Below are 72,089 nucleotides of genomic sequence, written 5' to 3' on the forward strand. Positions count from 1 at the left end.
TATTCTTTGGAGTTGAGAAGATTAAGGGGAGACTTAATAGAAACTTACAAGATAATACATGGCTTGGAAAGGGTGGACGCTAGGAAATTGTTTCCGTTAGGCGAGGAGACTAGGACCCGTGGACATAGCCTTAGAATTAGAGGGGGTCAATTCAGAACAGAAATGTGGAGACATTTCTTCAGCCAGAGGGTGGTGGGCCTGTGGAATTCATTGCCGCAGAGTGCAGTGGAGGCCGAAATGCTGAATGCCTTCAAGGCAGAGATTGATAGATTCTTGATGTCACGAGGAATTAAGGGCTACGGGGAGAATGTGGGTAAGTGGAGTTGAAATGCCCATCAGCCATGATTGAATGGCAGAGTGGACTCAATGGGCCAAATGGCCTTACTTCTACTCCTATGTCTTTTGGGCTTATGGTCTTATGGGATATGGGCCAAATGCTGGCATATGGGACTAGATTAATTTATGATGTCTGGTTGGCATGGACAGGTTGGACCATAGGGTCTGTTTCCGTGCTGTACATCTCGATGACTCTAATTTCCGTGGTTTGGAGTGTCCAAACCCAAAATATGGGAACGTTTTCTGAAGTAATCCGCAAGGGAATTGAAAATCAAACTGAAGAGCTTCCCTTTTAAAGATCTGGAAACAGAAAGTGCTGGAGAAACTCAACAAGTCTGACAGAATCTGTGGAGAGAGAAGCAGGGTTAACGGGAATGCCTCTCTAGTTCTGAACAATTAAAAGTAGCTCCCTTTTAAAGCTCCCTTAGAATTAAGGACAATTAGCAAAGAGCTTAATACTTTTGAGAAAAGACCACGTTTTGTCAAAGCTTTTCATCTTGCCCTCATCAGGACAATTCGCAAGAAATACAAAATTAAAGGGTAAAGAAACATGTATAATTTGATGCGAGTGCTGATGAGTGCATTCTCCATGGCAACACCTTGACCAATCAGCACTCTCCTCTCATAAAGTATCCATGTTATTCTTCTTCACATTGGTAAGTCTTGTGGAAGATGAAAAGCTTTAACAAAATGTGTCATTTTTCAACAGTACTCAATTTCTGCACAACCAAACGACTAGAAATAACTTAATCTCAAAACCAAAGGAAATTTATAAATTGAAATAGCAGGATTATTTCGATTATCTGCTTTTGAAGGTTTCTTCTGAGAGCTCTATGCTGTCGATGTTGCACTGGCATTGCATACACAGGAACACCTTCAGCAACGAAAGGACAGATTCTTTCACACCGGCAAAGAGTTTAGTTTGACCATCAACATCAAGGTGACAAATATCGTGGCCTAGGTTGTTGCTATGGGCTCCTGAGCCAAATCAGGTGCTGCTTAACACAGACAAGGAGCAAATTACAGTGGATGCTGCAATCAACAAATGCTGGAGATCACAGTGGGTCAGACAGCATCCATGGAGAGACAGCATTTACGCTGTTCCCCCTCCACACTTCACTTCAGTCCTGATGAAGAGTCATCTAGACTCAAATCGGTAGCTTGCTCTCTCTCCATGGATGCTGTCTGACCCATTGTGATCTCCAGCATTTGTTGTTTTCAGCTGCTTAACACAGAGTTCACCACTATGGTGGAAGTCAGTATCTTACAAAAAGAAAGGCTGCTTTTGTGTATCCCTCCAATCATTCCTGGATCATGGAAACATCTTCAGTGTTCATTTATTTTCTTTATTCGTTCATGGAATGACAGCATCACTGTCCGGGCAACTTTTATTGCCCATCCATAATTGCCCAGAAGGCAGTTAAGAGTCAACCACATTGGCTGTGGGTCTGGAGTCACATGTAGGCCAGACCAGGTAAAAATGTTTCCTCCCCTAAAGGATATTAGTGAACTTGATGGGTTTTCCCGACAATTGATTCACAGCCATTATTGCATTCTTACTCCCAGATAATAGATATAATAGTCCAGCAATAATACCATTGGGCCATCATCTCCCCATTGGGCCATCAACTCCCCATTGGGCCATTGGGCCATCATCTCCCCAATATATGGGAGCTTGCTGTGCACAAAATAGTTGGTAAAGTTACATGACAGTGGATAGACTGTTCAAGCTACCATCTTTGAATAATCTGGAGTACTATGTACACCTATTATACTCTTTGCTACCTTCCCCCACCCTCCTCTCTGACCTATCACCTCCATCCCCACCCCCATTCACCTATTGTACTCTTTGCTACCTTCTCCCCAGCTCCCCCCCCCCATTTATCTCTCTACCCTGGAGGCTTCCTGCCTCTATTCCTGATGAAGGACTCGTGCCTGAAACGTCGATTTTCCTGCTCCTCGGATGCTGCCTGACCTGCTGTGCTTTTCCAGCACCACTCTGATCTAAACTCTACGATGTACAATTTTAACCTCCTTATTGAAAAAAAGGACTCAAATTCATTTGAGGCAGTTCAGACAAGGTTCAACCGACTGCCACTTGGGATGAAGGATTATCATTTAAGGGACGGTTTCTGTTTGAGTTTACAGGAATGAGAGGTGTTGTTTATAAAATATTAAAGATGCCAAGAGGATGTGACAGTGTGGATGCTACTTGGTTGTTTCAGATGTAATTGTGGCATCTATTGGCAGAACAAGGTTATCAATTCACCAGTACTGGAGCACATTAATCTCATCAGCAGCCACACATACGTTATTAAGCGGATGGTATCTGTTTTGGCTTGATCATATTCATCACATCAATGAAGGCTGGACACCTGAAGATGTTCCGGACAGTGAATTTGCATCCTTCAAATTCGAAATTAAGATGTTCTATGTTATCACTGACAATTGGAAGATAATGGCTGATAGCCATGACTCTGAAGACTGACTGTTTGGAGAAACATTAGGAAAGCTCACTTGGATGAAAAGAGGTTTGTGGTACCTTTGTGGATCACATCCAAGCATTCCAGTCCCAACTGGATCATGGAAAATCTCATTCCTGATGAAGGGCTTATGCCTGAAAAATCGATTCTCCTGCTCCTCAGATGCTGCCTGACCTGCTCTGCGTTTCCAGCACCACACTCTCGACTCTGGATGGAAACAGGGCCCAGAGTAAACAGAAGCCACTGAATCGAGCACCTTCTCAACTCATTGTCTCCTCTGTAGCAATTGTAGAAGAGGGTGCTATGCCAGAATGGGTCTCAGGAGCAAAATCAGGTGCTGCTTAACACAGAGTTAACCAACATCAAAGAAGTCAGTGTCTTACCAAAAGCAAAAGCAAGGTTACCTTTGTGGATCGCCCCAAGCATTCCAGTCCCAACTGGATCATGGAAAACACCTTTACTGTTTATGGGAGCTTGTTGTACACAAAATGATTGATAAACTTGCATGACCACAGACAGACATCATTGAATTTCAAGCAGGCTATTCGTAAGCTGGAGAGGGTTCAGAAAAGATTGAACAGGATGTTGCCATGAATGGAGGGTTTGAGTTATAAGGAGATGCTGGACAGGCTGGGATGTTTTTCACTGGAGTGTAGGAGGTTGAGGGGTAACCTTATTGATGTTTATAAAATCATGAGGGGCATAGATAAGGTCTATGGCTCTCATGATGAGGGGCTTTGACCCAAGATGGGAGAGTTTAAAACTAAGGGATACATTTTTAAGGTGAGAGGAGAAAGATTTAAAAAGGACATGAGGGGCAACTTTTTACATAGAGAATAGTGCGTGCGTGGAAATGAACTACCGGAGGAAGTAGGATGCAGGTACAGTTACTAAACATAAAAGACATTTGGATAGGATCATGAATGAGAAATGTTTGGAGGGATGTGGGCCAAGCACAAGCAGGTGGGACAAGTTTAGTTTGAGAATATTTTTGGTGTGGACTATTTGGATTGAAGGGTCTGTTTCCATACTGTATGATTCTAATACCCTATGACACCATATAGTGGCTGAGAATGAAAAAGATGCTTTACAATTAATGTTGTATTGGGATGTCCTCAGGACGTAAAAGCTGCTAATTCATGGTACCTCAACTGGTTAATCCAGAGAATATGAAATGTGATATAAAAATGCAAGTCACTGTGGGACCTCCTAAGAATACAGAAATTGACATATCAAGACAAGTCAGAGTTAGGTATCAGGAAGATATGAAAGATAGGGATTAGGAGTAACAATAGATCATTCAGCCCTTCTGGTCTGCTCCACCATTCAATAAGGTGATATGAAAATGCAAGTCACTTCCTGAGAATATTAAAAAAAGGTATGTAGATGCATGTTGTTTTGTAGAATCCTGAGGACATAAAAGTTACTATAACATAAGGCACTATTGACAGCATGAGGATACAATAGATAATATATAGGTGCAATTCAATTTAGGGAGCCCTTCAGATGTAAATATTATTACATAAATTTATGTATTTATTACATAAATTTACATCTGTCCAGGACATCTGGGAATGTTAATGATAATATATTTAAGTTAGTTTGGGGCATCTTGAGGATACGAAAGATAATATATAGATGCAAATCAGTTTAGGGAGGCATGATGATGTGAAAGTTGCTGCATAAAGTTAAAAATCACACAATACCAGGTTATAGCCCAACAGGTTTAATTGGAAGCACACTAGCTTTCGGAGCAATGCTCCTTCATCAGGTGATAGTGGAGGGCTCGATTGTAACACAGTGATTGCTGTGTTATGATCGAGCCCTCCACTATCACCTGATGAAGGAGAGTCGCTCTGAAAGCTAGTGTGCTTCCAATTAAAACTGTTGGACTATAACCTGATGTTGTGTGATTTTTAACTTTGTACACCCCAGTCCAACACCGGCACCTCCAAATCATACATAAAGTTAGGTTAGTTTGGGATATCCTGAAAATATGAAAGAAGCAACTAATGATTAGATTCCCAACAGTGTGGAAACAGGCCATTTGACCCAACCAGTCCTCTGAAGGATCACCCACCCAGACCCATTCCCCTCTGACTAATGCACCTGACACTTTAGCTTGGCCAATCCACGTGACCTGCACCTCTTTGCACTGTGTGAGGAAACCCAGGCTGACATGGGGATATGTGCAAACTCCACACAGACAGTTGCCTAAGGCTGGAATTGAACTCAGGTCTCTGGTGCTGTGAGATAGCAGTGCTAACCACCATGCCACCCAAATGATGTAGATATTGATCATTTAAATTCAGCTCACTTTGCTGTTTCTTCAGGATCTGGGAAACACTGAAACTTTTCAAGTAAGTAAAGGATGGGAAAGGCAATATATTAATACAGAAGCATCCTTTACCCTCCCTCTCCTTGACGGGCAGTGACGTCAGCGACGCGTTTGCCCATTGGCTAACGCCTGACCAATCAGAGCCGAGTTGCTAGCACGCCGCGTTTATTTTTAGGCCCGGGGAGGGGGCGGGGTCACGTCGCGGCGCTGCACCCCCCCTCTCCGCGCCGTCGTACGTGACATCCTTCCGCCCCACTTTTTTTTCGAGGGAAAGTAGATCCCGGACAGGGACGGAAGGCTTGAAGTAGTTCCGGAGGGTTGTCGAAGGGGCTGTTAACGGTAGGTGAGCTGATATAAGTACGCCAGGGAGCAAGGGGCGAAAGTTTGGGCAGAGGCTGCTCGGGGCTGACAGGCGGCGGCGGCACCGGCACCAGCAGGACCCGGGTTCGAATCCCACAGCGGCAAGTAAGCCTTCTCCATCTTTAAAATAAAATAAAATATCTTAATTAACAATAAAAACCTTGATTCAATCAAATTGCGCCCCTTTCTTCCCCCCCCCGCCCCCGAAAAATATTTAAATGGCCCCTTTATATGTTTGGGGGGGGGTGAAGCTGGGAATTTATCTCTTTTACATTGGGGGGGGGGCTTCCACTATTGTTAATTTTATGGCAGAGTAGTTTAATTATTTCAATTTCTGTCGATGGGTCTCAAAGAAAGCAGGCCCTTTAAACTGGAGATAATAATGGTACGTGAAGGAGACGGGGAGGGTAAGAAAATGCTGAGGTTAAAATGTAAAGTTGTGTTTTTTTTCCCCCCCCACTCCCTTTATTATTTTCCTTCGAAGCCTCTCTTGATGAGAGCACCCTTTTAAAAACGGTCTCAGCTGCTCTTGGTGAGGTTTATTTGATGACCTTAAGTTTTTTTTTGGACGTGTTATTTTCTGTCTTTTTAAAAAAAAACGTCCCTGTTGTGAGGGTTTTCTAAATCCGATTGTTGTTTTTTGTCAGCGGGTTAGGGATTTAAAAATACATACGTGGTGAAGCTCCCTACTTTTTTAAAGAAAGAATGCCAGAATATGCACACAGTATTTGGGACGATTGTTGACGTGTTCAGTCAGTAATTTCGGTGCCAAGTCGGGGGGTTTTTTTTTGGTTGGGAGGAAAAAAAATGGATTAAATTCTCCAAAAGTCGCGGGGGAATCGTTGTTGTTTACCCCCTTCATCGCATTTAGAGGTGACTTTAGAGGTTACCCCAGCACTGAACGACTAATTTAATCCAACGATGTTGGATTTGGGTTAGGTTTAAGGGGATTTCGAAAAGGTTAAAGTCCTCGGGTTGGACCCTTTTTCATTTAAAGTTGGAAAGATTTTGCTCAACACAATGTTGTTTTCTCTCATTTAACTGATTGGGGGGGAAGTGCCTGAAAGGTCCTGAAGGTTTTTTTTTGTTTTGCCCCTCTCTTTTCCCCTCCCAGTCCGGTTTGGATTTAAATGGAATTTGAGAGAGAGAGAGAGAGGGGGGAGGGGAGGGAGGGAAGGGGGATGGGGCTCAGGGACATTTAATGTTGAGCAATAGGGAGGAGGATGCGCGACTGCGCCTGCGCTGCGGGCCGCCGCCTCCACCGGGCTCAGTGCGCATGCTTGCTGCTGGCCGGCCCTGCTCTGCATTCTGGGACCTGTAGTTCATGCCACACCCCCATCCCCACAGCGCTGATGGTGGGGTGGACTACAATTCCCATGCTGCATCGCCAGCGAGGCGCCACCACAGCCCCACACCCCACCCCCAAACCTTGCAGTATTGCCTCCAGCCTGTAGGGCTCCTTATTTGGCTGCTTTCAGCTTGGGTTATATGTCAAGAAAACAGACGCCCAGCACAGCTGGGTTGAGTACAGTTATATTTTTTCAGATGCAGTCACTTTTCCTTAACACTATTACCCTTAATCTACAATAGAGATTGTCTAGGGTTTTTGCATTGCTGTACTCATGCCCTTTACTGCTCCTTTTTTATAACTTTCCTTGAAAGGAATTGGCAATTACCACTCTAGGTCACCATGTTTTAGAGTCCATCTGCAGGATGGATTGGTTACCCACCTACAGATGGTAGTATCATTGGGGATTTGAAACCTTGTGTTTCAGGGAGCTGAATGCAGCGCATCTTGCCACCAAGAAAATTTTTTTCAGCTTCTTCCTCAACTCTGCATGTTCCTTTTTTTGCCAGCAAGTGACAACTGATTACCTTGCAGAAACAATCATCGATAAGGAAGGTTGCCTGGCGCATTTGATCTTCCTTTCATTCCAAAGGACCCCATTGAGTAGACATAGAAATGGGTAGACCTATGATGATTAAATTTAGTGTGGTGAAATGAGACGTGGAATGAAAATGGGAGGCTTTGTAAATTAACAGTTTACAAGGTGTACTGGAATGAAGGGGAGAAATGGTGTAGTGATAATGCCACTGAACAAATAATCCAGGTTAATGTGTTAGGAGCAGTGATTCAAATTCTGTTGTGGCTGCTAGTGGAATGTGAGCCCTATTTGTAAATTCAGAAATTGAAAGCTATCAATATTGACCATGTAATTGTCATTCTTTTAAATACCTCTGGTTCACTGCTGTTCTTCCTCAGTTATGGATAGATGATTCCTTTCACTTGTTTGGTCTGTGATTTCAGACCTGCGGCAACGTGATTGACACTTAACTGCCATCTGAAATGGCCCAGCAAGTCACTCAGTTCAAGGGCAATTAGGGATGGGTGGATAAATGATGTTTCCATACTTTTTTTAAGATGGGGACAAGATTTGAGCATTCATATACTAAGTCTTAAGGTAAGTTAACAATGCTGTTCATTTCTTCGCAGAAAAATGTTGCAGCATTGGCTTTTTAAATAAATGCAAGAAAGCAATGCTAATCTTTATGAACCCTATACTCGTGTTGATCAATTCTGGGCACCATACTTCCAAGACTGAAAGTGCTGATGAGGACAACACTTTGTGTGAACCAGTGATGAAGTAAACAACCAGTAGATCTAAGATGCTTGGTAAAATAAAGGAGAGATTTGAAAACAAATGGTTACAGTGCTGTGGTGAAAGAATAGAAAATCCAATCTAATTACTTTTCCAAAGGGTTAGTACAGAAATATTTGACAGTCTGCAAATGATTTTAGAAAGCTGTAACCAATTGTTAATACATTATTTCAGAATTTGCTGCAGCTGGCAATCTGATCTCTCTGTTGATCAGTCGGGGAAGAAATATTTCGAGTGACAGTGGACTTGGACATTGTCCTTCATGCTGATGATAATGTGATGCCCCCTTAGAGGTTGGAATTAGGTGTGTTGTTTAATGCCACAACGCTAATGGGAATCTATCAAAAATTGGGACAGATGGAATTGTCGTCTGCTCTCCCTGGAGTTAAAGGCCAGGTACTGTATATGCTGTGGGAAGATAGAATGAAGCATTTAAAGCAACAAAGTAGCCATGATATTACTGAATGAAGGAGCATGTTTGAGGAGCTGAAAGGTCCTCTACTCCTAATTTGTATGATTGTATCTTCCAATCTCCTTGACCTTTTTCCCCCCATTTGGCCAATTTCTGTAATGGCCATGCTTTCAGTCTCTAGTTAGTGATTTGTGTAGTAATAAACCTGAGGGGTGGACAGAGACAGTTACAAATGCTCTATTACTTTTGACCTTCAGGTGATTAACATCTTGACATCCCAATCAATCTAGACTGGCTTCATAACCTAAGCAATGTACAAAACCACTGCACAGCTATAATCTTTTTATATTAACCCTGATCAGTTAGCTTTGGAGCTCATCCATCTCTCTTGATTTTGCAACTGTTCAATGTATTTGAAACAGGAATTTATGTTAGTTTGTTCCAGTCTCCCTCTCCTGTGTTGAGTCTGGGCTGGATAACTTCCAATGGCAAGGCAGTATGTGTGTGGTGGCAACTCGTGACAGTGAAAAGCCTTTCAACTGGAAATGATCCTGCACTTGTCTGTCCACGTGCCCACTTTCCAGCTGTGAATGCTGGTCAAGTGCACGAACTTTCTCTCCCTTCCAGCCTGGCTATTGTGTGGCATGTTTCCCACCCCACAGCTGATAACTCTACGCAGATCAGGGAAAGAATGGTCTGAATGACTGAGATCCAGTCAGGGCAGTGTCTTTACCCATTGGAACGTGGGCAGAATTCTTGTTGACAGTTCTTGGTTGTACAGCCTCCCAATTCTGAGGTACTCTGTTCTGCAGCCTTGGCTTTGGAGGTTGGCCTTAATCTGAGGATGTGGCAACCTGCAGCCATTGATCCATGTTGTTGTGACTCCCAGCAACGATGCTGTGAACTTCTGAAAATTTTATTAATGCAATTCCCTCTGCCTTCATTTATTATGCTGGAGGGACAATGTCCTGAAATGTAGGTTCATAAACCCCTTTACTCTCACCTCACAGTTGTGTACTTAAACTTGCATGGATCATTCAGCCCAGCTGCTCAATATTGGTGCTATACTCCAAATGAACCACTTTCCATTCCAACCCACCATCTCTCTTCCCCATTAGTGTATTGTTTATTCCTTTCTTCCAGCATGCATTTAGTTTTCTCTTTTACGGCTCTTGTGCGATTTATCTCAATTCCTGAACAGGTTAGTAAGTCCCACATTTATATTATTTTGTGATTTTAAAGAGGTATCTCCTGATTCCCTATTGACATAGCTGATTATTTTGTATTTATTGTTCCTAGCTTTGCTCTTGGTCACAAGTGGGAGCATCTCTACATCCATTGATATTTATTTAAAGTCTGGTTGAAGATTTGTAGCTCGGGTGTCCGTTGTTGTGGTTCTGTTCGCTGAGCTGGAAGTTTTTGCTGCAAACGTTTCATTCCCTGGCTAGGGAACATCATCAGTGCTATTGGAGCCTCCTGTGAAGCGCTGCTTTGATGTTTCTTCCGGTATTTATAGTGGTTTGCAGCAAAAACTTCCAGCTCGGCAAACAGAACCACAACATCCATTGGTATATTTGCCCATGCCCAAAATGGGCAAGAGGACAAACCACCTGGGATTACATCAAGAAACTCTGTACAATTACTTTAAATCTGTGAGGCCTGTGATAAGAAGTGGTCGAGATGTCTCACTGATTTTCCTCTAATCTTTTCCCTTTTCTGGAACATTTTCATGGGCTTCTGTGCTTTTCCTCATCAGCTTGAGAGCTGCTGTGATCGGATTCTGTTGAATCATTACGTTGAGCCCACTTCAATACCACTGACATCAGCACTTGTCTGGTGTATGGGGAGGTTGAATTCTCTAACCTCAGCACACTTCAAGTTTCTTGTAGTAGTGATGATTTAACTTGATGTGGGATTGAAAACTGGGCCTTTCTTGGTCTCTGATCTAGCTACTGATGGGATAGCTAGATAATTGGGTGAATATTAAAATAAGATAGGCAGGTGTTATAAAATGTCTTGGCTATATTAGATTTCAAAATTGATGTAACTTTGGGTGGAATTGTCATGCAGGCAGAACATAAAACAATCTAGGAGGGAGATGATCATATTTGGAATCTTGCAGTGTGTTTTTCACAGCAGTGTAATTAAAACAATATTGTATCAAGCCAGTGAAATAACATAGGAGCTCACACCAAGCATTGTCTGCCTATTTCTGTGCAGTCACTATTGTACTGAAAACTTAGACTCGCTTCCCTCGTGTTCCTACATATTATAGCTTTTTATATTTTTCATTTGTACATGAAAACATCTGGTGTCAAAAGGAACAAATATGGTGAAATTTGTGCTGAGACCATTAGAGGAATCGCAATCAACTTAAAGGGAATATCAACGATCACTATGGGTGTATTTTTCTTATAGACAGGCTGGAAGAATGCAGCAAGCCAGGCAGCATTAGGAGGTGGAGAACATAATGTTTGGGGTGTGACCCTTCAGGATAGAAGAAAGGTTACATCTGAAACATTGACATCTCCACCTCATGATGCTGCCTGGCTTGCTGTGTTCTTCCAGCCTCCTGTTTGTCTACCTTGGATTCCAGCATCTGTGGTTTTTTTCTAAGTATTTTTGATTTGACAAGGTTGAGATATACAAAATGCATTTAAGGTTGAACTGGGGAAAATGAGGCTAACTTTTATTAAGCTGGGTTTGTGAGGACTTAGTAGAGGCCATTTATGGTCATTGTAAAAGTCATAGTCATACAGCATGGAAATCGACCCTTGGGTCCATCTAAACCATGCCAACCATCTTTCCAAACCAAACAAGTCCCACCTACCTGTGTTGAGCCCATTATCCTTCCCAAGTTTTCCTATCATGTACTTATCCAAGTGTCTCTTAAGTGTAGTAACTGTACCTGCATCCACTTCCTCTGGCAGTTCATTCCACATTTTGTGTGCACTCTTGGGGGAAAGAAAAGTTGCTCCTCATATCCTTTTTAAATCTTTCTCCTTAAAATCTGGCCCCTAAATTTGGACTCCACACCCTAGGAAAAAGGCCTTTGCTATTCACCTTATCCACACCCCTCATAAATTTATAAACCTCTGTCGATCCTCAATCTCCTATTCTCCTGTGAACAGGTTCCCAGTCTATCCAGCATATTTTAATAATTCAACTTCTATTCCTGGCAATATCCTGGTAAATCTTTCTGAATCATCTCCAATTTAATAAAATTCTACAGTTTTCCAAAAGATATCTCCCTAGTGTCCTGTACAACATGAACATGATGTCCCAACTCCGTCTCAGGAGCCTAAGTGATGTAGGCAAACTTGCTAAATGCATTTTTAACAACTTTGTCTATCTGTAATGCAAATTTCCAAGAACTATGCACCTGAACCCCTACAGGTCTCTGTTATACAAAGCTGCCCAGGGCCTTACTGTTAATTGTACAAGTTCTGTCTTGTTTGTCTTGCCACTAAGCAATACTTCACATTTATCCAAAATATACTCTGCCTACCATTCCTCAGCCCATTGACCCACTCGGTCAAGATCCCCTTGTAATCTTAGACAACCTCACTGTTCGTTATACCATTAATTTTAATGTCATCTGTAAATTTACTAACCTGAATACCTCCTGTATACTCGCAATCATTATATAAATGACAGACAAAAGTGGAGCTAGTACTGATCTTTGTGGAATGCCATTGGTTACATGTTTCCAGCTCAAAAAACAACCCTCCACCACTAACCACACTGTCCTACTTCAAGGGCAATTTTGTATCCAATTGGTGAACTCTCTGTAAATCCCATGTGATCTAACTTTACTAATTAGTTTACCATGCAGAACCTTTGACGCTTTACTAATTCAACTAAGCACCGTCTACTATTCTGCCCTCCATCTTATTGGTTACTTCCTTAAAACACGCCAAGTTCGAGACACTAGTTCTCTCTCAATCATGCTGATTATCCCTCGTTATTCCTTGCTTCTCCAAATTGCATGTAAATATTTAAATTTCAGAATTGCTAACAATTTACCATCACCAGTGTCTGACTCTTGGGAATAAATTCCTAGGTTTCTCCTTGGTGTTTTTTAAATATAGACACAACCGTAGCCAGCTGAGGCACCTTGCCAGCGGTTATGGATGATAGAAATATTTCTGCTCTGAGTGCTGGGCATTTCCTTCCCAACTTCCCACAATGTCCTGGGATGCACTTGATCAGGTCCTGGAGGTTTATCCACTTTTTTCATTTCTAAGACCTCTAGCACCTGCTGTTCAGTAATGAATTGTTTTCATAACATAAATAATTATGTGAGTTCTGTGGTCTCCATTTCTTTCTCCACAGTTAAAACTGACACACAATATTCATTTAACTGTCTTGGTTCTCCTGAGGTTCAACAAAGATTGATCTTTCAGGTTCCCGACTCTCTCTGCTATTTTGCTGTTAATGTACTTGTGGAATCTATTTGGATTATCCTTAATCTCATCCGCCAAGACCATCTCATATCCTGTCTTTGCCTTCTCTCTTAAGAATGCCCCTGCAGTCTTTATGCTCAAGAGATTCATTCGATCCCAGTTATCTATCTCTAATGATGATTCTTTATTAGTCAAATGTACAGACCCTTCCATCCAACTCATCTTTGCTGACCAGATTTCTTAAATTAATCTAGTGCCATTTGCCAGCACTTGGCCCATATCCCTCAACCCTTCCTATTCATATACCCATCCAGATGCATTTTAAATGCTGTAATTGTACCAGACTCCTCCACTTCATCTGGCAGCTCATTCCATACATACATAACCCTCTGCGGGAAAGAGTTGCCCCTGAGGTCTCTTATCTTCCCCTCTGATCCCAAACTTATGTTCTCTAGTTCTGGAGTCTCCCACCCCAGGGAAAATACCTTGTCTATTTACCCTATCCATGTCCCTCATGATTTTATAAAGTTCTATAAGGTTACCCCTCAGCCTCCACTCAGGGAAAACAACCCCAGAGTATTCTGCACCACCCCAAAGCTCAAATCCTCCAACCCTGACAACATCCTTGTAAATCTTTTCTGAACGCTTTCAAATGTCACAACACCCTTCTGATAGGAAGGAGACCAGGATTGCACGCAATATTCCAACAGTGGCCTAACCAATGCCCTATACAGCTGCAACGTGACCTCCCAACTCCTGTACTCAATGCTTTGACCGTTAAAGAAAATGCCGCAGTCGCTGTCCAATCTACCTGCCGCTCCACTTTCAAGAAGCTATGAACCTGCACTTCAAGGTCTCTTTGTTCAGCAACACTCCCTAGGACCTTACCATTAACTGTACAAGTCCTGCTAAGATTTTCATATTCTTGACTAAAGCTCTATTCTTATTTATCCATTGCTCCCTAGCCTTGCCAGTCTTACCTTTCACTCTAGCAGGAACTTAATGCCTCTGAATGCTCGTTACCACACATCTTGACCCATTTGTCAGTCATCCCTTCACCTGTGAACAGTCCACTTCAATCAATTTTTGAAAGAGCTTGTCTCATGCCAATAACATTTCCTTGACCTGCTAGTCTTGTCCTTCCCTCAGTCAAGTTTCTGTGATATCTATGACGTCCCAGTCCCATGTTCTGATATATGCACTGAGTATATCCGTTCCTAGTAAGACCCCTTGCATTGAAATAAATGCAATTTAATTGTTCAGTTACTTTGTTCTCTGGTTCTTGTCTGTCTTTTCTAAGTAAGTTTCTCTTTGCTGCTTCAGAACCCCCAGCCCCCCTGCAATAGTTTAAAGGCTCCCACAATACAACTAGTAAATCTCCCAGCCTGGATATTAGTCACTTGGCACTGGGAGTGAACCACAGATTACTACTTTAGAGGTTGATTTTGTAGCCTTCTACCTAATGATGCACATGCACACACTGTCATTTGTCAATGTACACAATAGTGACTTCTGTCTCATTTGATGATGTACGTCAAATGCTTTGAGATCTCCTTAACACTCGCACCAGGAAAGCAACATACTGCCTAGATTCACACTCACTCCTGTTGAATCTCCTGTCTCTTCCCCTGAAAGAAGAGTCCCCTATAACAATTCTTTTAAATCTTGACAAACCCCATTTAATACGAGACTTTTCTTAGTGCCCAAGATCTGACTGCCTCTTCTATTTTCATCTGAGACGAGCCCTTCAAAAGTACCCAAAATGGAATATCTGCTTGAGAGAGGAATAGTCGCAGGTGACTTTTTTGACTTTCCTGACAGTCGCCCATCTAACTATCCTGCTGTGTAATCCCTTCTCTAAATTTACTACTCATCGGTGTCTCTTGAATGCCCTCAGTGACAATAAGCTGAAAAAGAAGCTCATAGCACCTTTTTAAAATAAACTACCCTTCCTTGTCTACAGATTTTAATGTTAATCATGCAAAAGATTTTAAAAATTCAACATATGAATCTTAAAATAGAGCACTTAGCTGAAACAATCAAAGTTGCCACCTCCTCAAGTCTTCCAACTGACAACTTTCAATCTCTGGATTAAAATAAATCTTTCTCCAGAGCTGCCCACTAGTCGGGCTTGCCACAAGCTTTTATGTAAAATAATGAGATGTAGGAGAAGGTTTGCAGCTCAGGTTGTGGATCAGCTTGTCAGTTTGTTCTCTGATGCTTCGTTACCTCACTACGTAATGTCGTTGAGGCTCCATTGAAATGTTGGTGTTCTGTTTCGTGTGCTGTTTGTCTTGGCTTATGGTGGGTGGTATCAGTTCTGGTTCTGTTCCTGAGGTTGGTAAATGGAGTCCAAATCTTTGTTGTGATTTAAATGCCAGACCTTTAGGAATTCCTGTGTATGCCTTTGTTTGGCCTGTCCCAGGATGGATGCTGTGTCCCAGTCAAACTGGTGTTCCTTTTTCTGTGTATGGATACGAGTGATGGTGATCATGTCTTTCGGTGACTACATTCCTGCTAGTTTACCCAATGTAATGTTTGTTGCAGTTCTTAGAGTATTTTGTATATTGCGTTCATTCTACTGGGTGTGGGCAAACAAGGGGCACCCCACAGACCCATTGCGTCTCTTCCTGGCACACACTAGCAAAGGAACTGCAACAAGCACTAAAACATCTCGTTAAAGTCTCAATCCATTCCATTCAGTCTACCCAGGTATTCCTTAACATCAAAGGCATCAAGATAGAGGACAGCAAGGTCATGGTTCCCTTTATGACAGCCCTATTCATAATATCAATCAACACCACCCTAGCCAAAGACACACTGGACTCACTGCTGGACAAACACCTGACAACACCACTCCGTCAGCAAGGACAGCATCTTCAAACTACTGAACCTGTGCCTCTCGACCTATTCCCTCCTTCAACAACAAGGTGTACATACAAATCAAACGGATGCCTTTGGGATCACCAATGCCAGGGCTTATAGCAGAAGCAGTTATGCAGGGCTTAGTCCTTCCCATGATCTTGCCTAAACGTTGAGTCCAATATGTGGATGACACTTTTTGTCGTCATAAAATGTGACAAACCAGAAGAAACCCTCAAACACAAACAACATCCTCACCAAATTTACTGAAGTAGAGAATAACCAACTCCTCTTGGGTGTCACGATAGAATGAAAAGCCAGTGGCCAACTGTAGACCAGCATTTCCAAGAAAGTCACATACACTGACCAGATACTCGACCATAGAAGCAACCATTCCAGCACCCACAAATGGAGCTGCATCAGGACGCTATTTAAACCCGCCACAACATGCTGCAGTACCCGGGAGCTACGAAGAGAAACACCTATACAATGTATTCTGGAATAAGTTACCCAATAAGCACAGCCTGCCGATTCCAGCGCAACAGACCTAAACTGGAAGACATAATATGGCTAGAGACTGTAGTCACCCTATCGTACATTAGACATTTCCGAGATAATCACCAGCCTCCCCTGGTCCCTTCGGCATCATGATAACCCACAAAACAACTACTGTACTAACTCTACTAATGAATTTGAAGGACTATGTACCCAGAGCCAGCAGAACAAGTGTCATATACAAAACATCCAGCAAGAAGTGCAACAACATTATGTATTGGGCAAGCAGGCAGGAAGCTAGCCACCAGGATACATGGTTGGGGGGGGGGAGCTGGTGGTGGAGGTGAGGCGGTATACATCTCCTTTTGATGTCTTTGGACTAAAGTTCTTTTTAAAAAAAAATTGAGTAAAAATCTTGCATTTTTTTAAATCTACAATACCCAGAAGTGATCCAAACGGAAGCCTGCAACTCTGAAGCAGCTGCAAGATCTATGCTGCTCTCAGTCCACCATTTTGTTTAGTCACCAAGCGGTTTAACTGGTGGCCATTTCACCCAGCATTCCCACATAGTTTTAGGGACTCCAAACTACATAGTAGTAAGATGCAATAGAATGAAATTCCTCCACCTGAATACCATAAAATCCTGTAGTACAGAGGGAAGCCACTTAGCCCTTTGTGTTTTGCCCAGTGTTTGAAGCAGCTATATAATTACACACTCCTGGCTCTTTCTCGGTTTCCATGCAATTTTCTCTCTAAATATTAACTCAAGTCTTCCAAGGTTATTGCTGAATCGATTTCCAACAGCCTTCCAAATACTGCATTCTAGATCAAACTGGGCTGCATAACTTTTTTAAAATTAAAAAAATCCCTGCCCGGCTCTTTGCCAGTAATTTTCCTCAATGTATGTATTTATGGAATTTGTAAAGGGACTTCCTGTAATAGTCAAATACAACATTGTATTAAATGCATCTTTATTCAATCTCCACTGGTTATTGATGTGTCTACCAATAGAACAAATTCTTCTTGTTTACTCATTTCAGAACCCTCTGTACTCCCCACTCTGGGTACTGAAGAAAATTGCAATGTTTGCCCTGGATTTGCAGATTCTGTTCAAATATGGGCTTTCGGTTCAACCTACTGATCATGAATTTTTGCACCTTCATGAATGAGGTTGATTCACATGTGACTGTCATGTCACAGCTAGAGCATTGAGCTCTCTAGCAGTTGGTGGGTATGTGTGCATTATTAAAATGCTGACTGACATGGGCTCTTAATGCCAAATAAATGTGCCCATAACATTTGAAATTGCATGTTGCAAGCTGATAGCTTAGGATAATTGTGATTTTTCAAACTATCTGTATTTACTGACTTAGCACTGTTCTTGTGGTACAGTCATCGAAGCTGTTTGATCAGCTTACAGCCTGTAATTCTCACAGGTAGCCATTCTATATATAGAGTATCTGAATTGCCAGACTAGGTTCTAATAGCTCAGTGGCATCCATTATACACTCTGGGTAATTGGTTGTTTTATTTCAGAAAATAAATTTGCTTCTCAGTCACTGCTTTGTGTCTGGTTTTTAAAAAATCCAGCATTTTACATTCATAATCCCTTTAACTTACTACAAAGTAGTTACCACTCAGCTTTTCAATAGCAATCATAATAATTAATCTTCCAGTCTGTGGTGTAGTTGGAGAAGCATTTCCTCACTACAAAATTTGCAATTTAATGGTAGGTTTCAGTGCCTCCCTGATGGTAGCAGCTGTTCCTAGCAAACCTCTGATCATGCAAACAGATTTTCCCAACTATGGCTCCTGATCGAAGTTAACTGGTGCCTAGTAAGTAATGTTAGTTCACCTGGGAGGCAATAATCAGCAAAATCTCCTGATCATCAACATGGAGGAAATGAGGACTGCAGATGTTGGAGATCAGAGTAGTGTGTGTGTTGCTGGGGAAGCACAGCAGATCAGGCAGCATCTGAGGAGCAGGGGAATCGATGTTTCGGGCATAAGCCCTTCATCAGGTTTGAGAATTGTGGATGGGCTGAGAGATAAATGGGAGGGGGGTGGGATTGGGGGAAGGTAGCCAAGAAAGTGGTAGGTGGGGAATGACGGACAGGTCTGGAGGGCAGTGCTGAGTTGGAGGCTTGGGCCTGGGATAATGTGGGAGGGAAATGAGGAAGCTGTTGAAATCCACACTTACCTGTGTGGTTGCAGAGTCCTGAGGCAGATTGATGCATTCTTCTTCCAGTTGTTAGGTGGTAATGGTTTAGTGGTGGAGGAAGCCCAGGGCCTGCATGCCTTGAGAGGGGGAGGGGGTATTGAAGTATTCAGCCACTGGGCAGTAGGCTTGGTGGATACGGGTGTCCGAGATGTTCTCTGTATGGTCATCCCTGATGAAGGGTTTAAACCTGAAATTTCAATTCCTCTGCTTCGGACATTGCCTGACCTGCTGTGCTTTCCCAGCAACACACTCTCTAGGGCGCACAGTGGCTTAGCAGTTAGCACTGCTGTTTCACAGCACCAGGGTCCCAGGTTCGATTCCAGCCTCTGGTGACTGTGCAAACTCCACTCAGACACGTTCTCAGTATCTGCGTGGATGTTTCCTCCGGGTGCTCCGGTTTCTTCTCTGTCCAAAGATGTGCCGGTTGGGTGAATTGGCTATGCTAAATTGCCCATAGTGATATGTGCATTAGTGGGTCTGTATGGGTTACTGTTCGGAGGCTGTGTGGACTGGTTGGGCTAAAGGGCCTGTTTCCACACTGTAGGGAATCTAATCTAATCTACTCTGCCAGTATTGAGCAAGGAGCTGATAGTGCCGGACATCACAACCAAAAGAGCAAATGTTCTATTGTCAAGGCTTCTACCAACATCTTGGGCCAGGTAATTGTGCCAACCTGTAAAATAATACTCTGGAACACAGTTGCTGCTTTTAGGAATCGAAGAGGAAATGACTTTTAATTTTGTTTTTTAATCCCTTTTGCACACGTTCAGCTATGTTACAAATATAACATCCTTCACCCTCTGAAGAATATGAGCAATGATGTGTGGCTACCCATTTAGAATAATTGGGACAAATTCCAGGCCATTTTTGTACTGCGTGTTTTGTTTGGATGAACTTTGGGAGACTAGGGAGCCAGTTAGCATATGTGGTGGCTTGACGAGAAAGGTAGAGACCTTGTTTAAAATGGTGCCACTTTACCTCCAACATTGCCTGCACTTTTTTTAAGCATTTAATCACAAAGCATGTTAGAAACCTAACACAAGCATAACACTGGAGAAACTCTCCACCTGTGGTGAGAGGCACAGAGTTAACATATCTGACTCGTCAGTACCTCTGTTTGCTCTGTTCCTGTCACCACAGATGCTGTCAGACCTGAGTTTATCCTGTTTTCTTTGTTTCAGGTTTCCAACATCCACAGTATTTTTTTGTCTCTGTATCTAGCATTCTCCTCCACCCTACCACCGACAAGTAAAATCTGTGGATGCTGGAACATTGTCCCTAGAAGGACATGAGCAGCAGAACCTGGAAGTTGCCTTCCACGCTCTCTGGACTATCTTGACTTGAGCTATTTTGTGTTTGAGAGAGTCAAGATCCTGGGATAGTTTCTCTAAAAGCACTAGTGTACCGACAGCCGAAAGACTGCAGCATTTCAAGAAGACAGCTCCCCACCATCTTCAAGGGCACTGTAGTGAACAATAAATGCTGACGTAGCAAATTAGGTCCATATTCTTATGAAAGAAGAATAAGCGTAACTCAAGACTGGCCGATAGACATCTGTTAATTGTTTCAGGTATGACTATTGAGAATGGAACAAAGATGCTGGGTGGGTTTTAGGTACATTTCAATCAGGTCATGGTCCCAGTGACACAGAATTGAGGGGCTGAATGATCTACTGTTCAACAGATGCACAGGTCTGTATAAAATAAATGATCAATTAGCCATTCTCAGCTAGTGTAGCAGTAGTGCTCCAGTTTAGTTCAATGTCCACAAACCAGTGAAGAGAGTCTCATCCAGGATTCCTGCTCCCAGTCAGCTTTGAACTGACTGTTGAATAAGCTGTGGGCAGGGTGATGGCATTCTATCCACATGACAACATTTGTTCAAGTACCAATAAGCTGTTACTTGTGGAATTTGACTCCGACCCTCTGGACAAAGATGGCAAGCATTACAGTGGGTGTATCCATTTTTTGGGTGTGATCTCTTTAACAGAATGCACACTTATGGGAATAGAAGGAAATAATCGGCAACTATGGTCATGAAAATGTTCTGAAATTTAATTGTCCAGGTTGTAATGTAAAATGGCTCATCTTGCAAATGTGCTATCCGACATCCAAAGCCTTTTGAAAAGCCATCACTCTTATTGATGTGCAGTTATTCTCCCTTCACCAGAAAGGGCATGCTAATGGAAATCACTGTTTTGAACAGCTAGAATATCTACTGAAATATTTAAATAAAAAGGTAAGCTTTAACTTGTGCATTTTCTACTTTTTGACTTTTAGCATAGTAAAGTACCAAATAATCTAATAGTTTGTATCTCAGGAAGGAACTATTTAAGAGAGCAGTAGTGAAAAAATTTGAAATTATCTTTATAAATACTTTCTTAATCTGATGCAGTAACTTGATATGGTTGCTGAGATGCACGCATAGTATCTTGTAAGTCGCTGGTTTCCTGTGGGATTACTATTGCATGAAATTGGAGGGAGCAGTTTGAGCTATTTCAACAGGTGGCATGATTTTCTTGTTTTAAGTTTCTTCCATTTCTGAAGGCACTGTTCCAGAGCACCCATTTCCTCTGACACCGAACCTAGGTGACATTTCTGGTTGGCAAGCTGTTTAACTGTGTATTGCAATAATTTGATGATCATGCACTTTGACTGGGAATTACTGGCTGATTTGTGACTGGGAGCTTTAGCACATTCTACTCTACCAACCCTCCCTGAAATCAGGGCATTAAGGTCATTTGTAACTCCATACGCCACCACCACCTTCCCCCAGCTGACATCAGCCAAAATGCTGCAGATGAACTATGGATTGAAATTGGAGCTTTAGCTGCTGTTAGCCCCCAAGAAGATCTTTGAACTTTCCAAAACTTTCCTCGATGTTCAACCACACAGTATGAATATTCTTTTTTTTCCCTTTGTCTTCTCTCTATTGGTCTGTTCCAAATATGTTTTCACTTGGGATTAGACCTCTTTTTTCCTAATCATGTTCAGAAGACCTTGTTTGTTCACTGTCCATAGCACTTCTCCATTTGTTATAAATTTGGCCGATCCCATTGCCATCCTTTGTTCTTATTTCTTTGTTACCAAATTGCAGACTCTATAAATACAAGTTGTTGCATGGATTGAAGCCCTTGGAAGTAATGGAGGGTAGAGTTGGCGAAGTAGATCTGTAGCTGACATGGATGAGTTATAGTAGTGGTGAGGTAGAACGGCTATGGGAAATATTTTTGGAAATGGGTCACGGTGACGTGCAAGCTGTGGGTGAGCAAGGGGCAAGGAACTCTCCACAGTTTTAGGCGCAGTCTGACTTAAGAGCTAAAATTAAAAGTCTCACTGTAGTCCACCAGGTTCATTTGAAATCACCAAGCTTTCGGAACGCTACTCCTTTACCAGCTAACACCTGACAAATGAGCAGCACTCCGAAAGCTTGAGATTGCAAATAAACCTGTTGGACTATAAGCTGGTGTCATGTCACTTCTAACTTTGTCCACCCCAGTCCAACACTGGCATCTCCACATTGTAGAATAAGGTAGTGAAGGCTAATGTGAACTGTATGGTAAAAGATCTTGGTTTTACATTATTTTAAACTAAGAATCTATTATGAAGCAATTTCTTTTTGAAAATCTGTTATCGATTGGCACAGCCTGTTAAAGTTGATCATTTGAAAATGTCTCCTCTCTGGGGTGACTGTGTGACAACAGAGTCGAAAGAGATTGCCAGCCCTCAAATCCTCAACCAAATTTGTTATAGCTTGCAGTTCTATCTGTGTCTAGATTAGAGTAGTACTGGAAAAGCACAGCAGGTCAGGCAGCATCCAAGGAGCAGGAAAATCGACGTTTTGGGCAAAAGCCCTTTATCAGGAATGGCTTTGCCTAGTTCTATCTCCACTATCACAAGGAATGTTGTCAAAATTTGTTACTAAGCCATGTAATGTGATGTATTAAGTTAATGCCCCAAAGCTTCAGTTGAGATGGCTTTTTTAGGATGCTTTTAAAGTAGAGGGGTGGAGAGGCTTGGGGTGAAAATTTGGCAGTCACTATTTAAGACAGCTGTAGGCATAGCTGCCTACGACAGTGAGAGGAAACTTGAGAATATGCAAGGAGTCAGAATTGGGGAAGTGCAAAAATGGGAGTGCTGCAATACTGGGGATGATAGTAAGTTCCTGAGAAGAGGGGCAAGGGAGTGATTTGAAAATTAGGTTGAGAATTTTAAAATGGAGTTATTTTCAGACCAGGAGCCAGTGTAGATCAATACCTACAATGGACTAGTTTGCCTGCGTTGTAACCGAATTCTTGTAGTTGAAATCAGGAATTCATTGCAAAAGTCTATTATGAGCAACATGAAAAGATTTTTGTTTTAAATTAGCATTTTTTTCTTAGTAATATTGAACAGGAAGTGTGACTTTTTCATCCTGCCCATTCACCAAACCCATTCTCCACCTGAAACCCTTGTCAGCATCACCATGGTTACACAGCCCTAGGAACAGACACATTTTGGAATTTTGTGCACTTTCTTGAGGTGCTTATCTGGAGAGCCGCTTTATAAGTTGGAATCAGGAAAATGTTGCATGTGATGTTCCTGTGCTAGCCATTAATATTGAATGGTCTGGGGGGGCTCTTTAATGCCATGATTTTATGGTCTGGTGACTGGACAGTAACTCTGCACTTCTGTCTCTGAAATCCTTGTTGCTGCTGGGGAATTTTATATTTGTACCTTTTTTTTTAAATGCTCATCTATTTGTAACTTCCAGAATGGAGAGGCTTGACTGTTTTGAAGACTTGCTTCATTCTTTTTATAGCAATATAATGGTTTAATTGTAAATCAGCTGAAAGTTTCATCTGTCTAGAAATGGCAAGTTAGTCTGATACTACGCCTCATTGTCTTGTTGATGGGTTGAGAGTTTGCACCTGCAAGGTTTCACAGCAGATGAGCTTCCTATCTTGTTTGTGAGGGAGGTGAAGCTGCTACATGAAGGGAAAATAATGGATGATGTAATCTTGGTCGCACCCATGTAGCTCTAACAGATGCTTGCAGCCTGGAATTGGCAGTCTCATGGCAGCAGCTTACTTGTCCGTCCTTCTGACAGATTGGTGAGTGGCATGTGATACAAGCAGGAGAGGGGGAGAAAAGGCAGCAAAGCACACGTTGAAGACATTAAAGCCTTCGAGCAACGGGAGTATTCATCCTCAGAGGACAGGATTACAGTCATGCTACCTTTCATTTGAGCCTCTTATGATTTTAATGACAAATTAAAACTGAAAGATGATCTTAAAGTTCAAGGTCACACTGTTGGGACAAGAGGATTTTTTCAAGGGTTGTTCAACTTTGGAGACCTGCACCAAAAGGCACTGAAGGTGGGTTGATTCCATTGCACCTCAAATGTAGTGTTATTGGGAGTAGATGAGAACGTGAAATTGGAAATATAGTTCGATCAACCCTGATCTTATTGAATGGCACAGCATGTTTGAGGAGCCAAATGACCTACTTCTCATTTTAGATCTGTATGTTAAATATTTAGCACTGTAAGCCCTTTTGATTCCCTGAAGGTGCAGTGTGCATTTGTGCTGGGGTGCACTTGCGAGAGACTTCAATGTACTGGCACTTCACACAGTGGCCGGTGTTCATCTGTGAACTGAAATGTGCTGGTTGATAATATCACAGCTGAGCTCTATTGTGCCCTTATCTGATATTAACAAAAATGCACTGAGTAGTGCATTTACAAAAGTTATAGTGAAACCCCTTTGACAATATAAACCAGTTTGTACGAGTGTGATTTTTTTTCCTGTTCTTTCAAGGGATGAAAACATTTGTTTCCCATCCCTAACTCCTTTGAAAGTGGGTAGTGAGCCTCTTGAGTTACGGTAGTTGGTGTGGCACTGGGAAAAGTGCCTGAGGAGCAGGAGAGTTAATGTTTTGGGCAGGATTCTTCATGACTGAAGGGTCCTGCCCCAAGCATCAACTCCCCTGCTCAGCTGCTGCCTGATTTGTGCTTTTTCCAGTTCCATGCGAATTCATCTGACTATTCACCTGCAGTCCACATGATCTCCCAGCTACTGCAGTGTGTGGCATATAGGTGTATTCTGAGCTGTCGGGAAGGGAGATCTAGGATCTACCAACAAGTGCAGGAATGGTGACCATTTCAAGTCAGAATGGTTTGTGCCTTGAAAGCAAACATGTAAGTGGTGGTGTTCTGAGTAGACTGCTTGCCCTGCTCGGTGGTAGGTGCAGTTGAAGAAATCATGGCGTTACTGAAGTGCATCCTGTAAGTGGTATTCAGTTTTGTCACAGTACATTTGTGAAGGGAGTGAATATTGAAGGTTATGGGTCTATTGTCAATTAGGTGGGCTGCTTTTGTCCTAGACAGTGTTAATCTGCTTGTGGTGTTAGAGCTATGCTCATTCAGGCAAGTGATGTATATTTCAAACTGAATCATGCAGTGTGTAGAATGCCTAACTCTGCCCCCTCTCATAGCCAGTGTAATTTATATAGCTGGTCCTTTTCAGTTTCTGGTCAGTTATAACATCAAGATGTTGATAGTTTTGGTTCTTCATTGCTTTCTCTCCCTGTCTCAACCTAGCTCATTGTAACATTGCAACTTGGCTGGTTGACAGTTAAACAGGCAGTAAATGTGAAATACTGCACTTCCCTTCTGGTGCAGAATGCTGGTAGCACAGTTAACTGGCAGGTTGAGGGGAACCAACCTTCCTCAACCTTCACCTTTTTTCTGTAAAACTGTGTAATGGAAATTAACTTCACTTGCTTCCTTCAGATAGAATTTAAAAGCAAGTCTCTTTTTTAAATAGCTACAGTGCAAATAAACTTGCTCAAAGCTTGCAATGCCCGATCCCTCTGTGACGTTGCAAAGATCTTAAGATGCCAAATTGATCAGAGACATTGGTTTTATTCCTGGTTTACAGTGTTAGCTGATCTCATGGGATTTATCAGCATTAGGTACTCTGAGCTATGTAGTGCAATTAGATGGGAAAATTGGCTTTGGTTCATCTCCCCTGCTCCAGATTGAATCCAGTAATTTCACCATGAAAGTGATAGCTGTAAATGTCTGCTACAAACTGGATTAAACTTAGAATGGGCTAAGGGAGGCATATCTATCTTAAATAACCTGCTGTCCTTCCTAAGGAGGCATGCTGAGAGGTCAGTGGGCTATTGGCAAAGTGCCCCAGGATGAATTGGCACTTTTTGCGGTGAAAATTATGCTGCTTCAAAATTTCTCTTAAATTAAAAGTTGTGGTTCAGCCCATGAAATGTGTGGAGAGGGTGTGAGCTGAACTACACACAGTCCCTATTTGCTGCTTTTGTGATGAAGTCATCGGTGCTATAAATGTGCTCTGTTTCACCATCCAATTCTCCACAGAATGTTGCAAGCTATTCTCAGATTTTCACAATTAGGAAAGGAGTTTTCAGAGTCACAAGATGCTAATAGCATTACAAAAAGGCACAACTCATCTTGAGATGCAGACAGAGTTTAGGTCAAGCACCCTCCTATCAGAAGGAGGGGAGCATCATCGAATGTTTTAATGTGGTGAAATATTTTGGCATAATGTACTAAATCCCCAGCTTTGAAAATGGATAATGTGTATAATTGAGGAATCTTAAACTATAGATTCTGTCCTATTTCCAACTGCACGCAGGCTGATTGAAAATTAATTCTGAATGGGTGGTATGTTAGCATGGGGCCTCTTTTTAGGATACCCTACAGCCACATAGTGCTTTAAGGAGGCAGACTATTCTAATGTGTTAATATTTAAGCAAAATACATTGAATATCATTTGTCATCAACAGACAAGGGTGATTAGCTGACAATATTTTGTAATTTTCCTCCTAGTTAAACTGGTAACTTGCCGATCCCCTTTTTCCTCTCCGCATTCCCAATTATTCTGTAAGAGATGCAGAAGTCAAGTTTAATTTAAATATTGTGGGGTTGTTTTGTCTTGCATTATAATTCCAGGAGCTCCCACTGTGTTTAGGAAACAGTTGTCATGCCAGCTACCAGAAGGGCCTTTCAGATTGGGTAGGGGTGGGTAATTATGCTGTGGAAGGCAAGTATTTGTAGTAACCTCGGCCAAATGTGTATTTTTCAGCATGATCCACAGAATTGTTGATTACAAACCTGACTTCTTCCAATACCAACCACCCCACTCCCAGTCCCCAAAATCTCCAACTCAAGATGTACCTTCAAGTCCACCTCTGGGGTGTTGATGCTCACTGGTTATCCTCCTGTTGGAAGTAGCTCATTTGGTTGAGTGGGATAGTAGCTACAGTAAGTTTTAAATAGATGGTGAGTGGTTGTAGATGCAAAGGGTTGATGCCATCTTGTGCCTTGGCAACAACAAAATACATGCTACCAGCATTGGGTTTTTTCTGTCTGTTACCAGAGTGTACTCTTCACTCTATGCTGGAGCTTTCAGTAATTGGCTTTGATGTCTGCTCAAATCAGATTTGTTATTCTAGTAAATTATTGCTGCATGTTTTCAATCTACTCTCAACTATGGACCTTAAGCTTGAGAGTAGTGCGACTTGGCATAAATGCCACCCAAGATATTGGTGATATAAATGCATTACATCATCGCTTTGATACTTCAATTGAGTCAGAATAATGGACTGTCTCCAGTGTATAAGAAAATTGGTTGAATTGTGCAGTAGGTCTTTACATGTATGCTTGTAGTTTGGATAACTTGATAGTAGGTGTTAAATTTGCTTTGGGTTTGAATTCTTGATCTGTTTTAAAGACCACCTGTTTCAAACAAGTTAAGTTTGTGCTCTGTTCCTGAAAAAAGGAGGCTGATGGGCCAAGATGTAAGACTGTTGCATTGGTTTTCTCCCTTTTGTTTACCTTTGTTTGAAAAAGCCACATCTTTTGGAACAGTAAGGTGTAACATGGCTATGATCAGAAATTCAATAGAAGGCCATTCTCCATCATAGACTAGCCTCTGATTAAAAACTGTGGATGTTGCAGGTATGTGTTTAAAATCTCCCATTTATAGTGAAATTCAGGGCAGGGGAAGTGTCACATTGGACTGTTAACTATTTCTCTGTCCAAAAGATACTGCCAGACTAAGTACTGCTCTGATAAGCGATGTACTGATTTGCATCTGCACAAGTGCTGCCTTCAGATTTTGGAAGTATGTGAACTTGGGCGAAGTAGTGTGTGGATGAGGACGTCATTGTGCCCTGAGATGCCTTTGTAGTCAGAACCTGTGGCTGCTGTCATTAAGCTCCAGGTGCTGATGAGCAGTTGAATGTGACGGCAGCAAAATCTGATATAAGCAATGGTCACTGGGTGGTGATCAAGGGAGAACTTGTAGCTGGTCTCTCCATCCTAGTCACCCACCCCCATCCCTCTTGCTTCTGAGGCCAGTTGTAACTGCAATGGCTGAGATGAACCAGCTTAGCACTGAATTTGATTACTGTTTAATCAACATAATGCTGGAAATATCACGGATGTTGCTGTTGGAATTTTAAGCAGCATTTAAGTATTTATGCACTGCCTGCAATGACTATTCTCAATTTAAATGTTTGAAAACAGAGCAGTGTTTGAAAGGTTCTTAATTAAAGGATGTTTTTAAAAAGTAACTTGCAATGTGGGTTGTGAATAACACCAGTTCAGCCAAGGTGGAGATCTGTGTTTGCCACTCTGCAGGGTAGTATGTCAGAATATTTATATTGACCCATCCCCATGTTTAGATTCTCTTTTGCTGTTAAATGCATGCCACATAGGTGCACCTGAGCTTGTATATGAGTTTGGCTTTCGAGGCAAGCATGCAACCACCCAGTTGAATATAATTTATTTGTTCATTACTGTAGTGCCAGTGGCTGTAATATATTCTTGTGCCCAAGTGTTCTCTGGCTTGGCGAATAGCTCAATATTCATATGCCTCATTGTTCTTCAATGCCTAATTAGACTAAGTGTAAAGTAGGAGTGTGACTGACTGACGAGCAGTTTTCTTTTTGTAGTCCCTGATGTGCAATTGTAACACTAAGCTTGCATCCAGTCTATTAATACCAAGCCATTACATCGGTAAATTATGCTGATCTAACAGATCTTCCATTGTCAATGTTAAACAATTGCCCCACAATGTTCATTCTGGTGTTGAGCATTGCATTCCACGTGGTAGTGCAAAACCCTTCCACATCTACATGCTGTGAAAATGAGTGAATAAATGAAGGGTTTTTAAAATTAATTGCAAAGCAAATCTTGGATTTAATTCCGTATAATATTGAGGATGCTCTGTTTCCTGGATATCATAGGAAAAAGAATGCACCTGAGAAAATAGGGCCTAATGGTCTAAGTTTGCTACTTCAATCCTGCTCTACCATTCAGTATGGTGGCTGATCATCCAATTCAGTCTCCTGTTCCTGCTTTCTCCCCATACCCTTTTGATCCCTTTAGTCCAAAAACTATATCTAACTCCTTAAACGTTGTCCTAGAGGGCTGCATTGGGAAGCAGTGACACATTTTCAGGATTTTGGGTAAAGACCTAAAATGTGAGAACCAAGCTCAGAAGTGCCTGCATTTAGTTGAATGAAATGCCATCAAGTTGCAAGGCCGTACAGTTCTTGTGTTTCTACAATCCTTTCCTCATGGTATGCTGAGTGTCCTGGTTCCTATCTCTGGTGCTATACCAGGATAGAGCTTTTATAAATGTGGTGTGTGCTACCAGATTTTCTTGCCAAGGCTGCTTGAGTTAGAAGCCTATGGAGATCAGGAAAAAGAACCAAACCAGCACATTGCCTCCAAGATGGACTTGGAAGATGCAAATAGACTGAGTACATTTTTCTCTCGGGAGAAGCATTTTGGAATATACCCATCATCACTGTTGGGTAATATGTACCAATGAGATTGTGGATGCTGCACTGCACCTCCTAAATATCTATTCACATTCCAGTATTTGAATCTTCCTATTGAAGCATTACTTGCTGCAAGGTGTGCCGTTGGAGTCCACTGCATCTGAGACTCTTGTTGCATTAGGAAAATGAGCATTTCTTATTGAGTACTGGGTTCCTAAATTACTGTGTGCAGCTGCAAAGGTTAGACAGCAGCAGAATAACTGATTTTGCAAGATCTTGCAAGTTCTCGGATTCTGCAACGGCCTACTCGTGTCTATTGCAAGTTGATTCTAATTTTTAATTTACTTTCTCAAGTAAGCATTTGCTGATGGTAACTTGATCACTTAGACTAAGAATAGTTTCTGCAAATGACGTCTGAAATTTGATTATATGGGAGCTCATTCACTGTGATGGAATTTGGATGAAGTTGCCAACTCCAACTGGGGAAGGAAGGCCTGAATCTGTTCCCTGAAATTTTGCAACTCCAAGATGCACTGACAGCTTTTTGATCACTTACCCCAGACGAATTTGTTTTTCCTTCCGCATCAAAGCATTCAGCCTCTGCTGAGAATGTCGTGTTGCCTAAGGGTATGCTACCCCCTGATTGGGCAGAGCTGTTGCTTGGAGCGGTCAGGTGTATTGATACAACTGTATTTCTGTTTTGTACAAAACTTCACAAGCGCCTGAAAATGACCAGCAGTGCAATTTGTTCAAAGCAGAACAGGATCCAGAAAGAACACTTTGAGCTACCCAGCAGGAAGGTGAAGTACCAGTGATTACAAGTCTGTCACTCTGGAGAAGCCAATTTGTGATTTAAGTGCCTTGCATAACTTCAGTGATTAGGATTAGACGAGAACACAGCATAGAAGGAGGTCATTCTTCTCCCCCAATACAGTGCAGACTTTTTTTGACAGCCATCCAATTAGTCCCACACTCCTACCCTTTCTTCCCCTTCCTCCAAGCCTGCAAATATTTTCTATATTCAGGGATTTTGGGGTATATTAGGGTGTATCTTAGATCATGATTTAGCTGTATGAAATACAATCCCATTTCATCCCTAGTTCATTTTCCAGTGCTTTAAATCGATGTCCTTGAGTAACCAATCCTACTACCGCTGGAAACAAATTTACTGTCTTCAATCTACCAAGCCATTTTGCAGTTTGAATATCTTCATTAAAACTTCCCCAGGCTGCTACTTGCACAAGTTTGTTTTTGTGTATTGTGTACCTGTCAGCCTAAGTGGAGACTGGTAAAGATGGTCAACTGTTTTGTTTTTCTGTTGTCGATCTTTGCTCTGTGAATGTCCTGCTTTATCCTCTCTCAATCTTCAGAATCTTGTGCATAACGAGTGGATTTAGCAGAGATGGTGACGGTGATCTGCTTCCGATACCTTTTATTATCTGGTGATTAATTTAGTCAGGCAACCTAATCTTCTGTCTCCCACAAATAGATTTAACTGTTCATCATTTCTAACTCTCCCTGGTATTCTGGTTGGGAGTAGAGGTTGTTTGCAAGTCTGTGACCTAATCAAACTAAGTTCAGGTGGTGCCATGAGAAGCATGAGTTGTTTGTTAAAGTTTTAATGATTGCAGACAGAATTCCCTACAGTACAAGTATATGTGAACTAACTGCTTTTTTTCTTTTTCCTTAAGGGGTTGTGTGAAGATTTGAAGCTAATTCTGCACTGCCTTGCCCAGTCGCCGTATACCAAGAATGCATTTGGAGATCAAGGTGGCTTTAAATTTCATTATCTCCTACCTGTATAACAAATTACCCCGGCGACGTGCAGACCTGTTTGGGGAGGAGCTGGAGCGGTTGCTAAAACAGAAATATGAGGGCCATTGGTACCCAGAAAAGCCGCTGAAAGGATCTGGTTATAGGTGTGTCCATATTGGAGAAACTGTGGACCCCATCGTTGAGCAGGCCACCAGGAGGAGTGGGTTGGATATTGAAGATATTCGGGCTAATGTTCCTCAAGAGTTGAGCCTCTGGATTGATCCTTTTGAGGTGTCCTATCAGATTGGTGAGAAAGGAGCTGTGAAGGTCCTCTACATGGATGACAATGAGAATAGTGCAGAATTGGACAAGGAGATAAAGAGCAGCTTTAATCCAGAGGCCCAGGTTTTCACTCCCATCACTGACCAGGGCAACTCCTTGTCCAATTCCCCTTCTCCATCTTTTGGGAATTCTGTCAGCCCCACCTTCATCCCAAGGTCAACTCAGCCAATCACATTCACGACTGCAGCCTTTGCTGCCACCAAATTTGGGTCCACCAAGATGAAAACTGGAGGCCGGAGAATGGCTCGTTCTCCCACCAATGGTTTGATGAAGCAGAAGGGGTTGTCCACATCGATGCACTCACTGGTCCTTGGAAGCAACCAGATGCCACCATCCTCCCTTTCTCCAAATGCCAAGGAATTTGTCTACCCTGGTTCACTGAGTTTGTACTTCGGGAATGAAAACCAGTCATCCTCTGGCCCAGCTCCATTCCCTAATGCCTTTGAGGTGCCACCAATCTACAATAATAACAACTTGGGAGAGAAGGCCCCATTTGTCGAAGGACTTGACTTCAACTTGAACACCATGCAGTATCCTAACCAGCCATTTCAGCCAGTTGTCTTGGCTAACTAAAATATGTAGTGAAGAATCCTTTCTATACATAGAACTCAAAGAAGGCCAACACTAAGATTAATTAAAGTTGAAGAGCACTTCGGGAACAGTTTAACATTTAACCTCTAAACCCCACTTGCAGTCTCAAACAGTGTTCACCATCTCCCAAGTTGTCAAATTTTTTTGAAATGTCCATCACATTCATGCAATCCATAGGGAAGTTGTAGGTTTGAGTTATAGTAAGTTTTCCTGTCAAATTCTATATTCCACTCCCCCAAAGGTGGGAGGGGGGAACAGGGCACCAAAGTCCATCTTAAAAGAAAAGTGGATGACTGAAATATTGGAATACTCCAAAATTGAGTAAAATAAAGATCACTATTTGTAACTGGCAGTCTTATCCGTTTCTCACAGCAGTTAGATTTGGGGCATTACCTCACATCTGTGCCAGTATTTGTTTGATTTTGCACTGTAGTAGCAGCTGTATCACAGTTGCTAGAAGAACACATTATTTCCCTTTTTTCAAATTATTGCTATAGTGCTACAGGATGGGAAGCCATGTCCGACAACTTAAGTTTGGCAGGTTCACAGTGAAGCAGAATTCTGCCAATATAGCATTTTAATGCGATTAATGTATGTCTTAACTGGTTGTCCACGGAGTCTTGACATTCTTCCTGTTTGCCCTCACTCCCCCTCCTTCCTTTTAAAACTCCAAGTGTTGTCAAAAAGAACACCTCGCTCTGAACTGCAGCAGAACCTGTCATCTTGGTGTTAAAGGGCTTTGAAGTTCTTCGTTCATGCTAATCTCATTTTGGATTACTACTGTACTATGGCAACTAGCAAAAAAAAAATCTTGTGAAGCTGTGGCATGTACTGTGGATCCTGCTATTTGGACAAAATACTACACTGCATTGTGCTAGCTGGTTTAAAGTTTTACATTGAAGATCTACAGTACCTTGCATCTTACCGAGAACCTTCTACTCTTCAGATTATGCTGCAGGTTTGGTGAAGTGAGCACTCAACAATTGTGCCAGAAGTAGCTGTTTTCAGAGATTTTTTTTAAAGGGGTGTTTGTTTGCATCCTAGATATTGGTGAGCCTTTTGGAGTACTCTAGTTTTAAAACTCATTTCTTTCATTTTCCAGTTGGGCTATTTGAGCTCTGCTGTCTGTTCCTCTTCTTACTGTGTGAAGAGAATGATGCTCCACTTGGTCTAAGGATCAGTCAACACCCCCCTCCAAAAAAAAAGTCAAATGTTTGGCTGGTGGGAGGGAAAGTACCAAACCTCAGGAAGAATTTCTGTTGTGGATGCCACAAGACATTCACCTCAACTGTGAGATACGACAAAGGAGAAGAGATCAAAGACTGCACTGGATTTGAGTAACTGGAGTCAGGGAGTGTGTTTTGTGATACTTGTCTGTAGCTGGTCAGGAATTGGGTGCATAAGTCATGTTATCTGTTGAAAAGCTCTGCTTCGCAACTGGTTCCTGCTGTGTTCAGCTGTCTGTATGTACCAGGTTCACACCATATGTCCATGTCCAATGTATGAGTGGGATCTAATCCCAGAAAGGAATGAGTGTGACCAAATTAGAGTTGAGTTGTATTGTATCTTCAACAATCCTCCCTCTCCAGTTGACAGCACCTTTTTTTTTAATAAATGTTATGTCCTGTACATTGGGTATTGAGGAGCTGCACCATTCCTGTTTTCCCACCTTCAGTTCTTTTCAAATCCAGCATTGACTTAAGTTGTAATGTTCCCATTCTTTGTAGTTTAAATGACAATCCAAGAACCCCTCTTTCCTTAGCTTATAAGGAATAGTGGCATATGTCTGTGGTCAGTGTTTTGCATATGGTCTGAATCTAATGCTCCAATTGAAAAGGGAGATGTGGAAATGAGCTTGCAGTCCTTGTTGCAAACCTTTACAGTTGAATGTCCTTCAATCATCTGTGCAACTCCCAAGAACCTGACCCTCTTTGGTAAATTCAGAACGAATTTTCCAATAACCGCATTTTGATTGCCTGTTGCGATGGCTTGCTACAGTCTAGATTTTGCAAACCCCTCAGCATCATTCAACTAGGTCCTAGCTAATCCTGTAAGTGGAGTGTCATGTGGGGTGAGTGAGAAATCTGGGGGACTGGCCACCTCTATTAGTTTAGTAGTGAACGTTGAGAGGAAACGCCAGAGCCTCTGAAACTGAATATGCTGTATACAGCATTCTATCCAGAACCCTCTGTTTCTGTATTGTAATGCCATACTTGTTCAGTCACTGTTAAAACCTTGCCACATATGCAGCAGTGTTCACTACCTTGCAATTTACAGCAACAACAAAAAAATCTCCAGTTCAAAAGTTGTCCTTGAAACACTAGCAATATTTAAATTGTCCAGGGTGAGCAGCTTGGTTCATCAGTCCCAGAAATGAGCAGCAATGATACCAATTTGCTAAATATTTTATCTCAGTGCTTTGGAGCATTGCTGATTACATTTTGGCTGCAGTTGTAATTAAAAGGTTTGTTACAGCAATTAATTAGTTCATCCACACGGAAAAGAATTAACTGGGTTTTGGCATAACAGCAAATATTGGTAAATGTAATGTGGACCTTAGCAAGGGGATCTTGTACTGTTTACAGCCAGTGAGATACTGGGCATGCTCCATTCACTGAGCATATTCTGAACCTCAAAATAGCTCTCGACTGCTTGCTGTAACCCCTCCTAATCAAGTGACTAAACTCCTAAGCAGCTTATTTCAAACAAAAGGATTCACTTAAATTTGATAACCTGTCTCGAACAGCTGCAGTGAATTGTTTCACAGAGGGAATTGGGTGGGTGAAGGTCTGAGTTGGACTTCAAATTTGCAAGCTAGTTTTTCACACTGTATTCTGACATGTTGCTGATGCAGGGGAGTTGGGAGTGAGACTCCTGGGCCTGAGCCAGGTTCGATCAGTTTGCTGTTCTTTTAATCACTTATTACAAACTACTCCTCTGGCAAAGGAAGCAATCTGCTCAGAGACCTTTTTTCCAGTATTGTTCTGCTAGAGGCTATTAGAGATAATAGAAATGTCTTCTCTGATTTATTTCCCCTCCTTCCCCCTGTGGGAGTTGTGCAGGTTTTTATATCTCGCAACCAAACAGTGCTGCTGAAATGGGAGGAACAGTTGGGTCCAATATTAATTTCTTTGCCGGAGGCTGTAATCTATACCAGTGCATTACATTTCAGGCAGGGTCTCAACATTTTTGGGATAAGCGATAACAAATGTTAGGAAACTACCTGTGTCATTGTCTGAAACAGGAGCAGATAACCCTTGGACTCCGAGCTCTTTGCTTATGACCCACTTGCAGATATATTCTAGAATCAAGTCCATGTGTTCCTGGGGTTACTTGCATTTGAGATTCCCTACTATTCCAGTCTGTTGCTGGTCCAGTGGAGATCGCCAGCTTTTGGCCCTCTCCTGGGCCTCTGGTACAGTTTGTTGCTGTGTCTGCTCCCACGCTAATGCTGTACCCATGACCTGACTTAGTGAGGGTTCCAGCCCTGTCCTGTGGGACAACTATAAGCAACCAAGCCAACCTTCATTATATAATGGTCTTAACATTAATGTGACTGGAATATTGAATTGCTGAACTATCAATGGTTCTGCTGCTTTAACCTGGCTTGTGTACTGTAGTGTGGAATCCTTTCCTGAAACACTGAAATGAAAGAAGTGACTTTTATTAAGAAAAAACACTCAATGGGTACTGCAAAGAAACATGAAAGGTCAGACGATCCTTTTTTTTTTCAGTCTTTATGGTCTTGAATTATATTGACAGTCCTAAATTTATTGAGCCTCTGACATGCACTTAATGAACAACAATAGGCCCATTGGTGGAATAAAGGGATCAAGACTGGATCAGCAAGTTAAATACAGTCTAATCCATTTGATTACTATCCCAACAATTCCATAAGAAGTGATGTATCCTGAGCTTAGCAATTGCAGTTAAATGCACCTATACTGAAACAACTCTCACTGCTGTAGTAACTTTACCTATAATCATCCTGACTGTAAGATGCAGCATTAGTGGACCTTTTTTAAGCTAATATGGTAGTACTGAGCCTGTCATTAGTTGCCAGTATTTCTTCTCTCCCCTTCGATCCTCTCTTCCAACATGAGCAGCGTTAATAGTTAACAAACCTATACTGGTGAATTTGCAAATGACAGAAGTTAGGAATGGAGTTGGTAGCCACTGATCATCTCATCTTCCACTCCTTTCCTCCCCATACCACACCACCCACCCACCCTCCCTCCCTCCCTCCCCAGCAAGACCGAAGTGACTTGCTGGCCTCATCAGCCTGAACTATTGGAGTGCAATATGTGAGCAGCAGTGCTACCATTACCTAATCTTGTGGCAGCGATTTAGCAATTGTGTAAGTTTATACAAGAGGGTTGCATTTAAACATTGATCTGGTCATCGGTTTCTGCATTTTTAAGCACGATTGTATTGGTATCTTTAATGGAGTACAGTTCTCTTGTTAAAGAAAACACTTGCAGGTGAATGGTGCACTCTTTTTGGGGGCAGGGGAAGGTTTGGAGAAGCTGTGGTGATGGGTAAAGAAAAGGACTATTGCAAATATTGCTGTCCAATTCTAGGAACACAATACTTGGCTTTCTAAATCAAAACAATCCCAACAATGCCTGTTCATGATCAATGTCCAATGAGCATTCCGATTCCTCCATGCTCCTGTTATATGGGAGGATACCCAAGTAAACAGGAGGATGGCTGGCAAAGGACCGTTGAGAAGTGAAAGGAGATCTGCCTCATGAATTCACTGTTGTGTAGAAAGAGGCAGTCCTAATTTAAGGGCAAAGGGTTTCAATTGGGTTAAGATGACAACACAAGACACCTTGCTTCTCCATCTCTGAGGTGGCAGGTTTAACATGTAAACTTGAGCTCTTCTGACAGATCTTGCAGCTTCAGAGGGCAAACAGCACTCCAGCTTCTGATCACCTGCTCGCTTCCCCCCCCTGACATTTTTGCAGTTTTCAAATGTAATAATCTCTTTTTTTTTGGAACGTGTATCTTTGATTTCATGACTTGAGAGCAGTGAAAATTCACTGACAAATGCTATTGCTGCTCAAGTCTTTGACTCGTGGCTATGATGGTGAGTTTGAAATCACTTGGAGCTAGTGAAGCTGTGTGCTACACCAGTTATGATGTCTACTGAGTTTTCTGCCTTGAAAAAGAATAAAATGGTCAAGGGAGGGGGAGGGGAAATGTGTGGAAACTTTAGGAGATGCATAATAGCCTAATTTCTAAGTAACTACATAGCATCCCTATTTCAAGAGTTTATGGGGGGAGGATGAGAGAAACTGAAATCTTTGACTTTTAACCCTTCCTTCCACTCCTCCCTAAGTGTTCTTCATTGACAATGATGTATTATACAGATGTTAGCTTTCTTTACTTGAACATTAAAAACATTGCTTGGTTTTATTTTATTTTTTAATGGATTTGGCACTAACTGATCGAAATCTTAAGTTTCTTTTTTCTTTTGGTTTCCTTTTGCTTGAATGATTTAAGATGTTTGTAAAGGTTAAGAGTATATATTTCTAATGTACATTGTAATTTCATTTCAGATTTCATATGCAACAAATTATTTTTTCAAAAAAAATTGAAAACCAAGAGATATTGACATTGTATGCTTCAGAAAAAGACAAAACGATGGCAGGATTTTTTCAAATTATGTACATTTTACTTTCTTGAAAGGAATGGTTATTTTCTGTTAAGGAAAGCGGATGCAAATAATTCCTTTATTGTAGACTGAATAATATCCCAATTTTCTACTTTGGAACATTGTGCAATACTTGCTTGATGCTAAAATGTTTTTTGCAGATTTGTTGTAGGTGAGGTCAGAGCTGTATAGTTTATAATGTTCCGGATCTTTTTTAAGTTTGTATTAAAAGCATGAAAATTGGAGCTGCTGGTGTGTAGTACCTCTTTTCTTTTTGTTTTTTTGATTAAATTGGTCAGATTGTTCAAGCAGTTAACTCGTGCCTAAGGAAAGTTGTGTTTGCCCGGCTCCACTACAAATTTCAACAAAACTGAAGTTTTAAAACTTGATGCTGCCCCATGATCCATAGAGCAACACTATGTAGCTTGGGTGTTTCCCAGTCCGGGCTGCAATAGGTGCTGGCATCTCCCTCGAATGAAACAAAGCAACTTCATTTCTGTTTAATAAAAACAACAACAGCTGCTATAAATCAAAAAATCAGAAGTTGCTGGAGAAACTCAGCAGATCTGGCCACATCTGTGAAGAGAAATCCATAACATTTCAGGTCCCATGACCCTGATCTCAGAACTGTTTCACCAGACCTGAAACATTAACTGATTTCTCTTCACAGATGTGGCCAGATTTGCTGAGCTTTTCCAACAACTTGTTTTTCTTCATTCCTGATTTTTGTATGCACTGGTTGCTTGCAATTGGTGTAATTAGTGACAAATGAATAGAAGATGGGTGTGTAACAACTTGAATATAGTGGTTTTTTTTGTATGTAGCGCAGAGCTTTTTTGCTTTCAGCATTATCAATTAAAGGTTTGACTTGTCACTGAAGGAGTAAACAGACAAATAACCGAAGGCATGGTCGTAAAGGTAGATTTTACGAAGAATCTTAGAGGAGAGGTAGAAGTATGCAAATACCAGAGTTTATAGCCAAGGCAGTTGAAGACAGCTGCCAGTGATGGAATAGTTTAAGATATCCGAATTTGCTAAAGGCAACACCAGAACAGCAGGCATCTCTTCAACAATGGCTCAGCAAACCAGTTTAGTCTCCTGCTGTTTTCAGCTCTTAAAACCTTAGCCTGTTTTACAAAGAATTTTGGCTCCAAAGGAACAGCGTTATTCGCGGTTTTGATTCATACGTTTGCTGTTGACTACGTTTGTCATCATGAGTTGGGAATGATGTGTTTAAGGGGTTTTCTCAGTCTGCCTGGTTTCTTACACCTCCCATCATCAAGGAGGATGTTTGTCTGAAATTCTCACTTTATTCTGTTCAGATTTTTCCTGCCTCTTGATGGTGACAACTTGCAAATTCAGGCCCCAAAAGGCTGCTAATCTACACCGATCAAACAGCCAGAAAAATCCTGAAAGTGAAGGTGCTCTCAAGCTGAAAAATCAGACTGGAGAGATACATTTCATTTTTTGCTTCGCAATGGCTTAAAATTTTATTTGACCATTTTCCAAATGGTCACAGAGCTGTCCTTGAATTGAGTGGTTAGGCCATTAATTAACACCGTGATTACTTGTTGACCAGAGCAATTTAAGGAAGGCAAATGTCCTGCCCTAATGGACACTCATAAATCAGATAGGGTTTTTACGACCATCAATAGTTTCATGGCCACCATCTAGGGCATTTAAATGATTATTGGATAGGCATATGGGCAAGAACAGAATAGTGTAGGTTAGATGAGCTTCAGACAAGTTTCACAGGTCAGCACAACATAGAGGGCTGATGGGCCTCTACTGCGCTGCAATGTTTTATGTTCTGTTACCAAGCCCAGCTAATTCTGACTCAAGTCTTTTTGAAATCAACCTTTCAGCTATGTTATTTCAAATTCCAGCTGCTGCAGAATTATATACTCTGGTTTCCCTGTGCCAGAAGAGCCCCTAATTCACAGATCTATAATTTGAACTTTCTACCATAGCAGCTAGATGAATTTGAATTAGAATCCACAGCAAGTCCAGTCTACTACGCCTCAGTCTTGCCTCTGTGCTGGCAGGTTATGGCTTGAAAATCTGCCTCTGAAACAAATGCAAATCTTGAGGGTGATGCTCCAATACCATACTGAGGGGGTTCTGCACCGCCAGGTAAAAAAATACAAGTGAGGCTCCATCTGCAATAGTGTTTCAAAGAGCAAGAGGCTTTTCCATTACCATGGCTGCTATTTATCATACCAACCAACATTGCTAAAACCTGATTGTTATTCTCCATGGTATATAAACCTTCTGCTGTTTACACAATGTTTAACTGGCTGTAAATTGATTTGAAATGGCCTGAAGCTGTGATAGGTGAGGTGTAAGTGAGAGTCTTTAAAAGAGACCACAGAATAAGTGTAGTTCCTATCAAGTGACTCATGGCAACCACAAATCCGCATTTCGCTCTGTGGTAAATCCTACACGTATTTTCTATTTGGAAGTACAAAAGCAATAACTTCCTCTCCCTCTTTTTTCCTCTCCTCCTCCCTCGTGGAGTTTACTTGAGGGATTTGATCCTTTTTGTGAAGGTTGCAAAGCAAACTGACTTGAGGGGAGGTTTTCACTTGGGGGGGGATAAAAGGGATTTTGGTAAACAAACTGCCTCTTCATAGTAGACTTCACTTCCAATCCATTGTTTCTCTTATCATGGAACAATCTTTGATTTGACTAGACTTGAGATTTTCCACTTTTATTGAACTGTTCTTTCACTTCCCAGAACTCAAATAGGAGAAAAATCTTTTGCAGGCATGACAACTTAACAAGGGAGAGCTGTAGTTCAGCATTCTTTGTGGAAATTTAATAAGGGCATTTGATTTTGTACTTAAATTATTGGCAAACGTTCTGTTGGCAGTTGCCCTTATATGGCTGGCTGAAGAATATTTTGCACATAGAGGAATTGCTGATTGCAATTTTGATTAGCGACATGATTCAGTGGTGCGCTATTAGGACATTTGAAGCGTGTTTCTCCAGCAGCTGGGACTACGAAGGGCTTTTAATGGAGTTTGGGTGAAATTTTGACTTGATTCCTAATGGACACTGATTCACTGCAAACAATTCAAGAACTATTTATGTTTAGCCAACCTTGGCAGATAATGCTGAGTATTTCTACTTGAATTGTGTAATCCTTATCTAGTAAAATCCTAATAACTCAGTCAAATCCCTCATTGAGTTCAATAGTTCAGTCTGTGCTGTCATGTAAAACTCACCAAATGAATAAATGTCACCAGTTATCCTTTGACCACAGAGCATTCTGTACACTAGTACAAATTTGTACATATTTTCAAACTTCGAGATCTTAAAAACTAATGAGGGCAGACCTATACTCCATGAATGTGAAAGACTTGCGTACATGAGTTTATGGTTTTAATGAAGCTCAAGTGTTTTGCAATCGGCAAATTTCCAGCAAAACCGTTCTCACCATCAGCAGTGAGATTGTGATCAATTAATCTCTACTGTTACATGGATAAATATTGATAAGGGCACTGCTTATTAAACATGTCATCTGCCCTTCCAAATGGTATCCTGGGATATTTTACATCACAAGGTAAACCAATATTCTATCGGGAATGGGTGCCATTGGTGGTGGTGGAAATAGTGAGACTTTGCCTTTTTTAAATTTAACTGCCCTTTTCTAATGGGTCTTCAGTTACACTGCCCTCCTTCAGATAAATGGCTGTACTGATTATCTTTTGAAGAGACAAGTAGTTGCATCATGGCTTAATAAGTTGTCACGACTACAACCTTCACAGTGGCATAGTGCTCCTGTGCATCAGTTGGAACTGTTTCACTGTAGGCAATAACTGCTGGATCTCACTATAGGCATTGCTGACTGTCTGAAACACTTTCAATTGTATCCTTTCCTTTTTCCTTAATGTTTTAAGGGGTGGTGGGAGTTTGAGGGAGGTGCTGACCCAAGGAAGTGTCCCATTTAAAGTAATGGGGGCCCCCTTTAATCTTTAAAACATTCAATATCCCAGCAAAGGGCAGTGACCGAGGAACTGTGTGCACCAGAAGGTCTGAGTCTTTGGAGCTATTTAAGAAATGAGCAGAGATCCCAGACCAGTACTGTCACTAGGCTGTTGGGGAAATCTCTGGGCTGATATTTGGGGAGAGTGAGCTGCAGGGGAAGCTGGTGGATAATGTGCAAGAACCAATTACTCTGCTCAAGAGAATGTTGGCCTTTATTGTAAGGGGATTGGAATACAGCAGTAACAAAGTCATCCTCTTGATTCACCAGTCTGTTGGTGAGAGCACATCTTGAATACCAGGTGCTGTTTTGGTCTGATTAAGTAAGGGCTGTACTGACACACCTGGTGCTCTAGTGCAGGAGCACGGAGTTGGGAACCTAGAGGGCACAGGTATTAAAGGTGAGGGGAAAGATTTATGAAGGACTTTTTCACACAAGATGGTGTGTGTAGCAAATGAGCTGGGCATAACATTTTAAATAGCATCTGGATGGGTACATGACTAGAAAGGGGTTAGAGGGATATGGGCCAAATGGGGCTAGATCAGAATAGCTGTCTGGTGCTGACGGAGTCTGTTTTCATGCTCTGAATCCTTGGAGGTTGGCATAAAGGTTTTAAGTAAAACATCTGGGAAGTGAGATCCAAAGTTGAATCTGCTCTACCAGCACTGAGATGGGTGATATGAAAACAATCCTAGAATGTTTGATCCAAATTATCACAAATGATGGTGGATCTTACAAGCAGGAGATATGGTACCTTGGGGGAATGGAAGGAGGTGTTGGAGACTCTAGATTAGCTGGAGGTTTCGAAAGATGGGCACAAATATAGGATTAAAATCTTCGAGTAAAACATGCAGGTCCTTGGACGACTCCACCGGCAGAACACAACTACACGACGGCTGGAGGAGGAGCGCCTCATCTTCCGCCTGGGAACCCTCCAACCACAAGGTATGAATTCAGATTTCTCCAGCTTCCTCATTTCCCCTCCCCCCACCTTGTCTCAGTCGGTTCCCTCAACTCAGCACCGCCCTCCTAACCTGCAATCCTCTTCCTGACCTCTCCGCCCCCACCCCACTCCGGCCTATCACCCTCACCTTGACCTCCTTCCACCTATCCCACCTCCATCGCCCCTCCCCCTAGTCCCTCCTCCCTACCTTTTATCTCAGCCTGCTTGGCTCTCTCTCTCTTGTTCCTGATGAAGGGCTTGTGCTCGAAACGTCGAATTCTCTATTCCTGAGATGCTGCCTAACCTGCTGTGCTTTGACCAGCAACACATTTGCAGCACAAATATAGGATTATTCATTTTTCTAACTCGGTCATAACTGTGCCCTGCATCAAGTAATTCTGATGAAAGGCACTGGACCTGAAATGTTCACTGATTTCTCTCCACAGATGCAGGTAGACTTGAGTTTTTCAAGCAATCTTTTTTTGTTCCAAGTGGTTCTTTAATAAAGAACCAATCAGAATGCCAGGATGTGCCAAGCACGCTGTGGCCAATCCCATATTTTTGAAGTGCAGTCACTATCATAAAATAGTCAGCTTGGCCTTGAGGAGGGTATTAAGATTATTAAGCAGTTTATTGTGGTTCAGATATTTAACAAACAACTCTAAACAGCTCTTTTAGCAGGAACGTTTAAAAACACAAGATTCAGAATGCAGACTTTTTACATGTTAGAGTAATGGCCAATTCAGTTGTTGATTAACATAATTCATTTTTTACTACAGATGTAGGCCTTAAGCCTGTGCCTCCTGGCTATCAATGATAGAGCTAATATGGCCTTGTTTCTTTAATTGTGACTTTTGAATATAATTTGTTTTGATGGGTGTTCCTTTTAGCAACCAGATCAAGAGTTTTATTTTGCCAGCTAGGTTTTGTTTTCGATTGGGCAAAAGGAGAAATGATGGCCTAGTAATATTATTGTTGGCCTGATATTTCAAAGGCCCAGGAAGCTCATGGTGACTTAAGTTCAAATCCTGTCATGGCAGATTGTGATGTGATCTAATGAGGACCATGAATCCATTTAAATCACTCATGGCCTTAAGAATGGCAGTTTTCTTACTTAATCTGGTCTGGCCTGCATGTGACTCCAGACCCATAGTAATGACATTGACTCTTAACTGCCCTTTGTGTAATTCAGCATAGACAATAAATACTGGCTTAGGCAGAGGCACCCTTATCCTGGGAATGAATTTTTTACAAGTCTGCCAATTATTGCATTTTGACTGTCTTAAAAGACAATCCTGTTCAGGCTATTCTTGTGTAATTTTTGTCTGCGACTGAGCAAGGTACAGGAACACCCATCTGTCTTGATTGCTCTGGGATGCCACTTCAGGGCTGTGTATCAGCTACCTTTTCTATATTTGTTCAGCCAAGTTTGCCTCTTTTTCTAAACTTAGTGAATAGGTTGGACCTGTACTCCCATCTCAAGATAGTCCTTCTATACCTGTGACCAGTCTATTGTTATAGACTAGTCCAGACCACTCAAAACACTCTTAAGCAGGCATCCCCAGACCATACTTTGCAATTTGTTTCACTGAGTGTACAGTGAAAATTATCTGGAGTATGATAGCTAGGTTAACTACTAGATTTTTAAATAGACAAAGATTTATTCACAAAATTACACAATGAAATCCAAAGACCAGAATAAAGAACCCCTACAGAATTCCACTCACTTAATTATGCTGTTCTGAATATCTACAGTAGTGCCAGTAAGCAAACATCCCTTTAAAAACCGATCTAAATTGAACACGTGCTTACAGGTTGAAGTTGAAGGGCAGAAAAGAGAGCGATTCCACACAGCTCTCTGTTGAACTTCCCAGGTCAAGACTGAACTAAAACTGCTCAGCTAGAGAGCTGACCACTCTCCTTTCGTTATACAGGTGGCTTCTAAAACATGATCACTTTGGCCTGAGGTTTTATCTGTTTTACATATAAACAAAAGGCCCCTCAAAATCCTTTTCATGTCTGTACCGAACCAGACTGATCAGAGCCTGGTTGTCCTTGATTTCTTTTCCAGAGGGGCAATAGGAGTCTCCTGGAGCCAAGGAACAGCTTTTAGATTAAAAGGGCTAGCTCTGAAACACCGTGAACGACCAGTAGTCTGGTACAATCTTGTTCTAATTAGGTCTTGATTTTATTTTCTGCATCATATCATGAATGCCTCATTATGCTAAGGTATTTTTTTTCTCTGGTGTGCTTAAGTGACCGTCACAGAAGCAGGAAGGAGTCAATTTTCTTTAATACCCATTTCCACCCACTTCCCTGCTAAAGGATTATTGCGAAGATCAACTGTGGCAACAACGGAACTGCAGATGGATTTGTTCAATCTATAATATTCTGCTAACAATGATTGTACAAAAGCCAAAGTTGCCTTGGGTATTTACTCTATCCAAACTTCATGATTTTATAAACTTCTGTAAAGTCACACCTCAGCCTCTGATGTTCTAGGGGAAATAGTCCCAGCCTCTCCCGCTAGCTCAAATTCTCCAATCCCAGCAACATTCTTGTAAATCTCTGCACCCTTTCAAGTTTAACAATATCCGATAGTACATAGACCCGAAAGCAATCCTTGCAAATACTTAAGAGCAGATTCACAAAAATGGTACCAGGGCTGAGAAATGTCAATTCCATGGTGAGACTAGAGAAAGTGATTGTTTTCTCCAGAGCAGAGAGAAAGCTTAGAGGAAATTTAATGGGTTGCGCTTGAAATGCACGGATTTAGGTTAAAGAGAGGATGCACCTACTAACTACAGTATACAGAGCTACTGGGGAAAGAAGCTGAGGAGGAGGTGGGAGCCTCAATAATTGGGATTGTATCGCCTGGGCTGGTGAGGGAAGCCTATACAACAGTAACATCTGAAAACAAGTTGGATAAATTGTTTAAAAGGAAATAAAGGTATTATAGAGTCATAGAGATGTAAAACATGGAACTAGACCCTTCGGTCCAACCCGTCCAGGTCGACCAGATATCCCAACCCAATCTAGTCCCACCTGCCAGCACCCGGCCCATATCCCTCCAAACTCTTCCTATTCATATACCCATCCAAATGTCTCTTAAATATTGCAATTGTATCAGCCTCCACTACTTCCTCTGGCAGCTCATTCCATACACGTACCACCCTCTGTGTAAAAAAGTTGCCCCGTAGGTCTCTTTTATATCTTTCCCCTCTCACCCTAAACCTATGCCCTCTAGTTCTGGACTCCCTGGCCCCAGGGAAAAGACTTTGTCTTTTTACCCTATCCATGCCCCTCATAATTTTGTAAACTTCTACAAGGTCACCCCTCAGCCTCTGCTGCTCCAGGGAAAACAGCCCCAGCCTGTTCAGCCTCTCCCTATAGCTCTCATGCACCAACCCTGGTAACATCTTTGTAAATCTTTCCTGAACCCTTTCAAGTTTCACAACGTCTTTCCGATAGGAAGGAGACCAGAATTGCACACAATATTCCGACAGTGGCCTAACCAATGTCCTGTACAGCCGCAACATGACCTCCCAACTCCTGTACTCTGACCAATAAAGGAAAGCATACCAAACGCCGCCTTCACTATCCTATCTACCTGCGACTCCACTTTCAAGGAGCTATGAACCTGCACTCCAAGGTCTCTGTTCAGCAACACTCTCCATGACCTTACCATTAAGCGTATAAGTCCTGCTGAGATTTGCTTTCCCAAAATGCAGCACCTCATATTTATCTGAATTAAATTCCATCTGCAACCTCTCGGCCCATTGGCCCATCTGGTCAAGATCCTGTTGTAATCTGAGGTAACCCTCTTCGCTGTTCACTACACCTCCAACTTTTGTGTCATCTGCAAACTTACTAACTGTACCTCTTATGCTCGCATCCAAATCATTTATATAAATGACGAAAAGTAGGGGACCCAGCACCGATCCTTGTGGCACTCCACTGGTCTGAAAAACAACTCTCCACCACCACCCTCTGTTTTCTACCTTTGAGCCAGTTCTGTATCCAAATGGCTAGTTCTCCCTGTATTTTGTGAGATCTAACCTTGCTAATCAGTGTCCCATGGGGAACCTTGTCGAACGCCTTACTGAAGTCCATATAGATGACATCTACTGCTCTGCCCTCATCAATCCTCTTTGTTACTTTCTCAAAAAAACTCAATCAAGTTTGTGAGACGTGATTTCCCACGCACAAAGCCATGTTGACTATCCCTGATCAGTCCTTGCCTTTCCAAATGTATGCACGTCCTGTCCCTCAGGATTCCCTCCAACAACTTGCCCACTACCGATGTCAGGCTCACCGGTCTATAGTTCCCTGGCTTGTCCTTACCACCATTCTTAAACAGTGGCACCACGTTAGCCAACCTCCAGTCCTCTGGCACCTCACCCGTGACTATTGATGATACAAATATCTCAGCAAGAGGCCCAGCAATCACTTCTCTAGCTTCCCACAGAGATCTAGGGTACACCTGATCAGGTCATGGGGATTTATCCACTTTTATGAGTTTCAAGACATCCAGTACTTCCTCCTCTGTAATCTGGACATTTTGCAAGATGTCACCATGTATTTCCCTACAGTCTATATCTTCTGTATCCTTTTCCACAGTAAACACTGATGCAAAATACTCATTTGTATTGGGGAAAGAGTCAGAGAATTGGGCTGGTGGGTAGCTCTTTCAAAGAGGTAGTAGCAATAAAATGTGCCACATAGTCATCTGCTATGATATTTCTCCAATAATGTGTTCTGGGACCAAACAGCAGGTGTCTTGGGCTGCTAATGTGGAATGACAGAAGCTCAGTTAGCTAGATATCCACCGTGTGGATCAGATTAACACCAACAGCACAGGGTTCAATCCCTGTTCTGTTTGAGATAAACTCAAGGTCTGCCCTTCCTCATGGTGAAAAAGTCAAAGCCCATTGCCAAGGCTCAGTAAGTAATTGGCAAGAAACTTCGGGTGGAGAAGGAGCAGCATGTACCAAGTTAGGATTCATTGGTAAACTCCCAGTAAAAGATTTTCTAGGGAGGAGTGATCGTAACCTGAGAATTCCCAATCCGTTTTGAGGGTGAAAACTTTGTAAATCACAAATGTAAGACCCTTGTTCAAGACCAGAGGGAGACACTGCAGAAAACCAGGTTCCCATTGGAGATTTGCTGAGCAGCACAGGAAAGCAGGCTATTATTTAAACACAATGCTGTGGTGCAGAGGAAATCTGGGTGCCCTCGTGAGGAAGTGGTGGATGTGGGCACAGTTACAACATTTAAAACACACCGATAAGTAAATGAACAGGAAAGCTTTGGAGAGATATGGGCCAGGAGCAGGCAGATGGGAGTGGTTTCGGTTGGGATTATGGTCAGCGTGGAAGGTTGGACTGAAAGGTCTGTTTCTGTACTGTAGAACTCTGAATCAAAAAAGCATAGAGGTACGGCAAATAATCAAGAAGGCATGTAGACCTTTGGGCTTTATTGCAAGGAATATATAAGTAGGGAGGTCTTGCTAACAACTGCCATGGGAATTGGTGAGAATGCAGTTGGTTTGAGCATAGCATTTTGGTCTGATTTAAAGAGGAATATTCCATCGATGGTGTCAGGGGAAGAAATGTTGGAATGTCACTGCACTAGTAATCCAGAGGCCTAGACTGGTGCTGTAAAGAAGTGAGGTGATATCTCAACATGGTGGTTGATAAAACTAGTTCAGATAACTAGTCTGGAATTAGCCTCAGTAATGGTGATCATTACTAATTGTTATAAAAATACAGCTGGTTCACTTAGGGGAGGGAAATCTGCCATCCTTACCCGATCTGGTTTACATCTGATTCCAGATCCATAACAACATGAAACAGCCAATTAGGTTCGTGGACAGCCTTGCCAATGATGCTATCAAAGAATTAAAAACCAAAATATTCAAACCTCGGCTCACTTTAATGTGTTCGCTCCCACACGGGCATAAAAGCAGCTGGATCCGATCTCAGTCAGTCTCACCCTGTCTCCAGTGAGCCACAGCTACTGTTTTACAGTCAAATATTATTCTGCTTGCAAATCCTCAGAAGAATTCGCTCAAGCAGCACAATGAGTTAGTTTGTGGTGTTTGGCACCAGTATTGTTATGGCAGTGAATTGCAGCCTGTTTTCCGAAGATGAGTGAGGAGTTGGTGGGATCCTGGCCAACATTTATCTTTCAACCCATACGGGCACAATAACCACGTCAACTACTTCACTGCTGTTTACTGCACCATCGATGAACACAAATTGGTTGCCATGACAGACTGCAGTTGAAAACTAATTAATTAGTTTCTAAAGGTTTTCCCAACGAAGGAGAGATGAGTCTTTGAATGATCTCACATGGAGAGTCAGTGTGGTACGCTACCCAATTAACGCAGTTAACAACTAAAAACTGAAAGAGTTGTGGTTGCTGTGAATCAGAAACAAGAATAGAAGTTGCTGCAAAAGCTCAGCAGGTCTGGCAGCAGCTGTGAAGAGAAATCAATTCTGGTGACCCTTCCTAGGCTCCACCTTCCTCCTTAATCGAGGATTCCCCAGCACTATTGTCAACAGGGTCCTCAGCCGGGCCTGACCCATCTCCTGCACTTTCACTCTCGGCCCTTCTCTTCCCTCCCGCAACAGTGATCAGGTTCCCCTTGTCAATGCCTACCATCCCACTGGCATCCATGTCCAGAGGATCATCAGCCACCATTTCCACCACATCTAGCGAGATGCCACCAGAAGACGCATATTCCCGTCCCCCCCCTTTGTCCGCCTTCCTCAGGGACTGCTCCCTCTGGGACGCCCTGGTCCATTCTTCCTTCACTCCCACACCCATCCACAGCCCCATGGCATCTTCCCCTGCCCAAGTGTAAAGGCTGAGAAGTGGCAGATGGAGTTTAATTCAGATAAATGCAAGGTGCTGCATTTTGGAAAAGCAAATCTTTGCAGGACTTATACACTTAATGGTAAGGTCCTAGGGAGTGTTACTGAACAAAGAGACCTTGGAGTGCAGGTTCATAGCTCCTTGAAAGTGGAGTCGCAGGTAGATAGGATAGTGAAGAAGGCGTTTGGTATGCTTTCCTTTATTGGTCAGAATATTGAGTACAGGAGTTGGGAGGTCATGTTGCGGCTGTACAGGACATTGGTTAGGCCACTGTTGGAATATTGTGTGCAATTCTAATCTTCCAATCGGAAAGATGTTGTAAAACTTGAAAGGGTTCAGAAAAGATTTACAAGGATGTTGCCAGGGTTGGAGCATTTGAGCTACAGGGAGAAGCTGAACAGGCTAGGGCTGTTTTCCCTGGAGAGGCGGAAGCTAAAGGGTGACCTTATAGAGGTTTACAAAATTATGAGGGGCATGGATAGGGTAAAAAGACAAAGTCTTTTCCCTGGGGTTTGGGAGTCCAGAATTAGAGGGCATAGATTCAGGTTGAGAGGGGAAAGATATAAAAGAGACCTAAGGGGCAACTTTTTCACACAAAGGGTGGTACGGGTATGGAATGAGCTGCCAGAGGAAGTGATAGAGGCTGGTACAATTACAGCATTTAAGAGGCATTTGGACGGGTATATGAATAGGAAGGGTTTGGAGGGATATGGGCCAGGTGCTGGCAGGTGGGACTAGATTGGGTTGGGATATCTGGTTGGCATGGACGGGTTGGACCGAAGGGTCTGTTTCCGTGCTGTACGTCTCTATGACTCTAAGACCTGTCCATTTACTCCTCCCTCCTCAGTATCCAAAGACCCAAACACAGCTCCCAGATGAAGCAGCACTTGGACTGCACTTCTCACAGGGCAAAAGTGAGGATTGCAGATGCTGGAAACCAGACTCTAAGTTAGAGTGTTGCTGGAAAAGCACAGCGGGTCAGGCAGCATCCGAAGAGCAGGAAAATCGACGTTTTGGGCTTTTGCACAAAACGTTGATTTACCTGCTCTTCGGATGCTGCCTGACCCGCTGTGCTTTTCCAGCACCTCTCTAATCTGCACTTCTCACAGTCTGGTCTACTGTATTCACTGCTCACAATGTTGTCTCCGCTACATTGGGAAACAAAGCGTAGACGGGGTGACCGTTTTGCAGAATACCTACGTTCTGCCTGCAAAAAAGACCCTGAGCTTCCAAAAGCCTGTCACTTCAACATACCACCGTGTTTCCTGGCCAACATCTCTGTCTCAGACTTCCTCGGGTAATCTGGAAAAATACCACCTCATTTTGTACTCTGGAACTCTACAGCCTTCTGGACTCAACATCAAGTTCAATAATTTTAGGGCCTGAACTCCTCTACATCTTAGCCCCCTACCCCACACACCAGGCCCTATTACCACATAGTCTGCTATTACACGGTACCTATTGTTAGCCACTAACAGTCTCCATTAACAGGCAGACAACGAGCAATCCGCATTCATGAACATCAACTCGCCACTAAATGCCATGACTAGCTGTCCCTCGTAGCTATACACACAGATGGCAAGAACCACAAATTCAACTGGGATAACACAACGATAAAAGGACAAGCCTAACAGAGGACAGTCAGAGAATTTCTAGAAGCATGGCACTTATCCGTGGACTCCATCGGTAAACACGTTTACTTAAACCCAATATACCGGCCACCTCAACAAACACCTGGAACCGGTAACCGGAAGCAACAGGAACTAAACCGTATAAATTTCAACTGACACAGTTCAGCAGCACTTTACAGGAGGCTCCAGCACTGAGGATGTCACCTAGAAAGGGAATAAAACGTCTGCAAACCAACTCTGTGAACATACCCACAACAACTGCAACTATTCATCCTTCCAACCAGATCATCGTCAACTCCTTTGTCTGTCCAACTGTTCTCTCTCTTTGGGCTCTATGCTTACCTATCCTTTACTCCTTACCCCCTCCCCCCACCCTATCTTCAGCATTTAAGCCGACATTTTCCTCGCTACCATCAGTTCTGAGGAAGGATCACCGAATCGAAACATTAGTTTTGATTTCTTTTCACAGGTGCTGCCAGACTTGCTGAGCTTTTCCAGCAACTTCTGTTTTTGTAATGTAGTTAGCACCTCCCTTATTGTTGTCCTCCAAATGTTCTCTCATTGGAAGGCACAATTGAATCTGTCAAACCCTTTAATAAAAACCGAAAGATGCAGTAACTCAGAAACAAAAACAGAAATTGCTGGTAAAACTCAGCAGGACTGGCAGCGTCAGTGGAAAGAAATCCAAGTCACTTGACAAAAGAAATATTGACTCTGATTTCTCACTGCAGATGTTACCAGACCTGCTGAGCTTTTCCAGCAGTTTTTGTTTTTGTTTCTGCCCAACCCCTTGCCAAGTAAAAATAATTTTTCCTCATTTGAGCTATTTTGCCAATCATGTTAAATCTGTGTCTTCAGTTTCTTGACTGCCCAGTAATGGGTACAGATTCCCTCCTTATCTCCTGTGCAGACCTCTCGTAATTCTGAACCAAGTCTCCTCTCAGTCGTCCCCATGTAACAGTCGGATCCCTTATTACCAGAATCTATGACCATTCCTGCAAACCATTCCTGGTCTCTAAACGCTTTCCCATTTTTCCTAAACTACAAAGTTGCGGCCGAAATAATGTTTGATGAACATTTCGTGCGTAACTTCCTCGTACTCCATTTATGAAGCTCAGGTTCCTGTACGCTGTTTCAGCGATTTGATCAACCCACCCCCTAGCATCTTCACAAACCCCCTCAGGCAAGGACAGGAATCGCAGACTTGGTGCTGATCCTGGGCTGGACCACAGCTTCCGACACCGCCTCAGCAGCACGACCATCACACCCACCCCCAACCCATAGACAGTGGGCCCGTTTCTCCCCCTCCACCCCCCCATCCCCACCCTCACCCCCACCCCACACACACATACAGCCTCAGGCCTTAGGTCTCAGGCCTCAGTAACAGAGCCACTTGATGTGCTCCTCCCCCACCAGTGCCCCCGCTCCTTCACCTTGTTGTGAACTGTTGTTTATGTTATAGCTCTCCTCTGATGATGCTGATTCCCACTGCACCACCTCCTGCAACAAAAACAGAAACCGCTGTAGAAAACATGCAGCGAGTCAGACAACATCTACAGAGAGGGAAAACCCTCTCTAAATGCTTCATGAACTTTCATCAGAACTGGAAGAAGTCAGAGAGTTGATCATCTCTAAACAAGGAGTCAAGCTTTTCATTGAGGTGTGTCCAAATTGTTCTTTTTTTCACAAGGTGTGGGCACTGCTGGGTGGGCCAGCACGTTTTGCCAGTCCCTAGTTGCCCCTTGAGAAGGTAGCAGTGAGCTGCCTTCTTGAACAGCTGCAGCCCCTGTGCTGTAGGTTGACCAACAAAGCCATTCCGGAGGAAATTCCAGAATTTTAAAAGAGTGATGGAACGGCGATCTATTTTCAAGTGAGTGGTTTGGATTGGGACCCCACCTAAGGGACAATGTTTTCACCCAGAGGGTGGTGCATGTATGGAATGAACTGCCAGAGGAAGTAGTGGATGCAATTACAGCATTTAAAAGGCATCTGGATGGGTATATGAATAGGCGGGGTTTAAGAGGGATATGGGCCAAGTGTTAGCAAATGGGACTAGATTAGTTTAGGATCTCCTGTCAGCATGGACGAGTTGGACCGAAGGGTCTGTTTCTGTGCTGTACAACTCTCTGACTCTATGGATAGTGGTGTCCTCATGTATCTGCTGCCCTTGTCCTTCTAGATGGTGGAGGCTGTTGGTTTGGAAGATGCTGTCTAAGAAGTGTTGGGGAGGTGTTGCAGTGCGTCCTGTAGAAAGGTTGACAGAGAGAAGGGCAACAAATGCTCACTTGGAGTTTTTTCAGATTTACATTTCAGATTTAGATTATTTATTATTATCGCTCTTACCTGGATACAGCGATAATGTTCCCACATTCTAGCACCATGTTGGATTACAGAATAAATCACAGCATAAAATGTATAAATAGTAAAATAATGAATAAATTACTATTAAATTAATATTACTAAAACGGAAACGGCTTCAAACGTTCATCTTTCCCTCTCTGTTCTTCTACTCCCTTCCACTCTGACATTGTCCCCAAGATCCTGGCAATCTGCCCCTTTCCTGCCATCACTGGGTCCATCCGAGCTGGAGACACTCACTCTGAGCGGATACCAAACCTCCTCCGAGCTAGAGACACTCACTCTGAGCGGGTTCCTGAACCTCCTCCGAGCTGGAGACACTCACTCTGAGCGAGTCCTGAACCTCCTCCGAGCTGGAGACACTCACTCTGAGCAGATCCTGAACCTCCTCCGAGCTGGAGACACTCACTCTGAGCGGATCCTGAACCTCCTCCGAGCTGGAGACACTCACTCTGAGCGGATCCTGAACCTTCTCCGAGCTGGAGACACTCACTCTGAGCGGGTCCTGCACCTCCTCCGAGCTGGAGACACTCACTGAGTAGTTCCTGAACCTCCTCCAAGCTGGAGACACTCACTCTGAGTAGTTCCTGAACCTCCTCCAAGCTGGAGACACTCACTCTGAGCGGGTCCTGAACCTCCTCCGAGCAGGAGACACTCACTGAGTAGTTCCTGAACCTCCTCCAAGCTGGAGACACTCACTCTGAGTAGTTCCTGAACCTCCTCCAAGCTGGAGACACTCACTCTGAGTAGTTCCTGAACCTCCTCCGAGCTGGAGACACTCACTCTGAGTAGTTCCTGAACCTCCTCCGAGCTGGAGACACTCACTCTGAGTAGTTCCTGAACCTCCTCCGAGCTGGAGACACTCACTGAGTAGTTCCGGAACTTTCTCTGAGCTGGACATTGACCGACCAGATCCTGGATCTGAAACGATCGATGGAATCCTGGCTCCAGGTTGACCAACTGGATCCTGGCTCCGAATCGGCCGACCGAATCCTGGCTTTGAATCAACCGACAGGATCGTGGCTCCGAATCGACCAAATGGATCCAGGTTCCAAGATGGCCAATGCCACACTGGCTTCTCTTCCCATGCCAGCACCAAAGATGGAGCGGGGATGGAAATATGGCGGGGCCCTGACCTCCCCGAGGAGGACACCAGGAGGAGGCATCAGGGCAGCCAAACTCCAAAAACACGTTACCGAGCTGGGAAGATAATGATGGAGCCATGTGGATGTGGCTGAACCCATCACCTGACTCTGAGCATCTGAGGCCTGTGCTCAGGAGCCTAGAATTGGGTTTAGCTGCTGGCCTACCTCCCGGTGGGCACGGTGTAATGGACCTACCGCAGGAGGAGTCAGTAACGGCATGAGAGCACGGGAAATGAAATGCAGTGGGGAAAGGACAAGGGAGATGATGGAGACAGTGCTGTGCTGTCAGGGATGCTGCTGTTGGGATAGACCAAATCTTCTGACCTGGATGATGGTCCACTATTTCCAGTAAAAAGTGAGGTCTGCAGATGCTGGAGATCAGAGCTGAAAATGTGTTGCTGGTTAAAGCGCAGCAGGTCAGGCAGCATCCAAGGAACAGGAAATTCGACATTTCGGGCCAGAGCCCTTCATCAAGAAATGTCGAATTTCCTGTTCCTTGGATGCTGCCTGACCTGCTGTGCTTTAACCAGCAACACATTTTCACCACTATTTCCAACCAAGGATAGACAAAACATTAACTTTCCCACTGACAGCCTGATTCCCAACACAGGATCCATCTCAACATCTGATTGATTGATGATTGTCAAGTATATTTGTTACAAATTCAGTGAGAAGTGTTGTATAATGTCGCCATTCTCCAGCTCCATGTTGAAACACAGAAATACACCAGACAAAGAGGAGAAAGGTAGAAATATAAAGTTAAAAGTTCAATATTACAATCCTCCCGAAGTGTTTACCCACGAGCCTGGGTCCATGCTCATGCAGAAACCATCACCATCACAAGACAGTCAGTCGTCCTCAAATCCCTTTGCCATGTTGCCAATCTTCAGCGCCATCTTGCCTGCGCCAATGACACAGCACTGGACCAATCTCTGCAATTAAACCTTCATTGAAGATGCGGGGTCCCACACTGGGCACTGGGCCCAAACCCGCCCAAATCCTTCACCATCAACGGCAGCATAACTCCCTCCCACTACCCAAGGTGGAACAATTTAAGGTGCCAGGTGAGTGGGTGAGGGTGAGAGGTGGGGGTAGTTGAGAATGCAGTGTGACAGGGAGGGAAGGGGAGGATGCTGGGTGGGGAAGTGAGTAGGGCGTGGCACGTTGAAGGGTTAGTATGGAAGTCGGATGGGGGACACTGGTGGGTGAGGGAGTAAAGTGGTAGGTAAGTGAGTGAGTGAGGGGAATGGGTGCCAGGCGGAGACAGGGGTAGAGCGGGTCAGTTGCTGGGCTGGGGTTGGGTCAGGGGGTCGTGCAGTCAGAAGTCATGCCAGGAATGTGACTGGGAAGAAGATTTGGGTCTGTGTGTATTGGGGTGGGGTGAGGGGGAGTGGATATTGTTCAGGTGTTAGGGAAAGGGGAGTCTTGGAGTGTGGTTGATCACGTATCTGGAGATATCAGGAAATGGATGAGAGTCAGGTATTGGAGGGGGAGGGTCAGGTATTCAGGGAGGGGACAGGTATTGGGGTGGATTAATAGTCAGGTATTTGGGAGGGGCATGAGTGTAAAAGGTTGGAAGTGGGATCAGTTTCATCGTCAGTTAGAAGTCAGAGTAGTGGGTAACCCAGGGTAACAATCCCCAGTCTGTAAATCGGGAGTCTCTGACTGTAACGCAGAGTCGAGGACTCTTTTGGAGGGAAGCAGATGTCAGGTACACACCCATTGGAAGTTTAACTTCTGGGATAACGACCACATTGATCAGTTTGTCAGGAAAACCAAGGGATCCAATGATTCGGAGATAGGGAAAATCTGGGACATGGATATTATCCATGTCAACAAATCCCTGCACACCCTGCACATCCAAATCACATTTACACACCCTATTCCTAAATCCATTCCTCCAATGTCCCATCCAGCCTTCAATGTTGACGTTGTCATGGACTCTTTCAGAGCCAGGATATAGGATTATCATCTCTGGAGGAGGGTGATCATCTACCTACCTACCCTCTCCTCATTGGTCATCGACTTGTCCATCATCATGGCACCCAAGACTCCCACTGACGATCAGAGAGACTCTTCATTTGTTGATTGTATGATTGTTGCTTTTCGTTCTTCTCCTGCTCATCAAAAACATTTTTCTTACAAATAAAACAGGGGTGTTGAAAGAAGTCTTTTACAAATTCCCTGAGCAATTCTCTCCTGGATTTTAACCACAGGAACGCATAGGAAATTAAGCTTTCATTCATGGAAGACTTGAGGACAAGAGTGGAAGGTTGTGAAGTAATTACACAATCACACGGCCCTCGGTGTAAATACATTTACCATGGTCTCTGTTCCAAATGCCCTCCCTTAATTCCGAGACTCCAACCTCGATGCGTGAGTTGCTGTCAAGGACACCGTGGCCCTGTTGGAAGAGCAGCAAGTGGACTGGACTTGTACCATAACCAATGTTTATCAGTTCATTTATCTCCTCACAATTTCGGGACTTTTCTGCAGGCGGGTTACTCCCAATGGGCTGGCATGATGGCTCAGTGGTTAGCACTGCTGCATCACCGCGCCAGAGACCTACGTTCGATGCCAGCCTCGGGGCGACTGACTGCGTGGAGTTTGCACATTCTCCCTGTGTCTGCGTGGGTTTCCTCCGGGTGCTCTGGGTTCCTCCCACAGTCTAAAGATGTGCAGGTCAGGTGGTTGACCATGCTAAATTGCCCGTAGTGTTCAGGGGTGTGTAGGTTGGGTACATGTGTCAGGGGTAAATGTAGGGGAATGGGTCTGGGTGGATTATTCTTTGGAGGGTCAGTGTGGACTTGTTGGGCCGAAGGGCCTGTTTCCACACTGTAGGGATTCTATGATTCGAATTTACAGAGAATCTATTGGAACCACGCTGTCGATGTGCTGCACAATGAGGAGGAGGCGGCAGTGCAGGACTTACAATAAGCTTAACACACTATTCAAGATAGTGGCAGAGTAGCAGCGCTGCGTTAGCTTGTGCACTTCCTTCTGCTTTTATTTTGTTTTGTTTTGCTTTTTCTTCTTTCCACTTGGATTTAAAAGTCTTCTGCTTCGGCGAGACGTTGGTGACCGGTCATGCCGGAGCATGTTCTGGGACCCAGTGATCAGGGGCAGCAGGAGGAGGAGATCAGAGGTGGTCCTGTCAGTGGTGGCAGGCACTCAGCTCCTCCCGAGACCCCAGGCCGTGGCTTGGCCCAGTGGGGCCTGCACAGAGGTAAGACTTAAATCAGACTTTCATAGCTGGATATTTCTCATTCCTTTTGGCTTTGTTTCCTTTGTTTCCATGTTTTTTTTCCTAAGATGGCGCCTGCTACATTGGAAGAAGCAAGTTGGCTTGAGGGGAGCGCAGAGTGGGGGGGGGGCTCTTGTTCCAGTGGCGAAGGGGACTTGTGCCTGGCCACCAGGCTCTCGGCCCAGCATGGAGCACTTAACTAGGAGGGCAGTAAAGATACTTACACACTCACACACCAACGCACCAATCACTCACACACCAACGCACCAATCACTCACACACTCATCACTCACACACCAATGCACCAATCACACACACTCATCACTCACAGACCAACATAACAATCATTTACACACACACACACACAGCAGTGCACCAATCACTCACACACTCATCACTCACTCTCCAGTGCACCAATCACACACCAACGCACCAATCACTCACACACTCATCACTCACACACCAATCACTCACACACTCATCACTCACACACCAATGCACCAATCACTCACACACCAGTCACTCACACACCAATGCACCAATCACTCACACACTCACTCACTCACTCACACACCAAAGCACCAATCACTCACTCACACACTAATGCACCAATCACTCACTCACCAAACACTCACACACCAATCACCCACACACTTATCATTCACACAACAATGCACCAATTACTCACTCACGCACTCACTCACTCTCCAGTGCACCAATCACTCACACACTCACTCACTCACACACCAATACACCAATCACTCACACACCAATCACTCACACAATTATCACTCACACAACAATGCATCAATCACTCACACACTCGTCACTCACACACCAATGCACCAATCACTCACACACCAATCACTCACACACTCATCACTCATGCAATCATCACTCACACACCAACGCACCAATCACTCACACACTCATCACTCACACACCAATGCATCACTCACTCACACACTCATCACTCACACACCAATGCACCAATCACTCACACACTCATCACTCAAAAATGCACCAATCACTCACACACCAATTACTCACACATCAATCACTCACACACACCAATGCACCAATCACTCACACACTCATCACTCACACACCAATGCACCAATCACTCATGCACCAATCACTCACACACTCATCACTCACACACTTATCACTCACACACCAATGCACCAATCACTCACGCACCAGTCACTCACACACCAACGCACCAATCACAACACACCAATCACTCACACACTCATCACTCACACACCAACGCACCAATCACTCACACAACAATCACTCACACACCAATGCACAATCACTCATGCACCAATCACTCACACATCAACGCACCAGTCACTCACACACCAATCACTCACACACTCATCACTCACACACCAATGCACAATCACTCATGCACCAATCACTCACACATCAACGCACCAATCACTCATGCACCAATCACTCACACACCAACGCACCAATCACTCACACACTCATCCTTCACACACCAACGCACCAATCATGCACACACTCATCACTCACACACCAACGTACCAATTACTCACGCGCTCATCACTCACACAATGCACCAATCACTCACTCACCAATCACGCACACACCAATACACCAATCACTCACATATTCACTCACTCACACACCAACGCACCAATCACTCACACACTCATCACTCACACACCAAAGCACCAATCACTCACACACCAATCACTCACACACCAATGCACCAATCACTCACACATTCACTCACTCACACACTAATGCACCAATCACTCACATACACACTCACTCACTCTCCAGTACACTCACTTGCACACCAACACACCAATCATTTACACACTCACTCACACACCAACACACCAATCATTTACACACTCACTCATTCACACATCAATGCACCAATCACTCACACACTCATCACTCACACACCAATGCACAATCACTCACACTCTCATCACTCACACACTAACGCACCACTCACACACTCATCACTCACACACCAACATACCAATTACTCATACACTCACTGCTTACACACCACGCACCAATCACTTACACACTCATCACTCACACAATCGTCACTCACACACCAATCACTCACACACCAATCACTCACACACCAATGCACCAATCACTCACGCAACAATCACACACACTCATCACTCACACACCAATGCACCAATCACTCACACACACACACTTACACACTGATACCCCAATCCCTCACACACTCGTGCCTGGCCACCAGGCTCTTGGCCCAGCATAGAGCACATAACTAGAAGTACCGTAGACTTGGACACTCTCTTTATTCGTTTTTCTGCCTTTATATTCTATGTTTTAGTTTATTTTTCTGTGATTTAAGATGGTTTCAGAGAGCAGTGACACTATGCAACACCTTTCACTGTATTTTGTAATAAGATACACATGACAATAAATAAATCAATCAATCTTTACAGCAAACAGAGTCTATTTAATCTTCATTCTATTTAAGTAGTGCATCGCAGCCCACAGTTTACAGATTTTATTGAAACAATGCAAACACTCTACAGTATTTAATTAGAAAGTATATAGTATAAGCCGTCTTTAAACAGCACAGTACAGCAACCAGCACAGACTGTACTTAAACAACACACAACAGGAAAGCCTCCAAAATTTATTTAAATGGTGTATTGTCACAAACAGTCTACAAATCTACTTAAATAGTGTGCGACAGGGAAGACTGCAAAATTGTTTTAAATAGTACACCACAGACAAGAGTCTGCAGAATCTACTTTAATAGTACATAACTGTAATGCCTAGAGAATTTATTTAAAAAGCAAATAGTCTCCTGAATCTAGATAAATAGTGCACAGTAAACAGTCTGTGGATCCTATCTCAACAGTGGAGTGTAACGAATGATCTAAAAGTCTATTGAGACTATACACAGAAACGACTCAATTTGTTTTCTACAGCAAATGACTAATATAAACCACCTTTTTTTTAGAAAAGAAGTCTCGACAAACTGCAACAAGTAAACTTGTCACCAAAACAGCTGCAACACCTCTGATAAAAGTGAAATGCCGTTAATGGGAGCTAATAACACACAACACAACCTCTCTATATAATGTCAACCTCTGCCACTCACAACAGTGTGGTCTCTAGGATTGACTGAGGAGTTACCCATTCGCTTCCACAAGCAGCATAACTATATTCACTTATTTACAGTAATATGACTTGAAAAGTAACTCATTGTCTGTGAAACACTTCAAGTTGTTTATAGAATGTGAATGGTGCTATGCTAACGTGAGGTTCTGTTTTTGCTGTCAGTTGTTAGCACATTGGATTAGAAACCTTGAGTCTAACAGTTCCATGCTCACACACTTATGTCATTACAAAATCACCACTTCATTTTGTTACTTGCAGAAGCATAAATAAATGATTGATTTCAAACTCAGCTTAAAATATTATAATTTGTTTGCTCTCAAACAGTTATGCTTGTTCATGTTGAATTCCATGTTAGAATCAGCTTGCATCACCAGCCACTCTCTTGGCCTGGAAGGGAGCTGATAACCTTGTGGTATTATTGCTGGGCTATTACTTCAGAGACCCAGGTAATGTTCTGGGGAGAAAATTTCCCAATAGAGGGATTTTCCTGCTCCTCGGATGCTGCCTGACCTGCTGTGCTTTTCCAGCACCACTCTAATCTAAACTCATGTTCTGTGGTGGAATATGTGGTGAAATTTGCATACTCGGTTTCTCCAATGGGCACAAAGGATAGGCAATGACCTCATGGTATTACCGATGGACCATTAATCCAAAAAGCCAGGTAATGTTCTGAGGACCTAGGTTCGAATCCCACCATGGCAGGTGGTGGAATTTGGATTCAATTTTTTAAAAAAGTATAATGGTAACCATGAATTGACTGCCAGAAAAAAACCCATTTGCTTCACTAACTTCCTATAGGAAGGAAACTGCTGTCCTTACCTGATCTGGCCTATATGTGACTCCATGGCGATGTGGTTGACTTTTAACTGGCCTAGCCAGTGATGCCCTCATCCTGTGAATGATTTTTTTAAAAATGATGACGTTATTTTAAATGCCCAGACTATTAGGACTGAATAATGGAGAATTATTATATAATAATAGAATCATAGAATAATACAACATGTGCAATTAGTCCACGTGGAACATGTTCCCAAATTAAACTGGTCCCACCTGCAATATAATAATATAGTCAAGAAAGATTAGATTCCCTACAGTGTGGAAACAGGCCCTTCAGCCCAACCAGTCCGCACTGACCCTCCGAAGAGTAACCCACCCAGACCCATTTCCCTCTGACTAATGCACCTAACACTATGGGCAATTTAGCATAGCCAATTCACCTGACCTGCACATCTTTGGATTGTGGGAGGAAACCTACGCAGACAATGTGCAAACTCCACACAGACAGTTGCCTGAGGTTGGGGTTTTGAACCTGGGACCCTAGTGCTGTGAGGCAGCAGTGCTAACCACTGAGCCACCCTGCCACCCAGATTCTATTTGTATTCACATCCTACACAATTTCTGAATATTGAAAGGTACTTTTATAGATAGTGCAATGGTTTTTGGATTGTTGTCACTGGGTTGTACAGACAATTTGTTCCAAAACCATCGCTGCAAACAGGATTAGATGCCTGAGATTTTAGCCATAATGGCTGAGGGATGAATGTTGGCCCTGGGACATCAGAAGAATTCTCCCTCCCCCTTGCTCTTCTTCAAAATAATGCCCCGGAGACACTCACAGTCACCAAGATGGTGGTTCCTAACGTGTTCTTGTCAATTAGGAACCTAGATCCGAGTGAAGGAAAGATGAATTTTAGTTCACAGCTCTATAAATAAATTTAAAAATCAGAAAATAATTTTGAACAGTGAGTTCTGAGCAGTATTTCCAAGAAGCCTGGTAATAGATGATCAGCAGGTTCCCAGCACGATAACTGTGAAGGTGTTTGCTGACTTCAGTTTTACAACCCAGAGGGAGAGACAGAAAAGCCAAAAACAGATTTATTCAGCGAAAGGAAGAGGTGCTGGTCTGAGGGAAAATCCTGAGCTGTTTGGAAATCATTGGGAAGAAAGCTTTAGAGACACAGGGCTATGCAAGTGACAGACAGGAAGACATCCTACAAGGCTGTTGAAGACATCAGTTTAGGGAACACTTGGTCAGTAATAAGTGAGCTGAGTTATCAGTTAATTATCAGTGTTACAGAGAGATACGTGAAAGAAGCTAGCATCAAAGGAACACACCGGATTTTGTCAAATTAAAACTGATTAAAGCTATGCCAGACAAGGAAGAAACTTGGAATTAGCAACTTGGAGATAATGCTCCTGAGGCTTCAGAATCCATGAGGTTGTTCCTAAGTGTAAAAGGGTCTGTCTGATATTTGTAATTACTCGCCCACGCACCAATCTGTCACACACTCACTCCCTCACACTCACATGCACACATTCACTAACTCACACACACACTCTCACACACATTCATTCAGTCACATACACTCATTCATTCACTTTCACACACACTCACACACATTCACTCTGTCATATACTCTCATTCACTCACACACACATCCACGCATTCACTCACACACACACTAACTCACTCCCTCACTCACCCATACACCAATCACTCATGCACTCACTCACAACTCAGTCACTCCCTCCCTCCCTCACATTCACATACCCACATTCACTCACTCACACACTTACTCTCCACACTCACACTCACACATACACACTCACTCACACACTTATTCCCCACACTCACACTCACACATACACACTCACTCACACACTCACTGACACAATCACTCACTCATACATTCACACACATTCACTTATACACACACGCACTCACACACACATGCATTCACTCATACACATACACATACACACACACACTCACTGACTCACTCACTCATACACACACTCATTCACACTCACTCACACACACCTGATGCTGGTGCTGGAGCTTCAGCCCTGGATGTTGTGTTCAAATCTCTGAAATCCATGACCTTCTGAAGGAGAAGGGAAAGTGATTCATACAGAGAAGGGATCAGTACCAGATCCTGAGCTGGGATCAGTCACAGATCCTGAGCTGGGATCAGTCACAGATCCTGAGCTGGGATCAGTCACAGATCCTGAGCTTGATCAGTAACAGATCCTGAGCTGGGATCAGTAACAGATCCTGAGCTGGGATCAATAATAGATCCTGAGCTGGGATCAGTAACAGATCCTGAGCTGGGATCAGTCACAGATCCTGAGCTTGATCAGTAACAGATCCTGAGCTGGGATCAGTAACAGATCCTGAGCTTGATCAGTAACAGATCCTGAGCTGTGATCAGTAACAGATCCTGAGCTGGGATCAATAATAGATCCTGAGCTGGTATCAGTACCAGATCCTGAGCTGGGATCAATAATAGATCCTGAGCTGGGATCAGTAACAGATCCTGAGCTGGGATCAGTCACAGATCCTGAGCTTGATCAGTACCAGATCCTGAGCTGGGATCAGTAACAGATCCTGAGCTTGATCAGTAACAGATCCTGAGCTGTGATCAGTAACAGATCCTGAGCTGTGATCAGTAACAGATCCTGAGCTGGGATCAATAATAGATCCTGAGCTGGGATCAGTAACAGATCCTGAGCTGGTATCAGTAACAGATCCTGAACTTGATCAGTAACAGATCCTGAGCTGGGATCAGTAACAGATCCTAACAGAGCTGTGATCTGAGCTAGGTTCAGTAATGGATCCTAATTGATTTCCTGTCCACCCTGGCCTTTCTCTATCTCCATCTGCAGCCTGTGTGAGGGGTAGGAGATGAGGCAGACCTTGAATCCACCCTGGGCCATTGCTGCTTGCACCAATCTGATCCACACTGACCAACTGGACCCCCGGAAGTGTTTGATTTATTGTGGTAACATACACTTTTACATGATCATTGTGACCTGGAGTTACACATCATGATAGTAGAGATTCCACTGACCAGCAAAGTTTCTATCTTTTCCCCAGAAACAATCCTTACAGATACTCAATCCCTGTCAATTGTCCCTCCTATACTAGCTCCTTAACGAACTGACTCTTTCAAGGCATGATTGCCTAGAAACATCTTTACAGTTCTGACAACCTAAACTCATACAGCTTGGACATCTTGAAAACTTTGACACAAACTCTCAGAGCTTAGAAACTTCTCAAGCTAAACTCTCCCAGTCTGGAGTTGCCATGTGACTAACTAGGTTAAAACAAGACTGCAGATGCTGGAAACCAGATTCTGGATCAGTGGTGCTGGAAGAGCACAGCAGTTCAGGCAGCATCCAACGAGCAGCGAAATCAACATTTCCGGCAAAAGCCCTTCATCAGGAATAAAGGCAGTGAGCCGGAAGCATGGAGAGATAAGCTAGAGGAGGGTGGGGGTGGGGAGAGAGTCGCACAGAGTACAATGGGTGAGTGGGGGAGGAGATGAAGGTGATTGGTCAGGGAGGAGAGGGTGGAGTGGATAGGCGGAAAAGGACCTAGGCAGGTAGGACAAGTCATGGGGACAGTGCTGAGCTGGAAGTTTGAAACTAGGATGAGGTGGGGGAAGGGGAAATGAGGAAGCTGTTGAAGTCCACATTGATGCCCTGGGGTTGAAGTGTTCCGAGGCGGAAGATGAGGCGTTCTCCCTCCAGGCGTCTGGTGGTGAGGGAGCGGCGGTGAAGGAGGCCCAGGACCATGTGACTAACTGTCCTTTTCATTCTGTAACACTATGAGGGCTGCGCTAGCTCGGCAGCATTTATTGCTCATCCCTAAATGCCCAGAGGGCAGGTGATAGTTAACCATATTGCTGTGGGTTTGGAGTCACATGTAGGCCAGACCAGGTAAGGATAGCAGACTTCCTTCCCTAAAGGATATTAGTGAACCAGATGGGGGTTTATGACAATTGGCAATGGATTTATAGTAGTCATTACACTCGTAATTCCAGATATTTTTATTGAATTCAAATTCTACCCTCTGCCATGGTGGGATTTGAGCCCAGGTCCCCAGGTCATTAGCGGGGTCTCTGGATTAACAGTTTGGCACTAGACCATTAGACCATCGCCTCCCCTGTTGAGATGGAATTACCTGTTCTTCTGCATCACAAGCTGATTGTAAATTGAACTCAAACCCTCTTTATGTTTACTCTTTATGTCATTACCGTTCAACTATGTAAACATTTCATAAATTAGCATCACAGATATCCTGTTAGGCACTTAACTTAGATTACATGTCTTCTCAGGAATTATCCCTTTTGTTGACTGTTCCAAATGACTTTCTGACCTCATTTAGAAAAAACTTTCCAGAACGGAACCCACACAGCTATATTATCTCTACTTTAAAACCCAAATTGCAAAGTACAGTCATTTTTTATACACTTCCATCCTTTGTCATTATTTCGTACAAGACAAGGTGCAGATTCATGCTACAGGGCTGTGGGCTGTAAAATAAACAATTAGCTGACTCACCGCAGAAGTAACTAGCTCCTTCGAGAGACGCTCATTTTCATCCCAGTAGGTGGAAACATTCCAAATAATCCGAGTTAACCCCATCAAGCTAACTGGGTTCCACAGCAAACCGCAAAATGGCACAGTTCAGGCTCTGGATTTTTCTCACCTCAGAAGAAACAGGGACAGGAGGAGGCCATTCAGCCCTTCAAGTCATCAAGTAGGATGACAGCTGATCCAACATTCGTCACATCTACTTCTCGGCCTTTCCCCTGTAACCCTTGACTCCTCGGCTAATCGAGAATTGATCTCAGTCTTAAACATATACAAGGAGGCAGAGGTGGGTACTGCAGATACTGGAGATTAGTGTTAAGGTTAGAGTGGTGCTAGAAAAGCACAGCAGGTCTGGCAACATCCGAGGAGCAGGAAAATCGACGCTTCGGAGGAAGAACATCTCATCTTCCACCTCAGGACCCTTCAATCTCATGACATCAATGTGGACTTCACCAGTTTCCTCATTTCCCCTCCAACCACCTTACCCAGTTCCAACCTTCCAGCTCAGCACCATCCTCATGACCTGTCCCACCTGTCAATCCTCCTTCCCACCTATTCACTCCACCCTCCTCTCCAACCTTTCACCTTTACCCCCACCTCCATCCACCTATTGCACTCTCAGCTGCCTTCTCCCCAGCCCCACCCCCTCCCATTTATCCCTCCACCCCAGAGGATCCTTGCCTTCATTCCTGATGAAGGGCTTTTGCCCGAAGCATCGGTTTTCCTGCTCCTCGGATGTTGCCTGACTGACTGTGCTTTTCCAGCACCACTCTAAACATACACAAGGACTCTGCCCCCACAGCCTTCTGTGGCAAAGAGATCCAAAGATACTCAACTCTCAGAAAGAAGCAATTCCTCCACATCTCAGCCTTAAATTGGTGTGCTGTTATTGTCCAAAGCCTCTCTATGATGAATAAACGAACTTACAATTGGAAAGGCAAGTGTGCCCTGATTTGAATGTTGCAAGGTGATTGGTGGCTGTGGAGGCTTCCCATTTGTGTCCATGATTGACCTAATGGATGGAGAAAGTGAGGTCTGCAGATGCTGGAGATCAGAGCAGAAAATGTGTTGCTGGAAAAGCGCAGCAGGTCAGGCAGCATCCAAGAAGCAGGAAATTCGACGTTTCGGGCATAAGCTCTTCATCAGGAAGGGCTTATGCCCGAAACGTTGAATTTCCTGTTCCTTGGATGCTGCCTGACCTGCTGCGCTTTTCCAGCAACACATTTTCAGCTCTGACCTAATGGATGCCCCATGGTTACTTGCTGTGGGTGGGTATTGAGTGTGGCAGACGTGGTCAAGACTACCGTCAGGGGGTCACAGAAGCAGCAAGGAGTCAAGTTTCATTACTTTAATACCCATTTCCACCCACTTCCCTGACAAAGGATTATTGCGAAGATCAACTGTGGCAACAAAGGAACTGCAGATGGATTCGTTCAATCTATAATATTCTGCTAACAATGATTGCACAAAAGCCAAAGTTGTCTTGGCTATTTACCCTGTCCAAACTTCATGATTTTATTAACTTCTGTAAAGTCACACCTCAGACTCTGATGTTCCAGGGAAAATAGTCCCAGAACATTTAAAAGGCATCTCGATGGGTATATGAATAGGAAGGGTTTGGAGGGAGATGGGCCGGGTGCTGGCAGGTGGGTCTAGATTGGGTTGGGATATCTGGTCAGCATGGACAGATTGGACCGAAGGGTCTGTTTCCATGCTGTACATTTCTAAGACTCTATGAAAGCACTGTGCTCTAATATAGGTTAAGCATCTTTGACGAGCAGTGGAGATGGTTGACTGGGTGGGCTTCAGGAAGGCCATTCCTCCAGAGAGTTTGACAGCCTAAAGCATGTCATACTGTCTACAAGAGGGAGGGCCGATTGATAAATCCTACAGCACACTACTGTCTTTGGGAAGACGTTGTTAGGCAGGGCTCTGACTGATGCACAGAGCTATTATGTGACTGTCCCAACTGCTGGATCTAGAAATACACTCGCAGTAGATCCACATTCCCCTCCTGGTCACAGCTGCCTTGTCTCTGATAGACGTCGATGGGACTTCCCGCCTCACCTCTTCCTGTTCTCCCTCTGCTTTACTCTCTCTCAAACCTCTCCCCCACTTTGTGCTCTCTCCTCTCCCTCCTATTTCTGGTGCGTTTTTCTCCCCACTACCCCCTCTCTCCTTATTGCTCTGCTCTTTCTCCTACTCCTTCTTTATTCCTTTCTTTGCCAGTTCTACCAACCCACCCCCACCCACCCTCCTCTCCCCTCGTTCTACTGTTTGCCCTCAGGCTCTCGCCTATTATCGTTCCATCAGCACCCCCTGCTCTCTCCCCTCTCGCCGTCTCTCTCTCTCTCTCTATCCTTTCTCCTTCTCCCCTTCCCTCCTTCCTTCTTTTAATTAAGAATATAAGAATCAGGATTAGGAGGAGGCCATTTGGCCAATTACATCCCTCCTCAGACAAAAAGGACCAAAATTGTACACAGTACTCCAGGTGCAGTCTCAAAAATGTCTTGTGCAGTTCGCAACAGTTCCCTTCGTTTAATACTCTCTTCATAGAGACAAAGAGTCGTAGAGATGTACAGCACGGAAACAGACCCTTCGGCCCAACTCGTCCATGCCAACCACATATCCCAACCCAATCTAGTCCCATCTGCCAGCACCCAGCCCATATCCCTCCAAACCCTTCCTATTCATATACTTATCCAGATGCCTTTTAAATGTTGTAATTGTACCAGCCTCCACCACTTCCTCTGGCAGCTCATTCCATACACATACCACCCTCTGAGTGCAAAAGTTGCCCCTTAGGTCTCTTTTATATCTTTCCCCTCACACCCTAAACCTATGCCCTCTAGTTGTGGACTCCTCTACCCCAGGGAAGACACTTTGTCAATTTACCCTATTCATGCCCCTCATGATTTTATAAACCTCTATAAGGTCACCCCTCAGCCTCCGACGCTCCAGGGAAAACAGCCCCAGCCTGTTCAACCTCTCCCTGTAGCTCAAATCCTCCAACCCGGGCAACATCCTTGTAATTTGGAGATGCCGGTGTTGGACTGGGGTGTACGAAGTTAAAAATCACACAACACCAGGTTATAGTTGAACATCCTTGTAAATCTTTTCTGAACCCTTTCAAGTTTCACAACATCTTTCCGATAGGAAGGAGACCAGAATTGCACGCAATATTCCAGCAGTGGCCTAATCAATGTCCTGTACAGCTGCAACATGACCTCCCAACTCCTGTACTCAATACTCTGACCAATAAAGGAAAACATACCAAACGCCTTCTTCACTATCCTATCTACCTGAAATTCCACTTTCAAGGAGCTATGAACCTACACTCCAAGGTCTCTTTGTTCAGCAACACTCTCTAGAACCTTACCATTAAGTGTATACATCCTGCTAAGATTTGCTTTCCCAAAATGCAGCACCTTGCATTTATCTAAATTAAACTCCATCTGCCACTTCTCAGCCCATTGGCCCATCTGATTAAGATCCCGTTGTAATCTGAGGTAACCCTCTTCACTGTTCATTACACCTCCAATTTTGGTGTCATCTGTAAACTTACTAACTATACCTCTTATGCTCACATCCAAATCATTTATATAAATGATGAAAAATAGAGGGCCCAGCACCGATCCTTGCAATAATTGTTAAAATTCCACTTGCCTTCCTATAATCTTGTACCTGATTACAAATTTTTTACCTGTCCTTCTTCCCTCTGTCTCAAGTATCATCTAATTTCTCCGCTGTTGCTATAACCCACCCTCGCTATCCTCTCTTCTCCAACCTTTAGCTCCTTCTCTCCCTCCCTTCCTCTCCCCTTGCATGTTGACTCCAGTGCCTTCCTTTGCTACTCTCCTCCCACCTCTCTGCCAATCATCCCACTCTCCCTCTCTTTCTCTCTATCCTCCCTTCTCTCTTCCTGACTCCTTTCATTCCTTATTGCAGAGCACTGGATAAGTAAAGTACCCAATATTCTGAACGGGTAAAAAGTGAGGTCTGCAGATCTGAATGTCTGTTTTTTTTAAGATGGGCGGACACGACAATGGCCAAAAAAACCAAGGCCATGGGCTGTTTGCATTAACACTGCTGGTTAGAAACCGTGGAAAGATGGGGGCATTTGACTCAATGTCAAAGGGTGTGGTGCTGGAAAAGCACAGCTGGTGAAGCAGCATGCAAGGAGCAGGAAATTTGATGTTTTGAGCATAAGCCCTACCTCAAGCTTATGCCCAAAATGTCAACTCTCCTGCTCCTCGGATGCTGCCTGATCGGCTGTGCTTTTCCAGCACCACACTCTTCGACCCTCCAGCATCTGCAGTTCCCATTTTCTCCCATTTGGCCCCTTGTGTCCTCCAGCTGCAGGCTACCAATAAACTGGCAGAACCGCAACAAGGAGAGATACTGCCCCCAACTGGCCACCCCCTGGCACTGAAAAGAAAAGCACCATCACTGGCTGGTGTCAGCCATCCCAGGGTAATAGGGAGGTGGGTGCTGTGCTTGTGAAATCACTGGAACAACAGGTTCAAATCTCACTATGGTAGAATTTAGATTCAATTAATAAATTTAATTCCCTCCCTCAGGGCATTGTGGGTTAACCAACAGTACATAAGCTGCAGCAGTTCAAGAAGGCAGCTCACCCTCACTTTCTCAAGGGGCAACTAGGGACAGGTGAAAAATGCCAGCCCATGAGGGAGTAAAATAAACCTGGAATATAAAGGTTGCCTCAGTGACTGTCGGTGATTGTTGTAAAAACCCATCTGGTTCACAAATGGCCTCCAGGGAAGGAAATCGGCCATCTTTACTGTGTCTGACCTACACGTGACTTCAGTAATATGGATGACTCTTAAGATCACTAGATACTCAGTTCAAGGGCAATTGGAGATGGAGGCAGTAAATATTGGCTCAGCCACGCAAGAATAAAGGAAAAACTGAACAGTGATCCTTAGGGCAAGGGGATTCGTGGGATCCCTCCAGTGCAGAAAGATGCCATTTGGCTCATTGAGTCTGCATTCACCTTCCAAACAGCATCCCAGGCAGACCCACCCCTGCATTTCCCATGGCTAATCCACCCAACCTGCACAATTTACCATGACCAACCCACCTAAGCTGCACACTGTTGGACTGTAGGAGGAATTGAGAATGCCCAGAGGAATCCACACTAGACACAGGGGAATGTGCAAACTCCACACAGACACTGTGAGGCAGCAGGTCTAACCACTGAGCCACCATGCCACCTGGCATTGTTAGGGACAATTCTGACTTCAAAGACATCATTCCACAGGCAGACATTTGATACCATTGGCTGAATCTGTGGTTACAACAGGGCAGCATCACTGAGCTCAGACTGACCTGACCCAGAGTGGCTGAAATTCTCCCGTTAAGGGCTGACCGTACTTGGTAGGTTTCGCCTCGAAGCGGTCTGTCTGCTGTGGGAGCACGGCAAGCTGTTGCAGGATCTGTAAACTCGCCTCTCACTGGCAGTGTTTACAAATGCAATTGAAATGATTTTTAATTTTATTAACGTTACCCTTTCCCCTTTGGTGATGCTACCTCACCCCAGCACTTCCTTTGGGTTTGTGATGCGCTGGGGTGTGCAATTTGCACAGAAACAGAGGAAGTAGTATGGAAAATAAAG

The 72,089-nt window shown here is 43.4% G+C and overlaps 1 protein-coding gene across 1 annotated transcript; it reads left to right on the forward strand.

Moving 5' to 3' along the window:
- Positions 1 to 5,513: 5,513 nt before the first annotated feature.
- Positions 5,514 to 37,950, forward strand: LOC132831272 (protein Tob2-like). Its single transcript, XM_060849300.1, has 2 exons — positions 5,514 to 5,622; positions 31,073 to 37,950. Exon 2 carries the CDS (start codon positions 31,134 to 31,136, stop codon positions 32,049 to 32,051), a length of 918 nt encoding a protein of 305 aa, XP_060705283.1. The 5' UTR covers positions 5,514 to 5,622; positions 31,073 to 31,133; the 3' UTR covers positions 32,052 to 37,950.
- The last annotated feature ends 34,139 nt before the right edge of the window (positions 37,951 to 72,089 follow it).

The sequence above is a fragment of the Hemiscyllium ocellatum genome, chromosome 33 (genome assembly GCF_020745735.1).
Source record: "Hemiscyllium ocellatum isolate sHemOce1 chromosome 33, sHemOce1.pat.X.cur, whole genome shotgun sequence".
NCBI lineage: Eukaryota > Metazoa > Chordata > Chondrichthyes > Orectolobiformes > Hemiscylliidae > Hemiscyllium > Hemiscyllium ocellatum.

What these genes read in the sequence shown, in the direction of transcription:
- LOC132831272 (XM_060849300.1), top strand. Translation starts at nt 31,134, where the DNA reads ATGCATTTGGAGATCAAGGTGGCTTTAAATTTCATTATCTCCTACCTG.